The sequence below is a fragment of the Cryptomeria japonica genome, chromosome 6, assembly GCF_030272615.1.
Source record: "Cryptomeria japonica chromosome 6, Sugi_1.0, whole genome shotgun sequence".
In the NCBI taxonomy this organism is placed as follows: Eukaryota; Viridiplantae; Streptophyta; class Pinopsida; order Cupressales; family Cupressaceae; genus Cryptomeria; species Cryptomeria japonica.
This window is the reverse complement of record NC_081410.1, coordinates 440,489,620-440,561,708: the sequence shown is the minus strand read 5'-3', so window position 1 is coordinate 440,561,708 and position 72,089 is coordinate 440,489,620. Positions and strand designations below refer to the sequence as shown.

General features: G+C 36.7%; 1 protein-coding gene across 7 annotated transcripts; it reads left to right on the top strand.

The window, feature by feature from the left end:
- The first annotated feature begins 33,593 nt into the window (after positions 1-33,593).
- On the top strand, positions 33,594-51,995 carry LOC131037500 (uncharacterized). 7 transcript variants are annotated; one of them, XM_057969654.2, is made up of 5 exons: positions 33,595-33,799; positions 35,209-35,332; positions 48,261-48,752; positions 49,336-49,619; positions 51,225-51,995. In XM_057969654.2, exons 3-5 carry the CDS (start codon positions 48,512-48,514, stop codon positions 51,603-51,605), a joined length of 906 nt encoding a protein of 301 aa, XP_057825637.1. In that variant the 5' UTR covers positions 33,595-33,799; positions 35,209-35,332; positions 48,261-48,511; the 3' UTR covers positions 51,606-51,995. The 7 variants fall into 7 exon arrangements, with proteins under 7 accessions (XP_057825639.1, XP_057825637.1, XP_057825641.1 ...); XM_057969658.2 differs by having other exon boundaries at positions 48,236-48,752; XM_057969659.2 differs by having other exon boundaries at positions 35,209-35,351.
- Positions 51,996-72,089: the final 20,094 nt, after the last annotated feature.

Genomic DNA, 72,089 nt, shown 5'->3' with positions numbered 1-72,089 from the left:
AGGGGTGCTGGGTTTCGGCTAGCTAAGTGCGGTGGGTTCCTTGTGGGTCTCCTGGGGGGTTGGGGGGGCTCATTTGGCCTCATTGGTAGAGCAGCTTGGTAGGGGGTGTTTCTTGAAGGGCTGTACTTTCTCAAGGGGTTTTCAGGTTTGATCTTTGGCGGTCTTTTGTCGCCCTATAATTCTTCTTGTGATCTGATGTCAGGCTTTGGTGGTGAGGCCTCACAGGTGGCCCCAGCCATGGACTTCCAAGCTGCGGTGGGATCAAAACCCCCACTTCAGAATATGAAGACATTTTCCAATAATCTTTTCGCCTCAGATATGGGGTCTGGAAGTGCTAGTAGCTCTCGCCCCACAAAGATTAATGGGTGTCTCGAGCGATGCAGTGAAAGGCCGAAGCTGGTTATTCCCCCTGAGATGATAGTTGAAGACATAGAGAACTTTTCAAACCACTCACTTTATTGCAAATTTTTGGGAATGAGGGTCTCCCTACAGTTCTTGGAAAACTGGGCACAGAGGAATTGGGCACCGGATGGGGAAATAGAGATTATGCTGCTGGCGAACAACTATTTCATGGTTACTTTCAACTGTATGGAGGATCACAATAGGATCTTTGAAGGAGGCTCATATTTTTACAACTAGGTGGGGTTGTTTATCAAACCTTGGCATGCAGGGTTTAACCCTTCGGAGGAGCTCCCAAATAGAGTTCCTGTGTGGGTTCGCTTACCATGGTTTCTAGTGGAGTGTTGTCAGGAGGAGGTGTTATGGATGCTAGCCGCTCTGCTTGGGAAACCAGTGGGATCCTCATCGCAAACCCTAGGGAGAAAGGTAATGACCTTTGCACACATCTGTGTTGAAATTGATCTTAGTAAACCTTTACCAGATGCTATAGTTAGTGTGTCGGCTCTTACTCTTGGGTGCAACAGTTAGATTATGAGACCTTACCTTTTCATTGTTGTATGTGCCATGAGTATGGTCATTTACAATGTAAGTGCCCTAGATTTAAACCAGTGGTGCGCCAACCTCAACAACAGGCCCAGAGCCAAGATAGGGCTGATAAAGGAAAAGCCAATATATCGGTCGAGGTGGTGGGTGTTGATGGTTTTGCTCCAGTTAAGACAAAGAACAATAATCATGGCCAGAAGAGGTCCCTTCAGGAGAGACTGGAGGAGGATACCTTTAACAAATTTGCATCATTGGACGACCTCAGTCAACAAGAAGTGAATACGGGGTTAACCCCACTAGACCAAGGTGCTTTAGGGGGGGTCCAGAAAGAGTAATGGAGGATTTTACCCAGGCCTTGCTAGGGACTGGAAGTCAACTAATGGAGATGGAGCAGGTTGCAGGGGCTGAGGTGGGACTCACTCCTGTTTCGGTGGTGAAATTGGTGGGGGGCGAGGGCTCCCCGATTGCTCTAAAAACGGAATTGGCTAGAGCTAAAACTAATAAGTCCTCTACTCATTTGGGTCTTCATCAAAAAGATATTAAGAAGAATGCCTTGGAGAAAATCTCAAAGACTGACAGAAAGAAGGATTTGGATAAAATCAAATTGATGGGAGAGAATTTGGTTGAGTCGGGGTCAGTAAAGACTTTGGATTCTCACTTTTCCAATCCTCCTAAATGATTGTGCTTTCATGGAATGTGAGGGGCTTGAATAGCGGCCCTAGATAAAAAGTTGTTCGAGATTTGATTAGGAATCATTCACTTGATGTCCTGTTTTTACAAGAAACTAAACTCTCGGTGGAGAGTATGATGGGGTTGGTGCCGAAGCTATGGGGGCGAGGCAACTGTCAGTGTATTGGGGCTGGTGGGTCCTCTGGGGGAGTGGCATGTCTGTGGAATCCTTCAAAGATTCGCCCTATTTGGTGGGTGGCTTCCAGATCGTTGTTATCCGGGGTTGCCTCGAGTCTTGAGACCGGAGACCTTATCTTGTTTACTAATATCTATGCTCCCACTGATTTTCTCGGCAAGCAAAACCTTTGGTCTCATATTTCTTGTATGCGAAGGTTGGTCCCTTTTCATCCTTGGATTTTGGCGGGAGACTTTAATGCTATTGTAGACACTAAAAAATGGTCAACACATGTGTCTCCTATTTTTAACATATCATGTGCATAGTGCCTCTTAGGTTTAATTAATTAATTAAACCCCCTTTTACTAACGATTCTTCTAAGTCCTAAATAAATAAATTTAATAATTTATTTATTTATCCCTTTTGTCCATTAATTAAATAAATTCATTTTATTTAATTAACTAATTCATAAATATGAGCAATAAATTAATAAATCGTTTTATTAATTTATCATATTTATCTTCCTCCAAAATAAAGATAATTAATAAATTTCATTTATTAATTCATCTTTATTTTATGCTTTTCTTAATTTTTTATTCTTCCATTTTATCCTCTTATGTGGAGACATTTAATAATTTTTAATTATTAAATCTTCTCATATATCCTCCTAATTTTCAAATTTGGAAACTAATATCTTTCCTTGATTTTCAAAAATCTATCTTTTTGGCAATATCTCATTAATCTTAATTTTTAAATAAAAAAATGAGGTATGCATCTTCAAAAATCTACTTTTTGTGATAGGATATTTTATTATTTTTAATTCTTCTATTTATCTTTTCGAATTATGATATTTAATAATTTTTAATTATTAAAACCTTCTTGATATTTTCAACTTGCTAATTTGGTATTTATGAGAAGATAATTAAAGGTTTTATTATTTATTCTCATAATATCTTCCAATTTGCTTTCTTATATTTTCGTCCTTTCCTGAATGGTTGCTCTGTTGTGCACTCAATCTTGTATGTTGATTATTTTCAGTCTCGAATTAATCTTGTCCATAAAGTCAATCCCCAATTTTTTTATAAATTGGACTCTTTTATTCATCATTTGGAACCACTTTTCGAATATGCTCACACTGTCGAACTCATTTGCAATCTTGCTCTCTTTCTCACACTTGCATTTTGTAGGTTAAGCCCACATATTTGGAGGAAAAAGAGAAACAATGGAGAATCATGGAGGAAGTACTTCGTTATGGTTTGCATATTTATTTTAAGTGCTTTGTCTTCATAGCTCTATTGAATGTATTGGGATTTCTTTCATAGCTTGTTAGTTTTTTGTGGTTAGCTAATATAGGTTATGAATCTTATGCTCAAATTCCCTATTACATTTTTTTGGTAAACCCGACATGAACACGTAAATCTGACAATTTTGTGAGTTTGATATTTTCATGGAGGTTTTATGTGTGGATTTGTTTTTGCATGCAGGTTTTTGGTGTTAATCCATTGTTGCATGCAGGCTTTTTGGACTAATCCATTGTTGCATGTAGGTTTATTGTCCTAATACATTGTTGCATGCAGGTTTTTTAAACTAATTTGTTGTTGCATGCAGGTTTTATGTGAGGATCTGTTGTTGCATGTGTATTTTTTGGACTAATCCATTGTTGCATGCAAGTTTTTTGCACTAATTTGTTGTTGCATGCAGGTTTTATGTGAGGATCTGTTATTGCATGTGTATTTTTTGGACTAATCCATTGTTGCATGCAAGTTTTTTGCACTAATATGTTGTTGCATGCAAGGTTTATGTGAGCATCTATTGTTGCATGTGTATTTTTTGGACTAATCCATTGTTCCATGCAGGTTTTATGACAGGATCTATTATTGCATGTGGGTTTTATGGAGTCTAAACAATGATTTATGCAGGATTTCTTAACATGCAATGAACAACAAATCTTCACATAGTTTAATTAGAGGGATTCAATGAACAACAAATCTTCACATAGCCTAATTAGGAGGTTTTAATGAACAACAACTCTTCACATAGCCTAATTAGGAGGTTTGAATGAATCCTACAATTCTCACATAGTTTTAATTAAGATTTAGATCAAAGAACAACAACAAATTGCATTTAATCATGGCTTAAATTGATCAAATCTTTTTCAAATTAATGTGGAATTAATCTCATCTAGTCTTAATTAGGATGCAAATGAATCAATAAACTCATTTGATTTTCTAAAGGTCAAAAAAATCAATGCTTATCATGTCTTTTATTTAATTTTGTTTGTGTGTTTTTAGCCCAATTTGTGAGAGGGAACGACCCTAAGTGGTGACAGGGTTGAAGACGAACCCCTTCCAAACCACTCTAAATAACTGTGGATGCAACGAAAGTTGTAGACAACAGGGGTTGGAATGGTATTGCGATGATTTATTTGCCAGATCAATACCCACCCGAACGGATGCCTTAACTAGAACCTTTTGTTTGTAGAGACCAAAAACCTTCTATTTGTTGGCTCAGGCGTTGTGATACGCGCATGCCAAAGATACCTCTCATGTACTCCTCAGTTAGAGATAGCAAGTTCTTGGGAAGTGATGCCCCTTGAACTTGAAGCTTGGTATGCTCGAGAAGTGAATGCACTGTAAGGGGGAGCCAATGCTACCAAGTGTCTAGCTATCCAGCTGAGTGTTGTATTTTATGGTTAGAGGATTCAACAGATATTGCCCCGGCCAGCCATAGGATATGTTGTGAATGAGCATGATTGTCTTGGGTCTAAGTCCAAACATCTTGTCTTTTGTGATTGTCAAAAGTTGAATTATATAATTGTCACAAAACATTATTTGTCAAACAAGTCCAAACATTGTCCAAACAAGGTTTTAAAAAAAAGAGCATTCATCCAACAAAGTTCAAAACATTTTCAAAACATGGCTTTCAAACACATTGAAAAACTTTGTCTCAAAATTCATGTCACTTAGATTTAGGTCCTTCATAGTACATACTTAGGTTTTAGGACATAGTCATTGCACTCCATTCAGTCCATTTCATTGTTAGGTGTCCTCATTTTGAACGTAGGTTCAACACCATTTTCCTAAGTTTTGCATGTCATTATTAGGTCCTCTCTTAGGTGTCCTTTTTCATGTCATTATTAGGTTTTATCCTAGGTGCCCTTTTTCATGCCATTATTAGGTCCTATCTTAGGTGTCCTTTTGCATGTCATTATTATATCTTCTCCTAGGTGTCATTCTGCATACCAAAATTAGGTCCTCTCTTAGGTGTCATTTTGCATACCAACATTAGGTCCTTTCTAGGTTTGTATTTTTCATAATCATTGTCAAATACCAAAGTTAGGTTTCACCTAGGTCATATTCTTTGCATATCAAAAAGTCATTCCTTTGCATATGTCCTTTTGCACGTAGGGTAATATCATTTCATAGTCTAACCCTAAGTTTGGTCTTAAGTTAACATTATCATACATTTTCACCTACATCTTTAGTGTCATATCATTGTGTCATAATCAACTTTTGTCCATATCATCATATAAGGTCACATCTGCATACCCTGGGTCTCTCTTCATAACTTAGGTCATTATCATATCATATTGTAGGCTTGCACCTTAGATCATTGTCCTTTTTCATATAGTGTCAGAATTAGGTTTTTGTCATACTTGAGGATTCAATTCTTTAGATTAAACACTAAGTTGTTGTTAGGAAGTCTTGAGCTCATCCAACATTTTTATTCTGCCAACATGATTTTGTCAAACCTAGCTTAGTATCCAAGCATATAGGTGAGACATTGTCATTTGTCCTATTGTCATTTTGTCCTTTGTCCTTTTAAGCTCTATACTTCATTTCAATATCCCAAGAGTCATGTCTTTAGGGTTGCATTTCAAAGGTTTGTCCAAACCTAAAAAAAACAACAACAAAAATAGGTTGCATTACGATTGCTTAAGATTGCATATCTCTTTAGGGTTGCATTTCAAAGGTTTGTCCAAACCTAAAAAACAACAACAACAAAAATAGGTTGCATTACCATTGCTTAAGATTGCATATCATTTCCAAAAATTCTTGAAATAATAACAAAAAAATAGGTTGCACTTAGTTGCATAACATTATCAAACCATAGAAACTCAAAGGTCCAAAGCAAGGTCACATTTTCATTGCATTTAGTTGCATCTAGTTGTCATTCAAAAAATTCAAAAAGTCCAAAAACATTTAGTTGCATTGTCATCCTTTTAGGTTGCATTTGTCAATCCCATTAGTTGCATTGCATAGTGATATGTATGATGAAATGAGGTCTCAACCTTCTTACGAAACCATGTCATCACAATTGAGCAATCAATCATGTCAATCCAATCTCTACATGTCTCATAACTTGGATCAAACTTATCATGATGATTTAAATGTCCAAATACAAAAACTAGAGGAGAAACTATCTTAATAAAAGGAGATATTGGAACGAAAAGTGAAAAACAATGAGAAGATTAGATCCCAAATGTCCAAAACATTTTGAAAATTTCAAGGTCCAAACCCAAACTTTGAGCCAATTGATGTAAGATCTCTTATTGAACAATCAAACATACCATCTCTCCTCTCACAAATAGAGACGATGAAACAATTTCAAGAAAAGAGACAACAACATTATGTACCTCCACAACAAGAACAAGAAGGTATTTACTACCAATCACATTTTCAACCATCACAACCAATTGTTCAACAGTTCGAACATTTCCAACAGACACAACCAGTGGTCCAGCATATACAACCAATGGTCCAATTTCAACAATATGTCCAACCAACTATACAATGTCAACAAATGGTTCAACCAATGGTGGAATATCAGTGTCAACATCTACAACCAAACATTCAAAAACAAAGGTTGTAGCACACACCAACCCAAGTTTCAAACACGTCAGAACAATTGAACCAAGTCCAATATCAAAACATGACATCAAACCAAGACCAAATTCTTGCCAAGAAAGTTGAAAATATAAATCCAATCATGTCAAAACCTCGCAAGGATTCAAATGCATCTCCAAAGAAAGGTGGCCTTATTAGACAAATCTTAAAGAGAGTCCCAAGTGATTTTCATGAGGATGATCAAAATCATACACAAATGTCTAGCAATGGCTTGTCCATCCATCAAGAATTTGACCCTCAATTTGCCTCCACTTTCCCTCCCATTCCATCATATTTTGAAGTTTCACAAGAGCAATTTACACCATCACCTCCAAATGATGCATCAAATAATGCATCCTCCCAAGGATTGTTTGCCACAGAAATATATGCTAATCAATTCATTTATACAAATCCCTTGTACTATTTGGAAATGCAAGATTTAATGCCTTCAAATGCTTCTCTTTTAGAGAGTCCCATTCAAATTCCATCACCTTCGTGCCAAAGCATTGATCCCTTGCCAAAATCCCCCGTGCATATCCAAAGTCCAACCCCATGTCAAGAGGATAATTTAGAGCATGAAGAAACGTGTCTTGAAATAGATGAAGATGAAGATCTTGAAACCTTATCATCCCATCCAATTGTTGACCAGGATCTCATCTTCCCAGAAACTCATGATGATTCCCCTATTCTTGTCCATCCTATCCAAAGTCCTATTGACACTCCATTCCCTGAGGAAGATCAAGATATCCCAGTCCATCCAATCCCAAACGATCCCCTTCCATTTTATGAAAAAAAAATCCTTTCAAATCCCATTGACATTCCACTTCCTAAGAAAGATCAAGATATCCCTTCCATCCTTTCCGATGATCCCATTGAAAGTCAAGAGCAAAGCACCTTTAAAGAGGATTCCAATGATCTTCCTCCTTGTCAAGGTCAAATTATTCCTTTAAATCCTCCACAAGATCCTTTTGTTCCTCCATCTCCTTGTCTTAATCCTCCATATACACTCCAAGATCTCATTTATTTTGATGATCCCATTATTTATCCCATTCCATCTCTTGAAGAGCCTATCATTGATCCATGCCCACCACACAATCCTAGCTCCCCTCGTGATCGTCATCCCCCTAGTGATCCTGATCCCCCTCATGATTCTAACGTGTTGGTGCAATATGTTCATGAACCCCCTATATGCACAATGGGTTCTTCCACTTTGGTCCATTCTGATCCACTTTATGATCTCATTATTTCTCTCATGTCATGTCCACCTAATAATGGACTTGCATCTTCCTCTAAAAGCACAAAGTATCCTACATGTCAAAATATTCATAAAAGAAAAGGGGTAGACCTTCATGAGAAAGAACCCCTCCATAACAAAGAAGATCTTAAGGGTCATGTCTACACAACTCACTCTCAAGACATTGGTATCCCTCCATCAAAATCAAAACATACACCTTCCCCATCATACTTTCCATCCATCTTAGGTCCTTATATCCCTTCATCCTCTATGCAAGGTCAGCAAATGCACACATCATTGAGTAAATTTCATCAATCCAAAAGAACTCCATTTCATTCATATCCATCCATGCATTCCTTTCCCCCTCCAAGAAATTTGAATGCCAAGTATAAAAGTCATAAGTCTAGCAATCCACATGTATTCAAGGATCAACATGTCCAATATAATCGACATGTCAAAACAAAAAACAATATGATCTATAAAGAAAAAAATATATCCAAAAGGCCACAAAGGCCCACTGAGAAAAATAAAGGAAAGTCAAAATCTATATGGTTTCCTAAATCTTTTATGCAAGCAATGCACTCCAAGGAACTACAAAAAAATGAAACATCAAAAACCATGTGGATTCCCAAGAGGCTCCTTGAAGCACAAAAAGAAAAACCCAGATTGATATCTGAAATTGCCATTCCTCCATCTAAACTTTCCAAGTCTATTCCTACATCACCTTCTTCATCCATTTTGGGCCCTTATGTCCGCAAATCCCTAGCTATTCCTTCATCAAAATCTCCATATCCAAAACCCACTCTTCCTCCATCAATCCATCACCCCTCAAGGTGTGTGCCAATATTGATCTTGCCTTCATTTCCATCCGCTCAAGCCCAATTCTTCCAATACCCCATCCATTATCCAATGCATATTTTCCATCCTTCGATCCCTTTGGTCCAATCCTTTGCATAAATCCTTTCCTTAGTTCCATCTCATTTTCCATATCCTTATCCTACCAACGTCTTTGAGCATGCTTTTAAAGGTCATGGTCCATTTATTTCAAGGTTACTATCCAAACAATAATATGCTTGAGTCCTTCTTCCATCCCCTATCATGTGTCCAATTTCTATTGAAAAAGTCAAAATACAAAAAAAAGAGTGAGAAAAAAAGTAAAGCAAAAATAATTCATCCATTGGTGAAAACCTGGCAAACAGACACCTTGGGCAAGTACCATGATGAAAACCTAGCAAACAGGCATCATGTGTAATCCATGAGCTTCTTGCATGTCATATTTGGGGGTAGGTTTTATCCTGTCATATCCTATTACCCTTCATTATCCTGCCATATCCTATTACACTTCATTATCCTATCATGTCCTATAACCCTTCATATCATATTGTCCCTCATGCACATATCCCCTTTTCCATATTTGATCTTGACAAGGCTGAGGATATTCATGAGCATCATGTATCTTGTTTACAACATTTAGTCTATCATAGCTTTTGGTCTTTATCTATTTGCTTATTACAACCTTTCAATCATATTCCCTGGCTTATTGCAACTTTCTGCCACTATCCCTTAGCCTACCCCAACCTTTATTCCATGTCCCTTGTCCATTCTCGGTCTTGCTTATCCTATCCATATCAAATCACTATACATACACTCTTTTTTTCGTTCCTTGAGCTTGATCTGACATAAGGACGCAAAATTTAAACATGGATTCAAAAACCTCTTGACATGTCCCTCATGCCATGTCACTGCTTTACATTGCCATATCCAATCTCTTGTCCCATTGTCTCCATAATAAAAGGCCTTTGTCTTCCCTCTATCCACAATCATTTCAGCAAGCCTATTTATTCACCTGTCATACTCCTTGCCTTGCTAGACACTGGGGGCAAAATCATAAAAAATCCAAAAAAATCCAAAAAAATCAAATAAAGTCCTAAAAAAAAAATAAGTCCTAAAAAAATTGAAAAATTAACTGAAATAATCCAAAAACATTCAAAAATATTCATAAAATGTCCTGAAAAAAAAAAGCCCTAAAAATCAAAATGTTCAAAAACGCTAAAAATTTCAAAACATTAAAAATTAAAAAAACAGTCGCTTTTGTTTCATTTCACCAATAAACTGTCCCTTTTGTACATAGACAAACATTTGTGTAGACAACAAACAGATAACATGTTACAACACTGTGCTTAACAAATCATGCATTAATAGATGAACTTTTCAATCAAACCAAGCATTCAAACTGATCAAAATTGTCATGTCAATCAATCAACATCAATATCATTTGTCCTTGTCACTATTATCATGGGTCTTATACAGGGTGTGGTATACTCAAAACTAGACTGTGTCTTGTCTTAGATGGGGTACTACATTCCCTGAAACTAGACAACATGATCCTCCTTTTATCACGACACTGTCACTTTGGCAATGAAGATTAGAATGTTTGTTTGACTTGTTTGAATTTGCGAGTCTTATCTTTTTATTGATTTATTTTTGGCTTCGACCATGTTCCTATGTTGCTCGATGATGTCACTAAGTGATTTAGAGTGGTCAGGATGGCTCATGGTCCTTTATTATTTTTGTCTTCTATTTGTGGAGTGTTTCATAACATTTTGGGGCAAGTTTGTCTTAGGATTTTTGAACCATTCCTTGTCTGTGAACATGTATGTCTTACGCAAAGGGATTGCATTATCGCCCTGGCCTTCATTACCACGGTGCGCCGCATCTGTTTTGCCATATCAAATAAAGGATCTCACCTACTAGTTGAATTTGTGAAAGCAAGATTTCATCACATTAATCATTCCCTATTATAGCTATCACTAAGTTGAGTGAGAAGAAGGGGGGAGTCATGCGGCTGGATCCCTCTTCTTATCTCTTTCGGGATAGTATAGCCTCCCTGCATCTGGTTGACATTAAGCCTAGCAACGGTTTGTTCACTTGGAACAATAGGAGAGTGGGGGAGTTTTGGATTGTTGAAAGGCTAGACAGATTCCTGGTTTCCAGTTCTTGAGTTGGTGGGGGGTGGTCCACAAGCTCTAAGATTCTTGACTGGAGAGGGTCTGACCATTGGCCTATCAAGTTGGTCTCTTCTTCAGCCCGGGTTGCTCGCTCTCCTTCCTTCAAATTCCAACTTATGTGGCTTCGGGATCCCACTCTGCATGCTCTAGTTGAGCTCTGGTGGAGTAAGGGGAGGCCAGCCTTTGGCACTGCCATGTTTACTTTTGCCAAGCAGCTGCAGTTTGTTAAGTTTCAGCCTAAACAGTGGAATAGGCAGGGCTTCGGGAACATTTCTCATGCTAAGAAAGCTGCCCAAACAGTGTTAAATGGCATTACCAGCGAAATCAGAGAGTAGGGCTTGTCTGAAGCCTTGCTTAGGGAGGAGGATAGGGCTCTCAAGGTTCTAGAGAAAGGGGAACTCAAGGAAGAAATTTACTGGAAACAGAGAGCTCGCATTGATTGGCTTCAAGCGGGCGATAAGAACACTGCTTTCTTTTTCAACTCTGTGAAGGTGAGACGCCATGGGAACTTCATCTCTGCTTTGGTCAATGATAGAGGGGAGTTGTTATTATCCTTGCAGGAGATTTCTAGGGAGGCTCTTCAGTATTTTTTATCCCTCTTCAGTGAGGATTCCTAGGGGGATTTGGTGGAGGAGAACCAGGTCCTTGCTTGCATTCCTCCTCTTGTGTCTAGGGAGATGAATGAGCAGCTTATGGGTCCTATTTTGTTGGAAGAACTTGAGTGGATTGTTTTTCACATGAGGAAAGGAAAAGCACCAGGACCGGATGGGTTTTCAGTTGAATTCTTTCAAGAGTTATGGGACATCATCAAATTGGACTTACTCAAGGTAGTCCAAGAGTCCCAGAGGAACAAACAGATGCTTCGAGCCTTGAATGCGACCTTCATTGTGCTTATCCCTAAGTGTGAGGGAATCGATAGGTTAGGACAATTCCGCCCCATATCTCTCTGCAATGTGATATACAAGATCATTTCCAAGTTGATAGCAGAGAGGATGAAGAAGTGTCTGGGGGCTGTTATCTCAGAGGAACAGAGCGGGTTTGTGGAAGGACGTCAAATTTTGGATGGTGTGGTTATTGCTACGGAGACCATTCACTCTATGGCATCCTCCAAGGAAAAAGCTATGTTTATCAAGTTGGATATGGCTAAGGCTTACGATAGAGTTCGTTGGTCCTTCCTTCTGAAGATCCTTAGGTCTTTTGGCTTTGCTAAGGAATGGAGCCAATGGGTTATGAGTTGTGTCACGTCCACCTCTTTCTCAGTGCTTATTAATGGTGATCACACGGAGCTGTTTGGTGCGACTAGGGGCCTTCGCCAGGGGGACCCCCTCTCCCCTCACCTTTTCATTCTCCTGGCTGAGGGTCTGGGGAGGCTAATCAAGCATAATGCGGGTCTGGGTAGTATTCAGGGCCAGGGAGTTGGGGTAATGATCTACAGCCTCAATCCCATTTGCAGTTTGTTGATGACACGACCTTGATGGGTCTTGCCCGAATCAGAGAAGCTACTAATTTGCGGAAGGTTTTGGATGTCTATTTGGCGGCCTCGAGTCAATTGATCAATGAAGATAAGTCTTCTATTCTTTTCTTCAACACCCTTGGAGCTATTCAAAGGAGGATTGCCCTTATCTTGAGGTTTCAAGTGGGTACTCTGCCCATGACTTATCTGGGTATTCCTATCTCTCCTGGTAATCCTCCTTGGGAGTCATGGCAGAGTATCTTGGATAAATTTCGCTCGAAGGTGGAACATTGGATGCACAGATGGTTATCTTTCACTGGGAGGGTGCAACTGATTCAGTCGGTGGTTCAGGCTCTTCCAATCTATCGTTGTATGCTTCAAGTGGCTCCTATGTGGTTCTTGAAAGGATTGGACTCTTTGGCTAGGAAATTCTTATGGGCAGACAATCTATCCTCCTCCAAATGGAATCTGGTTAATTGGGACCTGGTGTGTAGCCCGAAACAGTCGGGGGGGCTTGGTTTACGGTAGGCTATGTTATTCGGGGAGGCTCTGGCGGCTAAACTATATTGGAGGTGGTGCGTCGAGAAGGACCGTGGGTGGGCTAATCTATTGGCTTACAAGTATATGTAAAGGATCCCAGTTCAGAAGGTTCCAAGATATCCGCTTGAGGGAAAAGGCTCAATGATTTGGTATACTCTTAAGAAGGGGGCATCTCTCATTAAGGAGGGACTCTTTTGGATCTGCAGGAGGGGGGAGGAGGTCCTTTTCTGGAATGACTCTTGGGATGGGTACCCCCCCATCCTTATGCAGTTTCCCAATCTTGGGAACCTTAGCCAAATATTCCTGGAGGCAGGGTGGTCAAGGGTGAGTGACTTCAAGGAGGTTTACCAATGTGGGCGGTTGGAGATGGAGAGGTGGAAGGCTCCTAGTGAGTGGCCGGTCGTTGGGATGGAGGAAGAGTGTGCTGAGCTGCAAGGCATTCTGGCGAGTAGACGCTATAGTGCTCTCAAGGGTAGGGATGGACTTGCCTGGTCTTCAAATCCTAAAGGCATCTATACTGTTGCTGGTGGTTACCGGGTTCTTTTGAACAGAAGATTGGAGGGTAGAGAGGTGCACTGGTGGAAACAGGCTTGGAACAGTTTCTCCTGGCCAAAGTGCAATTGCTTCGCTTGGACTCTGGCCTTGAATAGATGCCTAACTTGGGATAACATTCGCAAGAGGGGAATCTTGGGGCCCTCTATTTGTGCTTTGTGTGGCAATGAGGAAGAAGACTCCTCACATTTGTTCTTCAAATGTCTCTTCTCTATGCTTATTTGGCACTACTGGTGGGGGGTGTGGAAGTGTCTGTGTGTCCATGTCAATTCTCAGGTGGAATTTTAGTGTAGTATGGGCAGACCACCCATGTTGTCCTCCTTCCTTCAGATGGTTTGGTACATTGGGCCCATCTTCATACTTTGGCAGATTTGGCTTGAGAGGAACAGAAGGATCTTTCGGGAGTCCAGACTGTTAGTGCAGCAAGTCTGGAATAGAACCATGGTTATGATTTGGGAGACGGTGGAAGCGAAGTGTGAGGTTAATCTTTCTTTGAATAGAGATGAGGCGGACATTGTGAGCAGGTTGGGTTGGCATGAGCTATCTTTGGCCTCTTCTTGTGTCAGAAAAGGTAGATGTGCTAGGAAGAAGGTCTAAAGGGTTGGAAAGTGGAGCCCCCCTTAGGATGAGATTATTAAGATTAACATTGATGGCTCCTCCAGAGGTAACCCATGCCCAGCTGGGGTAGGGGGGATAGGTCGAAATTGTATGGGTGAGGTGGTCTTCATCTTTTCGGTGCATAAAGGGAGGCAATCCAATAATTATATGGAGGGTCTTGCTATTCTCTATGCCCTAGAGCGGGCCTGGGAGTTGGGTTGTAGGAAGGTTTTCTAGTGAATCGGATTCACAAATTATTGTTCATTTGTTGACTGAGCAGAAGATGAGAGGGACTCATTGGCAACTGGCAGAGATTGTGCATCAGATCCTTCAGATTAGCTCCCTAATGGAGCAGGTATCTTTCATCCACATTCCCCGGGAATGGAATAGAGCGGTGGATTGTTTGGCTAAGTGGGCCTCAGAACATGATAGTGAGTGGAAGCTTGAAGGCTAGGAGCATCTCTCCCCAGATTATTGTCAAGCCTTGCGGCAGATTCTTGTTGAGGACATGGAGAGTTATGATGTTAACTGAGCTTGGTCTAGGCCTAGGGTTCTTTTTTTGAAGGGCCTTGGGGCGCTTGTCCTACTTGTAATTTTTTGGGTCTGATCTTCAATAAAGTTTTTACCCCTTTTATTCAGAAGTACGTACCGGTAGACCATATGTCGGAGAACGCTCGTATCACCGAACTCACTCAAACCTATGTTGGTGGTACAGTATCACCATTCCTTCCTCCAGAGCAATTTTTCTCAAACAACTGAAGTGCACAAATGAGGAGTGGTAAAAGGAATTCACCTTTTTAAACTCATAATGGGGCATTTAAGTGGGATTTTTATTCCACTGATTTTTACTCATTTAATCAACTAATCAACCTGGTAGGGCAGCGTTTTAAAATTTCTTACCAGGAAATGAATCAGATTGACTCTAAAAATCTCTAAAAATCGAAAAATCATTAAAAATCGAAAAATCGAAAAAATTTCAAAAATCTCAAAAAAATCTAAAAAAGGCGAAAAATTAAAAAACATTCAAAACTTATCTGATTCATCTCCAGAGGGGGCATCCTCGCATCAATATCTATCAGTCAGCGTCTAGGGCATCATATTGAGATTTATCATCTCAAAATCAAATCAATATCATATCGAAACCAAATCCGTATCAAATCAAGATCGAATCTACATCCTAGAGAAATCAATATCAGCAACGTCCTCAATCAAGTTTTCTTTGAACCAACGCGTCATCACACATCGCTTCAAAGAGGGGCAAAATGTATACACCAAAAAATGGTCTGAAGATAGTTAATTAAATACGCAGTTATTTCATTAATTCCCCTTCCCAATTAATTGAATTCACAAGCAATTTAATTAATTTCTCTATTCATCTACTAGTAAATAAATCTACATGATTTATTTATATGGTTCATTTCATATCCCCCTTTGATTAATTATTTCTAAATTAATTAATGTCCCCCCATATAAATCAATTCTTCTAATCCCTAATTAAGATTAACAAGCTCAAGTTTGTTGAGATTAATTTCCATTTTCCAATTATTTGAATTTCTAAACTCAAATGAGCACATGGCTCCTAACTTTTAACCACCTAACCTAACCATCCCCTAACCTATCCCATTCCACCTAATCCTGGCTCTAACTAACCCTATCCTATCTTCCATATTCTAAGCTCCTTATCCTAACCTCCCATGGTGTGGATATTCTCTTCTTGAGACACATGGTACTTTTGCCACATGTCTCCTCCCATGGACACTTGCTCTCTCATGAGCAAGGCTCCTTGACACTTGTCACCATAGAGATGACAAGTGTCCCTTCCTTCAACCTCTTCTCCAACTTCCTCAATCTTGGCCCTTGATATCTTCAGATCAGATCTGGACTGTCGATTCCTGCCATCTCAGCTTTGGCCTTGGAAATCCTATAAATATCCCCCATTTTGGAGCAATAAGGATCCCTTGCATTCATAGCTTTAGCATCATTACTATAGACAATTTTCATTTCAATTATCTAGCAATTAGATTTTGGATTAATCATAGCATGTTAATCTAGTTTCTTAAATCATGCATTTCATATCATCTCCATAGTCAATCATGATCAAATAGCTACTCAACTCTCGAGTTGCCACTTTGGAGGTCATTGCTCTGCTGAGAGCCCATCAATCCAACACCTTCAAGGTCCTCAAGAATAAAGGAAAATGGGATATTTCAAGGAAAGCTTATGGTTTGCATTTCTAATCTAGTTTTTAATTAAGCTTTTCAATTACATTTTATTGTCTCATTATATGTGTATGCCTTCTATGTACCACATTTTTAGCATCACACTCATCATTGTTGTGTTTCCATTGGAGAGATCATTGATTGGAGTATTAATTATTTTCTCAAAAATAAAAGATATTGTAGGAGAGATACAAGTATGATTCATTCTAATATTATATCTAAGATTAGCATGGGTTTCATTTGATACATATACCAAAGATTTTATGAAAACCAAGTATCTTATTAATTTCTTTAAAAATATGATCATATAGCAACATGAAATATGTATGGAACCTTTGAGAAAAGACATGAATGTAGGAAAAACCTTTGTAAGCCTCATGATGAAATATATTATAGTTGTATGAATGAATGCAAGCAACATGAAGTGAATGAAGCTCTTATCCAACACATTATTTTGATAAAAGTAGCTAATGAGAAATGTAATCACATGTGAAATAGAAAACCAATTAGATTTTGTATATTGCATTATGAAAGATGATAATTGAAAACACCCAATTAGAAATATGCAAAATGTGAAAAATGTCAAGTTCGCCAATATATAATGAGGTGGAAATGGGCATTCATTAGTTTAGCTAAGTAAACAACGACTAAGCCTATTTCCAACAATCAATTGCATTTAAGGGGGAAAAAATCAATCTTATAGATTCAACCCCAAGGAATGAATGTTGATTGATTTATGTTTCTCCCTTTGTTTGAGTTTGAAATGAGCTATTGAAAGATATAAATTAAATGCAAGATCTAGAGCTAAAAGTGTGAAATTAACACAAATTAGCATGCATGAGTAGTTTTAGTTTTGATATGAAAATATAAATACAATAATGGGATAAGGAAGCTGAGAAGAACCTATGTTAGGCCTGGAAATGTAAGACAAAGGTGCTCTAGGTAACCTTGTCCTCAAAGTGTTGTATATGGATATTAGGTATCTTTTTGGGATCAAAATGTATAACTGAATGTTCTCCTAAAGATTCATGAGAAAGTTGTTGGACATAGGTGTCTGGGGTGTCCTTGTCCTCCACTTTTTGCCTCTGCAAAAGCTAGATCCGATTGTCTCTATCTGCTCTTATCGAATTCACAACCACATCTTCAGGTCCTGCTACCTACACATGTAGAAGAGGAAAATGGGATGTTGTGGATATGGGTTGTCTATCTCAAACCCCAGGTTTGGAATTAACCATTGAATTGAATTGAAATTGTTGAAGTAAAATGCTTATTGTTATACCTCAATCTTACTAAAGTTGAATGATGCAATGCTCTTTGAATGTGATCGCAAGTGTTGATGTCATAAAATGAAAAGATAAAACATAAATGAATCGATCATAAACACATGCTTGCATGAAGATTGATGTAAATTTTTGCTCCATGGTGCTTAGATTAGAATAATGCTTCAAGAATATGTTGGGATGAAATGTCACCTGGATTCTTGAAGATGTAGGTGGGTGATAGCAAATGTGGATGGATATTTATGGACGATAGATGCTTTAAGATGGATGATAAAAAAGAATGAAATAATGATCTTATATAGGGTTCTCAAGGTATTTCACATATTAGGATGACCTCCAATGGTCAAATTGAGGCATTATGATTGGGAACCTACTAGTGGGAAGCGAGCATTGACGTGTTCAAATTTGGGCCTAATTTTAATGTACAAGGATGTCTTGGGTGCCCTTGTCTAGGGCAAGGTCACCCTAAACACTCTTGTCGACCCAAAACAAGGCAATTAGCCTAAGAATGAGGTGCACTAAATTTCAAGACAAAGGTTTAGATCTCCACATTGATAGATGACATTCATTTTGAGATACTAAGGTAGGGGCACAAAAAGTGGTGTAAATTGTACAAGGTTACAATTTATGACATTGAAGATAGCTTCTAGTGGTTCATTACAACAAGATTTTGATCATCTTTCAAATTCAGCTCATCAGGATACATTTCTACTAGACATTACATCTTTGTTTGTAGAGTCCCACGCTGCAGACTTAGAGGACACCATTGATCACATTCATATACTTTTGTATGACAACGTTTATGGATTTTATTCTTCTATTTCAAACGATTCAAGCTCTCCTATTCTTTATTTTCCTACATTTGATTCTATCATGGTAGCACCAAATTCTTATTTGTTCAACTATCACTATACATCCATGGTAGATGTACCTAAATATTCTATGGTATCTTGTTCATCTTATCAATTTTTTTCATACTTTGTAAATGGCTTAGAGATTTTGGAGTTACATTTGGAGCAGGCATCTTCAAAAGCATCATACATCTTGAGTTTTTTCCATCGTATTCCTTCTAAGAACATGAGAAGATAACTTACACACTTCTATGGTTCTATTTTTTCTAAGAAGAGAAATTTTGTTTGTCAAGCTTGGATTAGCTTCAACATTCATTTTTCAGGCATATATCATTATTGCAAGAGATTTTCAATGCATCAACATCATTTATTTGCACTTCTCTCTCATTTGTTGTTTCCACTTGTGTAGTGTTCCTAGAAATAGGAAAGCTAACATGACAAGTATAATTGGGGAAGAAAGAAGACATAAAAAAGATCTTTAGAGAGAAAACAAACACCATGAGAGATTGGAGAATGTCAAGAAGAAAAGGAATGAATGCGCTAACAATGTTATTGTTGAGAATGCTAAGGTGGGTGTTGCCAAAAAGAAGAAAGAGAATGAAATTAGAAAAGAAGAATGGAAGATTGCAGAAAATTTGAATTCATAGTAGGAAAAAGTAGAAAAACTCATAACATGTTTGGAAAAGAGCATTGAGGACCGTGAAAAACAAAAAAGTTGTTATTAGGACAACACAGTAGCATGAAGGCTCCATCCCAACCAAAAATATTTAAAAGTATAATAATTAGACTAGATCTATCAAGCATAACAATAAAGCTAGACAATAGATTCCTTGAATTCCTAGAACTCCGGAGAAAATTATGTCCTTCTAAGAGGAATACTTAGAAGAATTGGTTAATAAGAGTATAATAAAAATAAGAGAAGAATAAATTAAGAAAGAAAGTAAAGCCATGTTGAACTTAGGAGAGTAGTTGTGTTGATTATTCAATCAACATACTATTGTTAAGAAGAGTGAAGTTGAAAATCTAAAATCTTGATGCTATGGATCATGCAAAATTGTGATGTAGATTGGTGAAGTGGTCAAAAAGTTGGAGCTTCCATCAAACATAATAATTCATGTTATTTTTCATTCATCTTGTTTGAGGAAAGTCCTTGGTCAACATGTTACACCCTTGGAGGATTTCCCACCCTTAGATGATAAGGGTAAGTTGATTCTAATCTTAGAAGAAGAAATGGACACTCGTATTAAAAACTCAAGGAACAAGGGCATCACATAGTATCTAATTAGGTGAAAAAGCATACCAATTGAAGATGCCATAATTATTGAGCAACCTAACTTGCATTGCTCGAGGACAAACAACTAGGGAGGGAGGGCTTATAATGTCCTTTTTTAAATAACTAGATAAAAGAGTGTTCACCCAAGGACAGGTCAAAGTTTGAGAATCAAAGTCACTACTTAACACTTGTTGAGACTCGTGTCAAAAAGTTGATAATGTTAGGGTTCAAAGATGTTGCCCAACCCATGCTAATGATTTATTAGAGGTTGGGGATCAGGGTTGCTTCCTGATACATACCAATTACTTCTCAAAGGTTACGAATTAGGGTTATGTCTAGATGCATGTCAAGGACCTGTCAAATAATGAGGTTGTTGCTCAACATGAGACAAGGAGCTATTGGATTCTAGGGATCAAGGCTGATACTTAACACATGCCAAAGAGATAGAAAAGGTCATGGATCAATATTTTTGCTCAATGCATGTGTAGGAGCTATTGAAGGTTAAGGATCAAATTCGTAGCTCGACATGCCAATTCGGAAGGAAGGAAAATAATTAAACATCTGATGACAAATTTTGTAATGCTTGTAAGGTTGACCTATGATGTAGTGTGTAAAATTCAAATTTAATAATTGACACCATTTCGGGTTTAAGATGACTAGTTTGATCTTTTGGGTTGAAAATATATAAAATGGGGAAAATATTTTAAATATAATTATCCATGTTGTGTTATCATATCTTCTAGGAAATTTATGTTCGAGTGATCTTATGATGATGAAAACCCATTGATTGCTAAAATTAGAGGATAAAAACTCTTTTGTTCTTAAGGACATTCTCTCTCGGCCTAAGTACATTAAAGCTTCAACTTCCAACACACTTAGTCTTTCTATGAGTGCATCATTTATTGTATAATTGCAAGTATTAATTATTGTTATATGAATGTCATAATAATCCTTTGCTTGTAGAAATTTGATCATAATAACTATCAATTACTCTTGGAGTTTGATTCATCATGTGCAAATTCATGTGTTGGTTAGCTAGTTGATCTATGTTGTTTAAGTATACTTAATTATTGTGTTTGGAAAGAGTTAAGTTATGAAAGTTGTTTATAATTCAAAACTAGTAAATATATATATTTTTTGTTGTAAATATATTATTTTTGTTAAAAATTCTAAGAAGGGACATTACAAAGAAAGAGAAATAGAAACATAAAACTTGGGTAAATCATAATTCTTTTATCGACTCTTAAAAATAAAGAGAGGAGAACAACACAATTGAAGGGATACACGAATTAAAAATAATTGAAAATTACTTAAGTAGAAATAAGTTATATTGCTGGTAGTTCAAGTATTATATGGATATGAAGACTTAAAAGGTAATGAACACGAGGTAGGTGTAATAGAAATACAATTGAGTGGAAACAAAAAACTTATTAGATAGATATAATATCACCTCAATCCTAATGTGAAGATTGATGTATGACAAGAACTCTAGATAAGATACTAAGTGGGAGAATTATAAAACTCATAGAATAATTTGAATAGCTAAGTTGCATGGTTATTCAACATAAGACTACCTTTCAGATATGAATTCGTGTTGATTTTAGGTGATTAAATATAATATATATATATATATATATATATATATATATATATATATATATATATATATATATATATATATATATATATATATATATACATGATCTATTTCCAACACCATTTATATTAAGAGGTCTTAGAATCAATGGTAGGAAGATAAATGTATTCGTTTATGGATAGGATTTTAGTGTACCACCAGGTCAAAATTCAAGAAAAGGATCAACCCAAAACTCCATTCTCGATAGAGTGGGGTTAATTTATGTATATTGTAATTCCATTCAATTTGAAGAATGCTTTAGAAGTAATTAATACATTTATGGTCAATGTATTTGAGGATTTCTTACACAACTTTCTAAAAGCCTACTTAGATGATTGGAATACCTATGGGTTCTTAAGCACAATCATTTATAAGTATTGGGATCAAATTTGGGGATATTAAAAAGCCTCCAGATAACCCTATACTTAAAGAAATGTGACGAGCACAAGTTATGAAATTTTAATTGCATATTTTAAAAACTTCATTTAAACTTGTTTTAAGGGTAATTGGCACTATATACTTATTGATATATAGTTTGTATTTGTTCTATAAGGGATATGATAGTTAATGAATATGGAAATCATAGTGTTGTGTGAATGTTTTTTTATTTTTGATGGATTTCTCATTAAATGCTTGTATATATGTGATCTCTTTGAGTTGAAAGGAAACAAAGGTGTGGAAAGCACTTCCTAACACTAATCTAGTGAGAGAGATGGTGTAATGTTTCGTTAAAAATCATAACTATTGGAGAATAAGAAACAAATTTAGAAGGAGATAATAAACATGCATAAATATGTATCTTAATTGACACGTGATATACTTGGGGGAAACCCTTTCAAGAGAAAAAACCATGACTCAAAAGAATAGTACTTTATATTTCCAGTAAACTTAACAGTTACAATACAATATCAACACTAGGCTTCTTTAATAGGAGTATACAATCAACAAACTAGAATCTCAATCAATTATGGCAGCATAAAACCTCACCTACAAAATATAAAATGCATAATCTCCTCCAAGATAACCTTATATAGATAAATACAACAAAAGCGAAAGCTTCTAGATGAAGACAAAAGAGGGGGTTGTCTAAAACACTTGGCACACTTTTCCAACCACCTATAAGCATGCAAATGATACACATGCATCATCCCTTTATTCCTCATTCAAACTTTCAAATTAATTTGGCCACCCAAAATTTGATATATTCAGGTATGACTTATGCTCTTACACATCTTACAACTATCATAAAAGTAATCATGACTGAAAGAACTTATAGTTATAAGACAATCTATCATATCTGACTAACAATAGTTGATTCTCTTGTATCTTTTCATTGCCCAACTTGGGTGCACACCTTCTCCATGCACTGATATTTATCCATTATAATATAGAATTTATCATACAACTATCATAAGTTGTCATATGTAGGTGTGTCATAATACTTATCATATATTCTATCATGAATTTATCATTACATGACACATGTCACCTAATTATCATAAAATCCAAGATCCTTTATGTGGGATGCCTACTTCCTCGCGAGGACAAAAAATCCATGTCACCTTCCTAGTTGAATGACAAGTCAACATGCCAACTCCCACGAGATGATAAAATAACATGTGTAAACAAAATTGTCTAGTAGGTTTATAAAAAAAATCAAATATTAAATTAATAAATCCAATTACCAATGTCAAGACTTGCAAAGGTTTATACAACTTAATCCCAATATTCTCTCGCTTGTTGAAGGCCTTTCAAGAACCTATCAATCAATTGTGAGGGGCCAAGAGGCCCATAGAATTGGGACACCATTTGAAATTCTTTATACTCATAGGTTTTGTCAATGCATCTACAACATTCATCAAGAATCAACTTTATCCAATTTAAAGTTTTCATCACCTACCATATCTTAAACAAAATGAAATTGAACATCAATCTACTTTCTACTAGCATGGAAAGTCAGATTCTTTGCTAAGCAAATGTCACTTTTATTGTCACTACAAATAGTAATCAATACTGCATCAAACCCAATTTATGAACACAACTATCCAAGACAAATGGCTTCCTTTCAAGCATGAGTAACTACCAATAGTCTACTTCTGTCATAGACAAAGCAATAATAAAAACACAACCATTGGTGGATCTTATACTATCAATGTCACCTGCCCAATCTAAATCCAGATATCCATAGATACTCATAAAATTCCAAGGTCTAGTAAGATAACCCTAAAATAATGGAACAATATCTTAACTGCATCCAAATGTACCTCTCTAACATTAGTCAAATGAAGACTCGTGACTCTTGTTGCTTTGGAAATGTTTGGTCTACTACAAACCATAACATACATAAGACTACCAATAACACTCACATATGGTACATTGGCCATGTCCTCCACCTCAAAAAGATATTTTGGACAATCCTCAATAGATAAATTTGTTCCTAGTGCAACATGAACTATCATAGATTTACAAGTTGTCATGTTGAATCTCTTTAGCATGAAATTCACATACTTACTCTGGTTTAACCAAAGATTTATGTTAGTTTTGTCTCTTTTGATCTTCATTCATATAATGTACCTAGTTGCATCAAAATATTTCATTTTGAACTATACTAACAATTGAGACTTCAAGTCAAAAATTAAAATTTAATTCTAAAAATTTAATGCTTTTCTTTTTTGATGAATTGCTCATTAAATGCTCGTATGTGTGTGTACACGTAGATATACACAAATATGCGAGTGCGTGTATACATACACAAGTGTATGTGTATGTTTTCTTGAAGTAATCTTTATAAGCATGTCTCCTAGAAACAAGGAGCTAGCAACAACTCTAAGGATTTAGTTTTTGTTTCAAATGAAAATGTTCCCCTGTTATCTTTATGAACATGTAGAGCACACTTCAGTTACAAGACCAAGTGGCTTGTGACACCTTTAATGTTTGTGTGCTAGGCATTGCATGCCAAATTGAATAATCTTCATTTATGGCAGAGCTCCTCATTCCATTAGGACCATCCCATAATTTTCTTTATCTCCAGATCCATTCGAATTGATCTTTGAGCACCTAAATTTAATCTGTAACCACCACTTTTAGTTCCACTAAAGGATGGAGTTAGTCATTTATTTCTCTTTCATTTCTATATTTGAATAAGGCTGAATATATATTTAGGATAGTTAGTCAAGATAGGAGTTATAAGTTTTTACCAGTCCATTAGTTTTTGTCTTTACATACTTTCTACAATTTTGTTGTTTGCTCCAATTTGATGCCAACAAAGAATGAACTTTTGTGATCATTGTTGTTTCAGATCCCTCTTGAAGTTAGATGTTAGCTTTTTTGTTCTATGATTTAAATTTTTATTTTGTTACGTTTTGTTTAAATATCTAGCAGTGAATATTATTCTATTTAGTCTTATTCCTAGTTTAATGTTTTGAGATAGATGTTTGAACATTGATTTGTTAAGTTTGAAGATTGGATTTATATGTATTCTTTTCGATTCGTATTTTACAATAAATTAGATGAACCCAAAAATCTATTCATATGTGTTAGAATGTGAGATCATTTAGATTATATTTGAATTTATGCAAAGAATTATTTAAAATAGATTTTCTTTCTTGCAGAGATTGTGGTTAGTTAGAATTTGCTTTCTGCAATTTAGAATAGTTTTCTATTTCTACAAGTAGATAGATTTCTTTTCATGCAAGTGTGCCTAGCATAAGTTTATTTCCTTGCAAGAGCGTTCTTAGATTAGTTGATCTCATTTACCACCGCTTTGAATCGAAGAGGAGATATAGATTGATTTCTACGGAGTAAGGTAATTTAGAAGTCTACCCTTAGAAATCATAGAATAGATTGAGAGAAAGAGTAGTACATAGCTTAGGAGAATTCCCAAGTAGGATTTAAGAACCCTAAAACAACAATTCTGTAAAGGTGAAAATTTTGATTTGGCAATTTGCAACATAGAAGGATAAATCACCAAATCAATTTTCGCTTTTATGGATTTCCTTTACATTCAAAAGAGGGGAAGAATACAATAGATTCAATCACAAATCAGATAAGACTGAATAATAAGTGGATTGATAAATTATGATGTATTTTTCCCTCTTTTGTAAGTTGAAATGCTGATTTAAGCTGAAGTGTTGAAATTGAAGACAAAATTGAGAAAATATTGAGCTACAGATTCAGGATTCAGTCGTGCACCTGGATCTGAGTAATATGAGCTGATTCGAATCTACCTTGCGAAAATGCCCTGAAAAAGCAAGGACCATGGCGCTGCCTCTTGCTCATTCGAATTTTTTGCGTGTCGAAAAGGGTTGTTTCGTCTTTGTGTCTGAAGCTTATTTCCAGAAGTACAGCTGCGCACCTGTTTCCTGCACGCGGAAAGAAAGGGAAATAGGTTGGGAATAAGGGCTTGCCTTTGGCCAAACCCCAATTTTGGAATTAACCATGAAATTAAGATAAATGTAAATAAAATGACTAAAAGCAAATGTTCTCCCTTTGAGAGAGATGTTGAGTTATGATTGAAATTGAAATGATTATACCTTTTTGTGAAGTTTTTCTTGCCTCCACATGGAATTAGGGTTTCATGAAATAGGATGTAGATATCCACTTCAATGCTTGGTCCTTGACTTTATTGTTGCTCCAAGGCTCAAAGGAAGACTGAAAATGCTCAATTTCTCTTGAATGCTTGAATGCTTAATCTCTTGTGATTGTTGGATACTTGATAGATATGTGTGTCTCTCCAAATGAGAGGGGAAATCATCTTTATATACCTACTTGTCAGATTAATTAGCTAATTTTCCAACATAGGCCGACACGAAGAGAAGAATCCTGCCCAAACTTGAATTGGGAAAAAGGGGTTAAAGAGGGCCCAAAATGAGGGGGACAAGGGCGTGGCGAGGACCAGGGTGCTACGCCCTGGTCCTACCCTATTTTGGGGCTAGGATCAAGTGCTAAACAAGTGCAAGTTTGAAAACTTTGGCATTTGTGATGTGTATGAGCATAATTAGGTCTTCAATTAGGCCAGGGGGTGCAAACACTAAGGTGAAGACCCAAATGCGGTCGAAAATTGCAAGGGGTAAAATTTTAGGACGCTACATTTAGCCGCCACTTTAGCGGGAGTATGAAGTCAATCATACTCTCGGTAAAGTACAAAGGGTTCAAATCGAAAGACTTTCACCAGGTCGTCAAGTAGGCAAGATACACCAAGCCCCAGTGGACTTTAGGATCTCACAACTTCAATGACAAGGTAAAAGGGAAGATCGCGAGAGAGAGAAAGAGAGAACCGTGACTACAACTAGTAAGGTTCTCTCAGTATGAGTCATGAAAATAAAAATACCAAAAATTACAAAGCACAAGACAATTTTCGTTAAGTAACTTTAAGTATCAAGATGTGTAAGAGAGAGAATCATTGAGTGGAGTGTATGCCCCCATGTTAAAGCAATTGCACACGCCTTATCGAGAGCAATTTCTTTAAGGAAGGATACACCCAAAAAGACAAGAATGTTATCACAATAATTTAGCCCCAAAAAGAGGAAAAATCAAAGGATAATGATCACAAAACACGAGGTGGTTTCAGCTAACATTGGAGTCAACATGCTTTTTTTTAGATAGCTCATGTATATATATATATATATATGGGCATAGAATTATCCTCATCCCCCCAAAAAAGGAAACCACCATGGAAGAAGAGAATGCATGTGCCTTTTGAGTCAACATGAGAAAGACAAAAAGAGATCTCGATGCTTTGCATCATAGTTAATTAAACAACACTAGGGGCAACAAATAGGATAATGAAGTGAGAAATAGAAGGTCACAAACAAGCAAGGGAGGAAAGAGAGAGAATCTATGGTGCTAATGAAGCTAATCAAGCACGTCATCTGCCCCTCGATCTTGCTCATCATTGTTTCAGAAAGGTGGAAAAAATGCAAGAGGAGTGACATCAAGCACATTAGATGGAGCTATCACATGTTTGAAACAAGGACCATGCTTTAAGGATGGATCACTTTGTTTGTTACTAGGATCAACATTTTCATCATTAACAACATTCACACCTATTTCTTCATCAATATTAATAACAATAGGAGATCTAATAGGAATAGAACTTGAACCATCATTTGTGTCAAGCATTTTGTGTCTTGGAGAATTAGGTTGAACATCCTCATTAGGACAAAATGGAATTATGTCAACAATAGGTGTCTCGGGAGAAGAAATGGTTTGGGAAGCAAGTTCATGGGCTCTAGAGCATGATGTCGTCATCGACATTCTCTCGCATAACAATTTCGTTTGTTTTAGTTAAAATTTGTGAGGGTTTAGGTTCATCAGGTATAGGCTTGTTTTCTTCTTTTAAGGAAGGATGAGTGGGTTGAGGTCTTTTAGGTTGAATAATAGGAGAGGCCGATCACTTCTCTTTGTAAGATGTAGGAGGCGGAACCACACCATATAAAGGAGGAATGAGAGGTGTAGGAAGGAAACCAGGTCCATCATGAGGAGGAGGGATAGATCTAGTCTTGGGAGGAATAGATTGAAATTTGGGATGAGGAGCATTTTTATCCTTGGGAGGAAGACTGGACTCATCCATAGGAGAAGGAATAAATTCCTCTTTGGGAAGAAGATTGTTTCCTTCCTTAGGAGGAAGAATAATCTTATCCTCGAGAAGAGATATATGATCATAATGAAGAAAGCTAATTGTTGGATTTATAGGTTTACTCAAAGACAATATCATCTCATTTTTCCATTTTTATATGATTTAAAGAGAGCATCACTTCTAGGTTGAAGAGGTTGGAATTGTTCAGACCAAAAATAATCAAGACAAACATCTCCACGCCTCACTGTAGGTTGATATATGCTATGATTAACAATTATGATTTTATCATTATGAGGAAATTTCAAACACTTATGAATAGTAGAAGCGATTGTTTTCATGGAAGAGGGCCAAGGATGTCCCAACTTCACACGAAATTGATCAGATGTAGGGATGATAGTAAATTTAATATTTAAGCATTTAGTGCCAACATCAATAGGAAGTGTGATAGAACCAATACTAGGACAAGAGAAGCCATCAAAAAATTTAACTACCACATCAATATCATCATATATCACTTGGTGTAATTGCAAAGTATAAAGAAATTCTTCAGTTATCACATTAGCCATGCAAGTTGGATCAATAAGCACCCCCTCGAGAAGGTATGCCTTTGATTTTCGCAGTTATGTAAAGTGAGCCATCAGGTGCTTTACTAGTCTCACTAGGATCAAATGTAATGCTCAAGTCCTTAGGAGTTTCATTTTTGTCCATGAGGTTCACCACATTGTTAGATTTAAGGCCAACATCATTGGGAGAGAAGGCAAGATGATCAGACTCAATCACATTAGTGGAATGGGAAGGTAAAGGATCAATGAAAATTTGAAGGTTTTTATTAGGAGGAGCTACTAATTTGTTTCCCTTATCATTCACACCGGCCACAGATATGGTATTGTTACCAATCAAGTCTTGAATCTTACTTCTCAAAGAATAACACTTTTTAGTGTCATGATTGGGTTGACGATGGTATTGGCAAAAGGCTTTGGCATCATAAGAGGTTGGCAAAGGCTGAATTGTATCAAGTGACTTAATATGGGGAAGTTTCAACACATTTCTTTGTAAGAACTGAGACATAATACTATGCAAAGATTCATTAAGAGGAGTGAATGCTTTTCTAAAGTATTTGGGCAAAGGATGCACACTTGTCACGACCACCACTTGAGTGTTGTTGTTGTCATTGAATTTGATGAATTCCTTATTCGGTTTGAACTTTGCAAAAGGTTGTTGAGCACTTTCATCCTTATGACTCAAAGCCATTGAAGAGGATGATTGTTCTAATTGACTCATGGTAAGATGATAGTTGTGAAGTACTGCACACAACTGCGTAAACGAAGTAAACACATAAAAGAGAAGTTTATCTCTAATATCTTGTTGTAAACTAGCAATAAAAATCTTTTGAATATCTTGATCAGTCATAGGAAAAAAATTTTTAGAATATAAATGCTTATATCTACCAATAAAATTAGTCACTTTTGCTTTCACACCTTGCTTACAATGCATCAAATTAGTCAAAGTGATATTAGGACCAATATTATTGTGAAATTGTTGAATAAAAGAATTTGCCAATTGTTGAAAATAAGTAATAGAATAAGGAGGCAAAGAACAATACCATTGGAAATCTTTATCCCTTAATGTTCTAGTAAACAATTTTGGCAACAATCTTTAGTCATGAGCAAAGTCACTACAAAAAGTTTGAAATGTTTTAACATGAGTCAAGGGATCACCTTTCCATTATAAAGTTCCAATTGAGGGACTTCCACATGTTTAGGAGGGACAACTCAGACAATATCATTGGATGATGGGCTCACTACATCAAATATGGACACATTATACTTAGATTGATTCATATAAGCAATTTGTTGTTGCAAGGAAGAGACTGTTTGGGCTAGACTATTGATGGTAGCTTTGGTAAAAGGATTGAAATTGGACATGTTGGATTGAGGAGGGGTAACATTATTGAATGAAGGAAGGGGTTGAGAATAAGGAGGGATATTGTTGTAGGAAGGCAGGGGTTGAGAATAAGGAGGTGGAACATTATGATAGGTAGGTATGGGAGAGGATTGGGTAACACATGGAAGGTTCATGGTAGGAGGAATGAAAGAAGAGGAATTGCCCCCTTGACTAACATTCGTAGGTATAGGAGAAGATCGGGCAACAAAGGGAAGACTCATGGTACATGGAATGAAAGAATAGGAGTTGTATCCTTGACTAACATTCATAGGTATGGCATTTTGTGTAGGTAGCCATGATGTTTGATGCAAATATAGGGACACTAGCTGTAGGAGTAGTCAAAAGGAATGGAATGATTAACTTGCCTAGGAGGTTGTGTATAACCTAGGGCTTCAACACAGCTCTTCATGGGCATAATATTAGAATCAACAATATGAGCAATACCATGCAAGATATTAACACCGAGTTTATCACTCTGAACCATTCTTTTTAATTCTTCAATCAATGGGAGAGCTTCACTTTCCGAGTATTGTTGACTCATCCATTGTTAAAGATTTTCAAATTGATTGCCAATCTTTTTCAATTGGTCAACGTAAACCCTAGTTAGTGATTCCTCCACATCATGAGAATTATCTAAAGAATGAGGATAGATGAAGACATTTGTAGGATTGGAAGAACCACCAATATCCTCATGGAAAAAGTTATCCAAATTAGGCTCCATCTCCTTGGTAATTAAACCTTGGGAAGCCTTAATTCTACAACTTCTTCTCACGAGGACACTATAGGTTGGACTAATAGTGGTAAAACTCATGCACTAAGGGAGGGAAATTAAAAATTTGAAATTTGAATTTTGGAATCCAAGCTGCAAAATAACTGAATAATGCACAATTCTAGGAAAAATGATTACTCAATTAAATGAACAAATTGTTTGAAACCACAAAGAGCAATAACGCAACCTCTTAGGAAATTTAGATTCAAAATTAGGGCTTTGTTAAAATAACCTCTTAATTTTAAATTAAAACTACCCACTAGGAGATATAAATTCAAATTTAAAATTAGGGTTGAAAATGACATCTTAATTTTAAAATTTAAATTGGTAATTATGATGTTGAAACACCAAATTTGTTTTTGACCTTAGATCGACCTAGAATCAATATAATTTCACAAATCTCTGAATTTAAACAGTAAAATACCGCCAAAACAAGCTCCCAAAATTCGGGGAGAAAAAGTCGGGACCAAGAGGCTGCCTCTTGGTCTGACCAACTTTTTGCCAAAGTTTTGGGGAAGCAAGATATGTGATTCTAAAGCAACTTCCAGAAGGATGTGGAAATCCAAGATGTCTAGATGTGCAGAATCAGGCCTTGAAGTTCAAAATAAGACATAATTAGGGTATTTAATGAAATGAATAATTGAAAGAATAAAATAAAAAAGGGGCACATTTAGGGTTAAGGGCCCACTTTTATGATGTGGATGGGGGATAAAAGAAGACTTCAGATTTGATTAAACTAATTAAATGCTTAAAGGGAAATTGACAAATTGGAAAATGCACAAGATTAACTTAAATCTAAAAATTAGTGTTTGTTGCATTGACCACTTAATTTTAAAATTGAAATTTGTTCCAAGATTGTAATTTTGAATTTGTATTGAAATTAACAACCAAATGTGAAGAGGGAAATTCAAAATTTAAACAACCCACAAGCTCAAATTTTAAATTAAAAATTAGGATTTTTGAAATCAACCGCTTTATTTAAAATTTTGATTGAAATTTTAACCTGTAAATGAAAATTTGAATTGTAAAATTGAAGAGCATTCAGATCTAAAACAATTAACCCAAATTATGCAATTCACAAGCTCAATTTTGAAAATAAAATTTAGGGTTTTTAGTGAAACTAACCTCAAAATTTTTAAAATTTGCATGGAAATCAAACATGTAAATGAAAATTTGAATTTTAAATTGCATACACACTCAGATCTAAAAATAAAAATCATAATTAAAGGTGTAAGGAGTCGGGTTCACCAAAATGTAAAGGTGAAAATTTTGATTTGGCAATTTGCAATATAGAAGGAGAAATTACCAAATCAATTTTCGCTTCTATGGATTTCCTTTACATTCAAAAGAGGGGAATAATCCACTAGATTTAATCACAAATCATATAAGGACTGAATACTAAGTGGATTGATAAATTATGATGTGTTTTTCTCTCTTTTGTAAGTTGAAATGTTGATTTAAGGCAAAGTGTTGAAATTGAAGACAACACTGAGAAAATAGTGAGCTACAGATTTGGGATTTAGTTGTGCACTTAGATCCGAATGCACATAGAAAGAAAAAGAGAAATGGGTTGGGAATAGGGGCTTGCCTTTGGTTAAACCCAGATTTTGGAATTAACCATGAAATTGAGATAAATGTAAACAAAATGTTCTCCTTTTGAGGGAGATGCTAAATTATGACTGAAATTGAAATGATTATACCTTGTGAAGTTTTGCTTGCTTCCTCATGGAATTAGGGTTTCATGAAATGGGATGTAGATCTCCACTTCAATGCTTGATCCTTGACTTTATTGTTGTTCTGAGGCTTGAAGGAAGACAAAAAATGCTCAATTGCTCTTGAATGCTTGATCTCTTGTGATTGTCGGATGCTTGATAGATATGTGTGTCTCTCCAAATGAGAGGGGAAATCCACTTTATATACCTTCATGTCAGATTAATTGGCCAATTTTCCAACATAGATTGACACAGAGAGGAGAATCCCGCCCAAACTTGAATTGGGAAAAGGGGTTAAAGAGGGCCCAAAATGAGGGGGATTAAGTCGTGTCGCCCTGGTCCCAGTGAGGATCAACCCTGCCCTATTTTGGGGCTAGGATCAAGTGCAAAATAAGTGCAAGTTTGGAAATTTTGGCATTTGTGATGTGTATGAGCATAAACAGGTCTTCAATCAGGCCAAGGGGCACAAACACTAAGGTGAAGGCCCAATTGTGGTTGAAAATTGCAAGGGGTGCAATTTTAGGACACTACAAATTCAAAAAAGAAACCATTGAGAAACCCCTCCAATCGTTCTTACTGCAAACAACTTTAGACTCCCCTAGATTGATATCCTAATTGAATGAGAAGGGATTGTGAGTCAGTAGCAACCCCCCATCAAAATGCACATTTCCAGTATCATTTAATACGTTGCTAGGGCACATTATAAAGAAGAGATGTTGGTGGATCCCTTAAAAGTGGTGATAATACTAAACTAATCAATACCAAAGTTAGCTTTGAAAGTGAAAATATTCTTAGAGTACACAAGGTGCCATCACAAGTCTATTAGAAACTATGTTGTAATATCTAGGCCAATAGATAAAGTACTTAAAAAGAAAAATAATATAAACATTTAAGTAAACATAATGGTGTCTAAAGACTAAAATTACTAGATTCCAATTCGAATATTCTCTAAATAGATAAACTTGATGATTATTCAACATAAAAGAAATACAAAGATACGAATTTATGTTGACTTCCTTAATATAATTTAATATTATGTGAACTAACTTTATAAACAACATTTTGAAGATATGTATGAATTAAATATCTATAGACACTATCATAGTTCTATAAGGTGGGGCCATATTAAACCCCACTACTATATCTAAAAAAAAATATTGAGTTTTAAAAAATCAATATCTTTATAATCTAATAATTTTTATTATTATTTCCTAAAATATAAAGATATTTATTTTCCCCCTAAATTCATCCAAAAGAGATGTTAGCGTTGTATTGTCATCTCAACTCAAAATCCCCCTCTTGAATGGTCGGATCTAAAATCATCTGTAAACTATAATTTATATAATGATTCATCATAAAGCTTAATATCCTACGTTACCCTTTCGATTCTGTATAGCCATATATATGCGATTTATCGAAGACGGGAATTTCACTACAAACCTAGGCATCTGTAATATCTCCGAATCCTGCAATTTTAAACGGGTACTACTTGACACAGTTATTTTCCGCTTTCCATTTTTGTCATTGTTCAATTCTGTAAGCAAAATTTTTATCATTATCAGCCTTTGGGTACAGCGGGTGTAAAGTTTTAAAACCCTAATGCTGAAATTATTTCCGAAACACTTCATTTTCAAAACCTCAACTCCTAGAACAAAAGCCCTAGTTTTGCTTCGCCTTCTTGATGTGTGGTTTTATATACATTGTGTATACACTTTAGTAATTCAGAGACCATTTTTTGGAGTAGTATTGCTATCTCGTTTGCTGGATACGTTGAAAATTAGTTCTCTTTACAGTGTTTATTTGGTTATTTCTGAAGGTAACGAAGGTTCGTAAGGTTTTTTTTTTTTTTTTTAATATTCTTTTCCTTCTTTTATGGACCGGTTGAGGTCTTTGGCACGTTCACTTTGTTTCTCTATAAGTAGATTTTAGCTCTCAGCGCTCAACCCTAGTGTATAAATGTAAGAAGTGCATCGTCAAGCTTAGAGCACCTTTGGTCTTAGTTTTAAGGAGTTCATAATTTCTTAGGACTTGCACCCAGCTGCACCTCCGGAGAACTTGCCTAGGAGGCTTAAACCCGGGTCTAATTATCATTGTGGTAATATCTCTTTCATACAACTAGAATGGGGCTGTTGGACGGCACAATCTTTTAAGCTGGTGAAAACTCAATATGTAACTGTTTTCAATAGGCCCAATTCACTTCTAGAGAAACCAATAATATTTAAATTTATCAAAATTGCCAGTAATAGGATGTAATGGTAGTGTTTATTTTCTTTCTTTTCACTTGTTTATTAATTGGGGTTCGCTCTTTGTCACTTTGGATAAATATCGGCAGGGAAGTTTTCTCTGAGGTATATCTTTTTGTGCTAGGACTTCCATCCAGCCTCATCAGTTTTCTGGCACACATTGTCATTCTTTGTTTTCAACACATGAAACATGCTTTAATGAAAAGGCCTTTTTGTTCAATGTGATATACTTTTAGATGATTTTCTATTATTTGGATTTATTATGTTTAGGAAGTTGTAGTTTTCTCTATGTTTTTTCTTGTTTTGTTTTTACTGTTACTGTGCTCTAGCTGTGGATAAATTACAGTCGAATATTGATGTTTCTTCATACAAGCAGATTTATTCTGATGTTCTCTATTTGACTATTTGTATTTCTTTGCAACAAAGCGGCAAGTATAAATATGAACCTTGGTTTTTAAGTAGATTTTACAGTTATTATTATCTAAAGTCTAAGATATCTGTGTTATTTTTAGCTTGTTAAGCTAGTAAAATTCACACTGGCTCTCTTTTTTCTTTTTCTTTGGATAGAAAATGCACTATCAATCTAAAAATAATAATTAGCTTAGAGACCATGTCTTATGAGTTCTCCTTCTGTTAAATTTCACTCAGGACTTGCACTTGGTCTTGTATGGCGAGATTGCATTTTTGCACTGGCAACATGCCTAATGATGCTTGAACCTGGTCCATCATCATGGAAGTTTTTCCGCATTACAAGTGCACCACGAGACACTGAGTTATGATCTCTATATTTGGTGTTATGTTACTTCTATCTCTTTCTTTTTAATGCAGTACATCGTTAAAATCATGCATACAGATTCTTTATAAAGCATCATAGAAAGCAATTGACTAATTTAGCCAAGAATAGAACTACATGTCAAATGACAAAACAAGAGTTTAAGATTTTTTTTTCAAAAAATTGTATTATCAAAAAGCTAAAAAAATGTAAAAAGAGTAGAGAAAAACCTACTTTTTAAAATTTCATGGCATTTTAATAGCATACATATATAGAGAGAAAGTAAAAACGGGTGTAGGGATCTAGGGTGGCAATCCCTAGCATGGCTGAGGGGCAGTGCCTCTTGAGGGGTCTAAGCATAGTGCCTTGAGGGGTAGTGCTCCTCATGGGGGTCTTGGGGTAGTGTCTTGAGAGGGGTTGAGGGGCAGCACCCCTAGCATGCTCCTTATTGTGATACAGGGTGGGGTCGAGAGGTGGATCCTCGCCACCAAGTACAACACAAACGTTGATGGGGTATTCTATTTTTCATTATTTAATTACTGTCAACCAAACTTGAAGACCACCATTCAGAAAACACTTAACGTTCACACTTTTAAATTTGAATGTTGTCAAATTTTTAATTTTTAATTCATTTTTTAATTTATAATTATATAATATTAATACAATAAAATCATTATGGCTTTCATTTGTAATTTTAGAAACAAATAAGATCTTAACACCCTAACACTTAACCTACAAACAAAACATTTGGAGTTGATGAAACCCTTAACAAATGTAAATTTCATGATTATGCTTTACAAGAATTTTATTTAATGGCAGAGAGACCAAAATCCATGTAGCTGACAACTAATCTAAAAAATGAGTTTGATGAATGCCACTGGAGGTTTCCAAACAAGGTAAAATGACTCAAAACAAACAACAAAAAATGAAGTTGCCGGTTCTCATATGAGACAAGTATGGATTTGGGGCCTTAGATATGAAGGCGGATTTGTATATATATTTATTAGTAATATATTTTTTTTTGGTTGGTAATGGGCGGAATCCTAATCGCTTTTGACTGGAGCTATGAACCAGTGAGACCACATTTTTGAGGGGCCTCATCCTCATATTTGGTCGGCATTAACACCCTTATATCTGCTTGTGCTATTGTGTCTTCCACACTCAAGCATCACCTTATCTCCATTGCCTATGTGTGGACCACATGGGGCTCGAGCAGACTCGAACCCAAGACCTCCCATGTAGGAGGCTCGCAGCTAACTGCTGCGTTGTGGGGTCATCCCCACTATTTATTAATAATATTATTAAAGTTACGTCATTGTATTAATTATATAAAATTTAAATAATTAGAAAATATTTAAATTTATAATTATTTGTCAGTTTTTTTAAATATTAAAAAATTATAACTAATTATTTATCACAAATTAAATAATTTTTATTTTGATCAACTTAAAAAATTCCTTTACATTATAAAGAAAAAACAATAATATTTTATAAAAATCAAAATGTTGCCATGCTGATAATTCGATCATAGCTTTATTATATACACATTTATCATCACATGTATGCCTCGAATCTGTTGTTTCACCACCTAATTGAAAATAGCACCTGTACCACACTAGGAAGCCGGAGGAGGGAAAAAAGTTGCACCAAATGCCGAGAAACAATCATGAAAATAAAAAATGGTGTTTTGTTTGTTTTTAAATGTTAAAATGACATCCTCCAGTCACATTTTTGGTAATAGCCCTGTAAACCCTATCAGATATGTCCTGCACAAAAATAATATGTTAAATTCTGTTAAAAAAACACTGAAATTGTGCATAAACTTTATTACGCAGTTAAAAAGAAGGAAGAAAACTGAAAACCATTGTGAAATGCATGGGTATAAACCCTACCAGCGGCAAAACTTGTCAAACCCATGTATATTTCTATGATTTAATCACGAGTAAACTCAAAAAAATAGGCAAAAAGTTGGAAAAAATGGTCAAAATCATTGGTCAACAATTTAGTACAAAATTTTGTGTTTTTTGGGGAAAAATTTGGCATTTTAAAAGTTTCATGATTAGTTGCAATTTTTTCCTGAAAATTGCTTCAATGAGGGGCATTAAGATCCCTAGCATTCCATGATTTAATGATCATGGTGAATTGGATGGGAGTTCAACCCCCTCAGATGTAGAAACATAAAAACCTTTCGAATTCTTTTGATTGCTAACCAAAGCCTGATCCTTTGCTTTATCTAAACTTTATTTTCTTCCTCTCCTAATCCTAGATCACTAATTTGGCTTTGATTTCAAGCATTTTGATTAGAAAGTGGTTAAAATTGCTGATGGATCAACATTTACTTCTCCTCCAATCTCTTATTATCCTCCTTCCAAAGCCTGACCAGGTATCACTATCTCTTTGTTAATGCACTGTGAATTTTGAATAACTGAATCCAATTCTTTGGATTAATATTGTCAAACTTCTTTGATCGGCTAGATTGAGGGGGCCTCTATTCCAAAGATACTGTCTTATTTGGGCAGTTAATTGGTGAAGGGGGATTTGGTAGGATTAGGAGATATGGATTATTTTTCTTCATTCTCCATAGGTTGATCTTGTTTCTGTGCGAGCGTAGAAATATTCTTTTTATTCTCTGATCCTGAGTTGTCTTTTTTGCTTTTCTACATGATCTTTGGGTGTTACCCAATTTCTAACAAAAGCTGCATTTCTGAACCTTACTCGTGTTGAGATGAACCCTTGCTGGTTCAATTCTTCAACCTGCTGTAATTTGTAATTCTTTTTGTATGTTTTTTATTATTAAAGATGGTCTTTCAGAAATAGATAGAAATTGCAGAATGGCTTTCTTGAATCTTCAAAACATATTGAAATAATACATGAAATAATCAGCTGAAACAATAAATTGGAGATTTTAGAAGCATACCCGTAGGTCCTTAGCCAATTTATTGAAATGAAAAAGGTTAAATCAGCAACTTACAAAGTTCTGATTTTTATTTTGGAAACAATCCAGATCTGCTCTTATTTAATAATAAGACGCCCAAACATTAAGAAGATGGCGCCAATTAATGAGAAAGCTGTGTGTTTGGGAAAAGAGACTTCCAAACCACAGAAAATTAACAGCAATAGCAGCAAATAAGAAAACCTACAACAAATCTGCCCTGTAAGAACCCAAATCTGCTTGCAATCATCACCAATTTGATTTCTGAATGAAGCCAACCACAGCTGCAACAATTCAACTGCTCTTTCACAGTCTCACCATTACCATGCACTGAAGAATAGACGTTCTCCAATGAAGAATCTAGTCTGAAACCCTCAAGCTCCAAAACCCAAAGAGGAATGAGATATCAAATAATCAACAAATTAATTAGTTTGATTTCTCAAGGGGGCGACTTTATGCAAAAACCCACGATTTTTATTTAGGGTAGCTTTTAGGGTTAAAGAAAATATCACAAGTGTTAAAACACTTTTAATATGGGCGTCCAACTATAGAGAAAAATAATAAGCCACTTAAATAAATTAAAATGAAATATTTTATTAAAAAGTCAATGTGACTTTATAATAACGTCATTAATTAAATATAGCTTGTAATTCACTGAAAAATTAATCTCTCTCTCAATATGACTCCAAAAGATGAACCGTCAGAAGTCGGAGATAAAGCTCCCAAAACCCATGTGACCAGGGGCCTGTCTAAAAATAGCCAACTTCCCATCTATAAATAGCCAAAATGCTATAAATAGCAAATCCCTCGAATGGAGTCAGAAATTGCTCAAACAAAGCCTAAATTGAACCCGACACTGAACTGAAGAACATCATCCTCCATCCACTGTCTCCATGACCCTCTGTCCATACCCTGTTAGCCTACGAGGGTTCAGAAAAAAAGCTAACTCATCAACTCTAAAGCCCTGACTAGGATGGGGACATCACACGTGTATACATCAATTCTTCCAATTTTTACATTTTTGTCATAATCTACAAAGTGCCCTAGACAATTGCCGGTCTTTGAGAATGCTGGAATAGACCAGTATTCCAAGGGCAAATTAAACGAATGAATAACACTGGAGCAATGCTAGTTAGGCATTTTATTAATTGAAGTTTGGTAGCTAATCTTGAAGAAAAAGCCCAGCTCCATCCCAAAACCAAGGGCTACTGTTCAAAATCTGTTTTTCCTCCTTGTTTAAACAAATCACCAGAAATAAATCTTTTGGAATAGCCCTAATTTTAAAAGGCTCCCTCGAATGCCCTTTATCTGTTTTTCCATGGTGGAAATTGCCGGTCATTTTTCCACAAATACAAAATATACTTTATAAAATACTAAACACAACTGATAATTTTATTTCAAATGGTAAAATTAAATTAAAACTGTTTATATTAGTGCACCTGAACATGGAAAATTGATTCTAATCATCATATTGCTTTTAATTGAGATCACTGAACCATAATTAGTGTTTGTGCCACATCTATTAGCTGCACAATGCAAGCTCTTTGTAGTATCTTTGTGCCCCTCATCCTCAATCAAGACCAAGAAAAGCTATGCAACAAAAGCATCCAAGTTGGGATGTTCTGGCACTACAGCCCAATGCTTCCTCATCCCTACTTGTACTCAACTTTCATGAAAGGAGGCTTAGGTTGGAATGCACATAAACCAACTCCTTTCTCTTTTTGACTGCCTACCAGTTGCTTAATTGAGTAGATAAAGGAGAACATACTTCGGTTCTGCTCAACTGAAGAGGAACTGGCAAGCAATAAGATATCTAAATTTATAGTTGCTAAAGAAAAGTAATAGAATTGAAAAATAATCAATACATACATGTGATGGCAGGTAAATAGATCCTTGTCCCTAGAGGTATGACCACACATGAATAGGGAAGAGTTTAGTGAATACTGCATTGTACTTAACATGCTAACTTCATTGTCTTTTTTTGGTGGCATCTTTTTGGCAAAGAAATCATCTTTGTGCTATAATACTTGTGGTTCAAAGCAAATGCTAGGAGATGCTATAGGCTGGTCATATTGTTTCATTGTTTAATTATAATTTTTGCACATTATCAAAATATGTTTAGAGGGAATGTTCCTCCTTAGTATTGTAGTGATTTATCATTGCATGTTTTTAGCAATTTTCCTTAACCTTATGGAACTTATCTTGTTCTTCATATGCTTTCAACTAAGCAGTACCAAGAGGGTTCTTTTCTCTAATTGTTGTCGTTTGTGCCCTGTTAATCTCATTAACCCAATGACTTGTGGAAAGTTTGGTTCACTTGGTGCTTTTAGTGGCAAGAACTTTCGTCAGTTGTTCATCTCAACGGTTTGATGTTTGGTGGGGAGATTTAATGAAAGGTGTTGATGTGTTTTTTACGCACATGCGAACACATAATAAAATACCCAAAAGTATCTTATCCTTTCTTGAACAAAACTTCCCAAATGCTGAAGATTGGCTTAAGGATCACTTGAGACAACTCCAAGGTTCTGGTATGTCGGGTCACAACGTGTGGATAAGTGCAGTTGGTTGATGTGAGTGCTGGTATCACGAGGGGACTTACGCTGAATTGTCGAATGCTTGAATCGCTGGAACTTGATCATCTGATATTTCAATCTGGTGATGCTTTTTGTCCTAGACAAGCTTGAATTGGAAAAAAGGGCAAAAGATGAAGGGTTGAAAAATTCTATTCTAAGGCCTAGAATGTGAGAAGATGGATGAATGATTAGACGGAATCCTACTGGGCAAGGTCTCACCATCAACTTGAATAATTTGACACAAGCTCAGTGCAATCTTCTAAGGACATTTCAAAGATATTCGAATCAATACCATCAAACTTTGATCACCATTCAAGTTAATGCATAAGCAATGGATGTATAACGATTCAAAGTTAAGTTCATATCATTCCAGTTGACCACACAAGGCACACTTACAATCAACAAACAAATTCTTCCATTTAATCTAATCAACATGAATACAAATAAGAAGTAGAAACCATGTGACTTGTTGAAATAACACATCTCACCATAACTTCAATGAAAAGAGTATCTCATTTACAAGTCTTGACAACAATTCCTCCTATTCTAATCTAACTTCTAACTTCTAATCTATCTATTCTTCTATTAACTTCCTATTGTCTATCCTCTTCCATTAACCTTTACAAATGAAGATTATGAGCTTTATATAGAGAGCTCACTTACAATGAACAGCTAGGATTGAATTTCCATCAACGGCCAAGATAATACAATGAAACCCTAATTAGGGTTTGTTACAACAAACTCTCCTTAGCCAATGAGAAAATTACTTTCAGTGAATGTGGACCAATAGATATCAAGGGTAGGTACATCGGAGTTTGTGCATCCATGGGTGAGCTTGGTTCATTGAATCAAGACGCACTGATGTGGACCTCTCTTGATACTCAACATTATCCAATTTGCTCAATGTAATGATGATGAGAAGCGGACTTGATTAACTCTTTTGAAACTATCTACTTGTTTGATTATGTATATTGTGTGATTACCTTGATAGTTCCTCCCTTGTTCTTGATACATTTGATGAAGGGTGCACCTGGTTGAATGTAGCTCTTCAATATTCTAACTTTGATTCTTGGATCCCCGAAGGGAATTCAAGATTGTCAAACATTCTTCCATCATGTGGGTTATCTTTCTTTATGTACCACGGCCTTGAGGTAGTTGAATGATCTTTCTTTACAGTCAGTGATATCCTCATGCTACCATGATGTGGTGAGAGCCTTCGAACACCTTGAGATCTTTTCTTCTTTGATGTCTGTTGATGAAGTTCTTTGAAGGCATTTTTCTTGTATCTTGACCTTGATGTTGAAATTTTATCCTTGAGATACTTGCTCCGATCCTCCTCCAACCTGGTCTCTCTGATTTCTTTCCTTTCCTGCTGCAAAACAAACAAATGAGCATCAAACACATATGATATACAGCTTATACAATCTCTTAATTTTACCTAATCTCTGATTTTATGTGATTTGCAGATCTGATAGGTGCAGGTTTATGGGAGGTCGATCCTTTGCTTGAGCAAATTTGTTGTCCTTTTGATGAATTCACTCCTTCCTTTGTGAATTTGCTGTTCGCCCTTCTTGATTACTGGATCTGATTCTTTAGTGGCTGAACTCACTCTTGTACTGATTGAATCACTTTTGGAGAAGAAAATGTTTTGAAGTGATGTCCAAATGATTGATTTGATGTCTAAGCTGTCCTTAATAGTGGAATTCGCTCCAAATGGAGGGTAAAGGACATACCTTAGGTGAAATTCGCTCTGATTTAGGTGCAAGGTACAATCATGAGCAATATTCGGGGTCTCACGTCCTTAGCAAGGTACAGGGTCTCATAGCAAATTCGCTCCAATTAAGAAGTAAGGTACACGATTTCCCCAATTTCACTCTTGACCTTGGACAAGGAACATGACTTTGACAAACTTCACTCCAAATATGAGGCAAGGTACATGTCCTTAGCAAGGTATGAGGGTTCATGTCCCTAGCAATGTACGGGGTTTCATGTCCTTAGCAAGGGACGAGGTACATGTCCTTAGCAAGGTACAGGGTTTCATGTCCTTAGAAAGGTACGGGGTTTCATGTCCTTAGCAAGGTATGGGGTACATGTCCTTAGCAAGGTACGGGGTTTCATGTCCTTAACAAGGTACGAGGTTTCATGTCCTTAGCAAGGTACGGGGTTTCATGGCAAATTCGCTCAATTTGGGGGGCAAGTGACATGATCTTGAACAAATTTTTTAACTTAATTCCCCAACTTTCTTTCACTTTGCCCAAGTCTTTAAATCACCCCAACATGAAACATCTCAGATTTTGACCTTTAGGAAGGCTCAAGGAAGAAATTCGCTCTAAATGGGAGGCAAAGGACAGGGTCCTAGGAGAAGTTCGCTCCAATTTGGGAGCAAGGTACATGTCCTTGTTAAAAAATTTGCTCTAATTTGTGAGCAAGGTACATGACCTAAGTGAGGACTCTCCATTCAATCCTTTCACTTGACTTTGCTTTATTTGTTCAATCCTCAAGTCCTTCAACCACTCCAATGTGAAACATGTCAAATTAACCTTTAAAGGAGGCCTTAAGAGGAATTTCGCCCCAAATTAGGAGCACAGGACAGGCCTTAAATGACATTAAAGGAGGACATTGCTCAACCAAGGCTTGTTCTTGCAACTAGAAATATGATCAGATAACACAAGAAACCTAGGCATGATACAAAGGAGTCGTTCTATCTAACTTTCACGCTCAACTCACTTGACTTTCTTAGTCCCTCATTTCAATCATAACCTTGCAAACAAGAGACAAGTCATTCATTCCAAAAGCCTCGACAACAGATTGGCTTCACTCCAACCTTAGGAGACCAACCTGACTTGTTGAACCCTTTGGCTACTTAAGAAACTCTATTCCTTCAATGCAAAGATTAATAGCAAAGACCTTAACACAACCTAGGACTAAGCTAAAAGGACTAATCCTAGAAAGCGAAAAGTGGGTGTCCCCATTTGCAATGGGGTGATGTGTGAAAACGTCACAACAAAAGGCAAGCTCTTTGGTGTTGGTATTTGCCATTGGATCATTTGGTAGTGGGACCCTTTGTGGTAAAATATTTGATTTGTTGCTAAGTGACAAGTCTCTAATGACAACGGGGCATTTTGATTGGTTTGTGCTTTATTGACTATTAGATCTTTTAATGATTAACTTGCGAGAGCTGAGGGAGATATAAAGTAAAAAGATATGAAAACGTTTGCTAGCCATTTGATTAATCCCAATTTGTGACTTACATGATCGTTGGAGGTCAAAGCTAGTTTCAAAGAAACAAAGTGAGTAACACAGTGAAAACATTTACTTAGCTCAAACACCCACATTTGCCTTGGTGTGCATGCTATAAGGAATATTGAATATGGATTTTGAGGCTTCATCGAGTTTGAGAGATCAAATCTCCACTAGTGCATTCAAAGCTCATCCACTCTAACGAATGAGGACACGTAAGATCTATAAATTCAGACATGTGGCAATTCCTTTGGCAAGTTAAGTTAGTTGTGTGCACCCCATTAGAAAATTTTCAAGGCCAAATCTTTAATCTCCCAGAATTTGTAGAGAAGAAATCTAATGCAGCTAATAATAGAGTTTGGAATTTTGTTATTCTTTTGGCCCTCTTGCTTTCTTTGTATAAATGAGCTTCTTGCTCATTGTTTGGATGGAATTTTTCATGCTCGGGCTAAGCATCGAGCCTCATTCGTAAACTTGTTTCACTTTCTTTGCTATTTGTTAAGTTTGGGATCCAAAACTTGCCTAATGTGTCTATGCCTTGAACCCCTTTTTGAGATTTCATTAGAAATTTTAGTATAAGTTTTAACCATTTCATTTTGGTTCTACTCGTGTCGAAATGAATGAATGCTTTTTGTATTACTTGTAATGTTCTTATTCTGGTTGTCTATGACCATTGATTCATGTGTCTTCTTATCTTCCAACGATAAGTAAAACATCTTAATCTTGGTGCATCATCTTTCTTAAATTAGGATTTTATTTCCATGCATCCATCCTTTTTCCTTTTTCCTTTGCAATAGATTAGTGAGAACCTCATCAAAAATCATACAAGGAACCAACCATTCAATCCTGGAGGTGGTTCAGTGTTTCAAGTCTGACATTCATAGGCTTCCCTTTGTCACACTCTACATGGTATTGGTATGGGCACACGTGGTTTGTGCATAAGGTGGCTGCAATATTTGAGTGCCAATAGTTTTTTGGCATGCACAATGGTACCATGTCCCATGTTGATTAGGACTTTGGTGAAAATCCTGATCTCTTGCCTTTTGAACTAAGTTACTGGTTCGGGTTTGTCCGTTAATATATATATTGATTAGGACTTTGGTTATAACTCGATCTCTTGCCTTTTGAACTAAGTTACCGGTTTGGGTTTGGGCATCGAACCCGGTTTGTGGGCCGGGTTTGTCGTGTATATATAATATATATACAAAAATTTAAAGAAATATACAAAATTATAAAAACTAAATACATTTGATAGTATAATACTTCATTATTGATCAATGCCAAATGTCAATTGATAGTTCAGAAACAAATTGGAAGATGGAACAATGCAAAATGGCAGAAGAAAAACATTTAATAGTATGCTACTTCATCATTGATCAATGCATGAGGAAAACCCAACGATAGAAGGGGTGCTTTTAGGGACATTTTAGAGTTTTTGGATGCAAAAAAAGGTCAAAATTGTCTGTTTTTGTTATGTTTTGGTGCTTAGAGCCTTTGGATACGCCTGGGTTCATACCTGGCAAACCCAAACCCATGGGTATGTACCCAGACGAACCCACAGGCGAACCCAAACCCAAGCGAACCTGGTAACTGTACTTTTGAAGCATTAACCCCTTTTCATTGAGCGGCTTTCCTCAAATAAGAGAAGTTAGAAGCTTATGAACACAGCCTTTTGCTAGTTCTATTTCAAAAACGTCTCATCTTGATCAAGATTTTGGCGAATTCTCATCTCTTCTTGCGAGTTTATATGAAACATGGCAGTGAGTTTTCTGGCGAGTTACTCGCTGCCAGGTTTGGTTCACAAGTTCTGCAAGTACTTGCAGAGTTTTGCATCACTGGCCTGTAACCTCAAAGCAGAAAAAAATTATATGCATGTTATTAAAACCAGATACCACATACATTTATATGGTAAAGTATACATTTTAAAGGTTAAATATGTGCTAATTTAAAAAATGATGATAAATGTAAATTAACACTGAAATGGCACATAAACAATTAAATTTAAACTTTAAAGTATTGTAAATAATTAGCATTAGGACCTTTAAATAAATGTAACACATGATATGAATGCCAGTGGACATTTAAAGGTGCTAAAAAGTAAAGCATGTGTTGTTTTCACTAGTGCAAAGTCAGTAAAATTTTGCCTCTTACTGAGAAATGTAGCTGGTAATACTTCAAGACTTAACTTAAAAAGACATGTCAGAAAGGTGTAAAACCCTCAAAAGCTGAACAAATCCCCAAAACATACAAAAAAAGTTTAAGTGAAAGAAAAGCACAGAAGTCAAAACAGCAGCGTACCAACAATAATAACAACAGCACTAAAACACTATTGTTTTTACCGACACACTCATTGGCCATCATTGGATGGAGAAGTGAGCAGGAGAAGCAAGGGAATGATGGCCTTCCTACCACATTCTTCTGAGCTTCTTAACTGTTATGGTGAGATAGTTTCAAAAAAAAAATGAAAATTAAGTTTTAAAAAGGTGGCAATCAGTTTGTCTTGGGCATGACAGAACCCACCTGGGTTTGCCTGGGGACCCTGCAGAGCTCCTGATGAACCTGGTTGGGCTCTTCGGGGCCTGTTCATATCCACAGTGGACCAAGTATGAATTGGACATGAATCTGCGGGCTAATAGTAATGAGTCAGTAACTTTGATAATTTATGACCATACATACGTGACTCTTGATCATACTTGTTGATTGAGGGTTCCATGAAACTGCAGAAACAATGAAAAATGCAGCACATTAGCTCTACACAGTGCTCAGCAAGTAAACTATAGGTTAAATTTTGTGATGAATAACTAATAAGTTATTTGCAGGGGTTTTAATACTGTAATTTTTGACAATGTCCTTACATGTCTGGGAAATTGTATAGATGACCAACACACAGCTATGACCAGCCAACTTCATAATGACCAGACTATTCTTTGATGGTTTTTAAATTTTTTGGAGTAGAACTATATGTTGTAGATTTTGATTCTACAAAGATACACAGAGTGCATTTTCAAATGACCTGGCAAACCATCTTTTCATCTTGCATAAGATATTTTAGCATATACAATTGAGACCCTATATTTTTTGGGTTTATGTGTGCTCTACTAGGCAAATATTTTGAGCTTATAGATAAGTTTAACTTCAAAGATTTTTATTGTAAACAATGTACATTGGAAGCATTGGAGAATAGTCTATTCACCCTTTCTAAAGTTGTAGTTTTGTTCAATGTTCATATGTATTTTTATTTTGCTTCTGAGGCAGCCTGATGGTGAAGGCATGGTACTCCATAACGGAGGTCATGTGTAAATTTGGAGTGGCGTTAAGGTCATACCTATCAAAACAGTTTGAGGCAAATGGAAAAACAATCCCTTTTTTGTTTGGCTGTGGCCTTTAAAAGTGAAATAAACCTATGCCTCTACCTTTTACCTTCAGTAATTAAAAAAATTCTGGTCCAAGTCTATTAACAAATGTCTTACATGATTCTTGGGTCAATAAGGATTGCTGCTCTCTGAAATACTTATTGTTGATATTCATGTAAACTTGCAGTCCCACTATATTTCTCCAGCTGGTTAAAATCTTGAGCATCTGATTATGATACTAATTGCAGTGGGTTTAAAGGTTCCATCACTTAGAGCAGCAGAAAACTATCATAACTCCCAAATGGCTATTGCAAATATGCACATACTTAAAGAATGATCCACTTTTGAATGCCTTATTTGGTTAGACTTGGATGAGTTACATTTATGATAATTATCTATGTAAAAGATAGGTTTATTTTTGTTCTTTTTATAAATGTTATTTTTCTTGAGCGCTCTAGTTTAGGGTCTTTTTCTCCTGCACAATTATGACAGGATTGGAATACATCTAAATATCATGTGAATTTAAGTGTTTTGTGTATAGAGTTGGTAACTCACTTTTTTTAAAACTTTTTCTTGAATGTACCTTCTATTTTATTGTAGCTAGGTTGTGTTTACTGTTCCTGTAATTGGGATATCCTTTTGTTTATCTTGAATAAAATTCTAATGTATTTTTGGTTCAGTAGTCTAAGCAGCCACTTGTCTTATAGAGATTGTTTAATTTTTTAATTATTTGATGAATAGTTCAGATAATATTAATGGCTTTTTATCTTTTCTTATTTTATAATATTAATGGCTTATGTATTAGGTCTAATACACATGCATGTGTTCAGAGACCCTAAGCTTCATTGAGAGAAAATAGGAGATCCTATATTTGCTGGCAAAAATATTTGTTAAGTGGTTGCTGAAAAGAATGTTGGAAGCAGTTGGATGTTTTGTTCTTTGTGCCTAATTTCCATTAGATGCTGAATATTGGCGAGGTCCCAGTTCATTTCACCTGCAAATAATTTGAAGGTCAGGGTGTTGAATTCAAAGGCATTGTTGAGAAACTTATTGTCTAGGTCAAAGTTGAGTAGAAGAAAACATGAGGCGACAAGGTGGATATGGTGGTTCCAATGTAAATCCTCTGGTTGCTGCTCAGATGCAGCATATTGCTGCTCAGAGAATGCAACATAATCCTGGTTTGAACCCTTACCCAGCAAGGCCAGATGTCCCACCCTCGGAGGAAGAGCAGCGCTATATGTCTGCGAAGGCAGAAGGTCACTGGCAGTGGGAGGGTGGTGATACAAAGGGGCCAAATATGCCACCTCATATTTATAAAGAAGGTAATGTGACGAGTTTCCACTTAGATTTTCAGCAATCTTCTTTGATGCAACTCTTAAATTTATTTATTTCCCTTTTCATTTAACATCTAACAAAATACTGCTCTGATGACTACCGTCAATTGTTGATTTAGGCTTGAGATTTAAGGATCTGAATTTTGGGCCTTGAGGAAGTGGTCATTTCCATTGTCACTTTTTTGTAATTTCTATTGGCTGTGCAAAATTGTTTCCTTTTCAATTCATGCAACACTAGATATTTATTAGCAAATGGTCCTGGAGTATATTGTGTGTTCTATTGCACAACACAGGAGCAAAATCATTAACCTTATTGATGACAAACATTTTATAGGTCAGGAAAATATTGCAATTTTGAATTCATCTGCAGTGGTAAAAATTACATCTGGTTTCACTTTCATTCAGACTCTACTTTGGGAAACAGGATTATAATGACTAAAAATGCATTTCGATATTATATTATTTTTGCAGCATGGGCAGTATTGGTAATTATTTTTTAAGAGTTTAGATTGTAATCTGATAAATTGAATTAGGCATGTAGTTTGACATCTTTCAAGTGCATATATTGTAGGTCCAGGTCCTCCAGATCCAGGCAGTGCGAACATGCTTCCCACAGGCCCTGACACGGGTAGCCCCTTTTATCCAGGTCAAATGCCAGATTCTAAAGGACAACCGGAAAAAGCAAATGTCAAAGATGTCAAAGGATCTGAGCATGAGCAGCAAATGGATGCTGGCTATCAAGAATCTTTACCTCAGACACTAGAGTTACTTGAGCAGAAATTTTTGGATGAGATTATGAAGCTGTCAAAGGAGCAAAATGATGCAGAGGATGAAGAAAACATCAGGCACCAAGAGGTTTGTAATTCTTTTTTCTTTATCCCTTATAAATTCATCTTGCATTACCCCATTTGAAGAGTCAAACATCAATATCAGTTTATTTGTCAAGTTTGTTTTAAGTTTTGATCTGTAGTGAAATTTAGTTCAGGGATGCATACTTTGCAGAAATATGATTTTGAATACACAAGTCCTTGTTACGATAAACATTTTCCTTACGAGGTTGTTTGGTGAACTCAATGTGATGATATCTTATTCTTACTACATGGTAAGACCATCAGTGAACTGTCTGAATCCTATTCATAATGACTTGCATGTCTGTATTCTTCAATAGAGGTTTGTGCTATAAAATCATATACATCCATCTCCGATCCCTATAGCTGAGGCTGAGGGTATCAGGTCAAATTATGAAACAAATCTGGGAAAGGCTTGCACAGTTCCATTCTATTTGTTGATGATGTTCCTACTATCAATATGTGTAGTCTTTTAAATTTTAAAACAAAAACAGATTTCAAAAGAAAATAATTAATGGATTTTAAACTCTATGGATCAGGAGACAATGTGAGGGTATGCATTCTTGTTTTGTATTATCTGATTGCAGAATTTCCCTCGTTTATTTTTATTTGAGAGTTAGTGTTTTTCTAGTTGTGTGGATGTGTTAGACTTAGAATACAATCATTTATTCATTTATTGTATTATTCTAGGAATTTGTGTTGGTAGAGGTTAAAATGGAGTTCTGCTGATGGTGCTCTTAGCCTGGTGTTTAGGATGTTTTAACGGTCATGTTGGGTTTCAATCAGTTTTTCTGGGAGACGCGTCTCTTGTTCTTTTGGCATCCCCGGAGTCTTCATTTCAGCCTGGAGACCACCTGCCTGCATCTCCCGCCATCTCCCAGTCTCCCACTCGGAAATTTAGTGTCTCCTGTGCGTCTCCGCCAGAAAAATGCAAGGTATTAGGTAAAAAACAAAACACAAAAACATTGTTTTGCATTTTCATCCACCACTAGAAGCATTTTTCAGCCCTAGAATAGTGAAACGCACCCAGACGATTGCAACCAGGTTTGGAAATCATGTTTTTTTTTATTTACATTTGTTTTTTATTCATTTTAAGTTTTAAACCCTATAATCATAGCATTTGATGAGACCATGTTTTGCATACGGTTCACATGCCGTGTGAATGCTCACAGCTTTTTGCATATAGTTTTTTTTTCATGCACCTGGTTTATTTATTTAAACTCAGAACTGTAAGTGTGGAGTTTTCACATGCCATGTGAATTCTTCCACATTTGGCATACATGTCTACCAGAGCAGCTGCTTTTTTCTAGAAAATATTAAATTATATTAAAAATAATTGCCGTCTCCTATTTTTTAAAATTTGCTGTACTGGTACCAGTCCCAGTCTTCGAAGTCTCCTTGGTTTCAATTTAAGATAGCATGGTTCAGTAACATAGAATCAAATGCATGTATAAACCTGAAACACTAGTGATGAATATGTTAGAATTTTAGCATGTCTCTGTTGCAAAGTTGAGTAGTAATCTCAAATTGCAGATGTGGGGAAAGACCTGTTGTCCACTGATTGTTTACAATTGGAAAGCTCTTGATTTCTATTTTCCCTTTTTAATTGCAGCGTACTAGAGAGATAAATTATCAATATCAAGAGAAGTTAAGAGCAATGCGAGCTCAACAGGCTAAATATCGTGAAGAATTTTTACGCCGAGAAGCACAAATGAGACAACAGCAATATCAACAGGCAACCTTAAGTCAGCTACAGCATAATCCTGGTGGTCCAATGGGTGCATACAATGAGAATATGCATGATCATCATGGTCATGGTGCAGGGCTTGGGGAGGGTCACCCAGGCTACCCTGGAGCTTATGACTCTTATAATAGGGACAGGGCAGCATTCTATGGTAGTGGTGGACATCCATTCAACAGAAATCAAGGATACGATGCAAGGGGACCTTACCCTGGGGGCCGAGTGTATGACTCAGCTCCACGCTATTACTGAAATCTTCATACATTAGTGTTGAATTGAGACTTTTAAAGTCAGGTGCATTCTTTTCATCAATTCTGGAGTTCATGTCAAACTTCTAGTTGTGAGTTGATGCGAAAAAGATTTTACTGCATCTTTTCTTCCATTTCCTTAGTATAGTTTTTATATCCTAATATAATCTGTTGATCTCCGGCCACATATATTCTCAGTACATTTATATTTCAAGTACAACCCATCTTATCTTGTGGTTCAAGATTTCACAAGTTGGGGACAAAGAGTTGACTATAGTTGATGATAATTGATTTCGTCCAGCATAGTCTATCTTTAGTGGTAGAGATTTTGTAATTGAATTTCTCAATTTAATTGTTGGTAGCATTTGAGCCTGCCAACCTGTTTGAGGACGAAGTTCTTTTGCCTGTTGATCATTCAAAGATGGTGACATTTTTTTACAGAGTTTATTTGTGGCCTGAGTGTTACCTAAATATGACTTTGCTCTGTCTTTAGTGATAGCTACTTATGCTCTTTTATACACAACCCGGCTTATGGTATATGACCTAGTGAAAGGAGTTTCAGCACTAATTGCTTTTGTCCTGCTTTCATCCTGATATATGCTACGCATTTTCTTTTTGGTCATGGATTCTATGTGTGGTCTAGGCTTTGCTTGTTTTTCCTGTCAACTTTCTTCAAGTAAAGTGAAACATGCTAACTTGGCTTTCTTTGTAATATCTTCTTTATTAAATCTGTGTAGAGGTTTCCCTTTATTCCTTATGTCTTATATCCAGATTAGATAGTCACTGTTGTGAGTTATTATCTAAGTATCTTTTTGACCTATTTCCATATTAAATTTAATATAGATCCAATTAATGGTTATTGTTTAGAGTCTCAATTGCCATGTATTATGGTGATTCAATCTAGGCTTGACGCATAGAAATCTTGTGTAGTGTAGGGGCTAGAGAATCATTCATAGGGTTGAGGAAGAGTCCATGTTTTGAGTGTTATTAGATGTGTGCCTACATAGGCTTTTTGTTTCATTGAGCTGGTTTATTATTCAAGCTCATATCACAACGCTTCTTATATATTGTAAAACTTATTTATGCTGTTGGGTCATATCCACCTTGATACTTGGGATATGTTCATCTTAATGCGAGTACTCTGGTTATATATGCAAGCAACTACTCTTAATTGTAATGATCCATTTTTCTGTCATTGAATATGCATTTTAATTCTCATTGGGAGGAGAATCTCTTTCACTTTAAGGCTTCTCTTCCCTTATCAAACTAAGGTTTCTTTGGCAGTAAGCCTAATCTACCATTCTATACAGTTTAGGGTTATCATTGAGGAGAATCATTTCCTCCACATATGGTTCTTGTTGTGCTTATGACGGTGCATTATCTTTCTCTCTTGCTCTTGTTTATGTGCCATGCATAGTATGTGGGAAAATGGCTTGTAGGACCCACCAATGCTTGGTTATAGGTTTGTGGCCTCATTTATTCATTGAGTGTCAGTAGTCTGTGTTTGTGACAGGGTTATAGGAGGTTGTAATGTCGAAGTTGACATAATCACCAATTTTCTCTCATATTGAAATAGGTGAGTTGTGAATGAAAGATACAAGCTATCGTACTGGTATTGAGTTGTATGGTTTGTGTGGACTTGATCTTAGCACGTGGAGACTAAGTAGAAGGTGAGGACATTTGATTTGTTGATTTGACTTTCTCTTAATATATTATGTCAATTACACTTCCTGGATTGATTATTAATATTCATGTATGGTAAATTTATAGTACTGTAGATGCCAATTAATTGCTTGATTAACATCTTCATATATGGCTTCTTGTATTCACATCATATTGCAGTTTTGGCTTTTGGATAAATTTGTTCATCATCATATACGTCATTTTGTTTGATTAATTATGTATTGGGGAAATATTCTTTTGTTAACCACTCCTTACCACCCCCTATTGTTTTCCCAAGTTAATGTTTAATCTAAATGACTTGAAATTGATTAAATGGATCTCTGCCTTTATAGCATGGTTTGATTTCTGTTGCCATTTACGTAACATCGAGAAGTTGAGTACGAGGATCTTACAGTGATGGGGAGTTAATTTAATGGAAGTAGAAGCTATGAAAAACAATGTGAAGTCTGGAAAAACATTTAGCTTTTTTGCATTTAATTGTGCTTTGTGTGATGGTAACTTATGATGGTATAATTCTGATATAACTATGATGTTGTTTGAAACAACCGCACAACCAGAACACAATCTCTGCATGTTATGTTAACGATTGCAACATTCTTTTTTCAAACTTTCTTGAGAGTTCTAATATATCTGGGACAATGGAAAGGATATTGTTTATATTATAGATTGGAAGCAATCCTCTGTATAAATGATTTTAAATTTACATACATCTTCCAGCTGTAACAAAGATATTTGATTATACATCGTCGTAACCCCAAGTATTAACATAATTTTTCATCAGACTTTTCACAATTTCTTGAATTATGGTGCCCTCAATGAGAAGTAAAGATGTTCAAATATATTAGTGAAATAACAAACGTTAGTGCTTGATATGAAGTGGCTTGAAATAATTTACAAAGCAATCTCAATGCTTAGAGTTTTGGGTAGTCGCATAACACGTTTTTGAGTAAGAAAATGTCAAGGATCTACAAGGCAAAAACATCCGAGACAAATTTACCCTAGAAGGTCCATTTAGGCATGACACTAGTAACTTGGGGAGTGTTTCTTAAAGTGGTAGCTAAATTTCAACAAGAATTCTAAGTAGTTGTTCGCAGAGTCAACTCGACACTTCGGCACAAATGTTTACTTAAATATTTCCCTTATTAAAGATTTTCTTACTCTCAAACTCTCTCAACATTTTATTCCTGCTTTTACGCTTTGTTGTGCAAGTGATCTACAACCCAATTTTCTTTTAACATGATCTTAGTGGGTATGCTTTAGAAAACTTGAAACATATCTTAATTTTAAAGAATTAACCAAAAGGTGAAATGTCATGATTTTTAGTTTGGGAGGTAAGAGTTCCCTCTTTGTTTGCACTAAGAGGAGGTAAAATTTGTTGCCCATCGAATTTGGATCTTATTTACAACCCAATTTTCTTTTAACATGATCTTAGTGGGTATGCTTTAGAAAACTTGAAACATATCTTAATTTTAAAGAATTAACCAAAAGGTGAAATGTCATGATTTTTAGTTTGGGAGGTAAGAGTTCCCTCTTTGTTTGCACTAAGAGCATAGGGGAGGTAAAATTTGTTGCCCATCGAATTTGGATCTTATTCACATTAACAAGATGGTTGCTAACCAAAATTCATTTACATTGAGAGAAAATTTGAAGCTCTTGAATATTGAACATTTTTTATTAGAATTTGCAAGGGTTTTTGATGTTTTGAACCATCAACATGGCCTTGTCTAAGTTTTTGGTACAAACATGGTTTTATTTCCTTATTTATGTTAGCTTAATTTGGGAATTTTTTCCATGCATATACACGCACTTGGTAAATGTATGTATCTACTAGTATTTTTATTCCAAATATATCTCATGTAATTAATAGTAGTACATGATCCTTGTGTGACATATAGTTTCAAACCAATGTGGTCCAAAAATAAAAAAAGAAATTAAGATAAATCCACACTAATCCTATGAGTGGAACAATGTATTTAAGAAAAAAAGCAAATTTTAGTAAACAACTAAGAGATAACACAAATCATTCTCCTTCATTTCAGGATTAGCTACACCCTAGAGGGTGTTCCTAGAGGCATCCTTAACATGATTAATCACAACTAAAGATAGATAAAATACAATACAATTGTAGCATCTAATATATGCTTAGCCCCAAAAGGTATCACTAGACGTCGTCGTTGAATATTCGGGCACTTGAGAGGGGGGGAGGGGGAGAGGCGAGTGGCTAGGGTGCGGTGAATTAGTTGATTACCTAAAACAATTTCTTTTATTCTTTTCACATTCAGATCCAAACTAACACAATTAATTAACACTGATATAGCATGCAAACAAAAACATGCAACAAATTACACAATGAGCACCAAATATGACGTGGAAAACCCAAGAAGGGAAAAACCACAGAGTATGTTAGTTCTCAAATAAAAACACCGGTTAAGGTGTTTTTTGCAAAGGGTGGCTCATTGCTAGGTGGACTCACTGCCAGGTGGGCTCATTGCCCAGAAAAAGGCTCACTATTGAAGTAAGAGAGAAAGAAAGAATCTACCATTGAAACATAATCTGCAAAACTGGACTGCTTCTGGTTCCTCAACACCAACACACTCTTACATATCACCAATAGTCAGATCTTTCCATTCCAGCCTCGTATATCTTTAAAACAATGTCACACTTTTTCTATGTCTAACACAATTAGATCATCCTCGTATATATACTGTCTTTTGAGAAACATGGTTTTCCAAGTCGGCCAAGACAAAGATCTAAAATAGGTCAATACTAAACATTCTGATGGTGGAAAAGAACGAGTAGTAGACCACACCATATCAATCAATGTGCTACACATACGAATCTGGACCTAAAAATCATGATACAGACGCTACACCACAAGACGCTGCACATCCTTGAATTTGGGACTTAATTTGGTCCCAAACACCATTGCCCAAAGCGACCTAAATAAGAATAGGACCAAGATACACAGTAATACCAATGATCAACACCATATCCAACGAATTGAAATATCTAGACCACCAAGACATCTTCTGGAGCACCCATATCCAACAACCTGAAATATCCGTATCACCAACACATCTTCTGGAGCACCAAAGGTTTCAAGAACACACATTCCGAATCAGAAACAATAGAGACATCAATGCCAATCAATATGTTGACATCAATGACAACCACTTAACAACACCATCTTATCCACAACAATCACATCTGCAACACTTGTAAGCCAATTGTTTAGAGTGGACAATCTCTCCTTCATTTTAGGATTAGCTACACCCTTGAGGGTGTTCCTAGAGGTATCCTTAACATGATTAATCACAACTAAAGATAGATAAAATACAATACAATTGTAGTATCTAATATATGCTTAGCCCCAAAAGGTATCACTAGACCAAATACTATCCTACTGCACACAAAGCCTCCATTAAAGTAATATTGTGTATCATACATTTTTAGGAATAGTGCCTTACCCATTAGGCTATAACGTCATAGTTTATCAATAGAACGTGAAAGATCAGTATAGGCATTCTATCTAACAAATAGAAATACTTGATAATGTTGAATCCACAATAGGACTAAAAGGAAGGGGGTTGGAGGGAGGCGGGTGAATCAGTCTGGAACTTTAAAACAGATTAATTATAAACAACTTCTAACCATTCTACAACATTATTGAAAACACATTAACCATCAACACATGAACACCCGATTTACATTAAAAACTCCAAAAATAAAATAAAATCTTGGTGAGAATCAAACTCACAATATGAAAAAAACGATTACAATGTTTTAGGCTTATTGCCAAGGAGCAATATGCATCTGATGGACTTGCAAGACTAAGGCACACTACCTTAGGGCAAGATACAAGGACTTGCACAATCGAGACACGTTGCTTCAAGACAAGATACAAAGAGTTACCGAAGGACCCACTGTCAAACAAAAACAAAGGAAATAGCAAAAATGATACAAGAAGGATCTTCTGATCATGAAATTGTCCTTGAACATCTATGTCAAGCGAGCAACATCATGGCAAACAACTTTGAAAACTATCACTGTCTCACATAATGTATCACTTCCAAAGCTCATCACAAACTAACTTTTGAACATCTGCAATCTCAAATCTACTTGCATTTCATTCAATTTCGCTTTTCATCAATTGACACACAATCCCATAAACAATTCATGCATCCATGTTCCCTTAAATATAAGATAGATCATAAAAAAACCTAATTGAGGGTCAACCATAACCCGAATGAACATTATTGCACAAAATAAGTTACCTGGACCAAAATTACTCAAGGTGGTCCACTCCAGGAGAAAGAGGGGACCCAAATACTCAAGGTGGTCTACTCCAATGATCCGCACATGCTAACACATGTGACAAGTAAATAGATAATTTACAAAATAAAAAGGTCAAATATCCTCACATCACATGGTTACTTGGACCTTGCTTGTACTACACCTCTTGGTACTTGGACCATGCTCCTAGGTACTTGGACCTGCAACATAGGGTACTTGGACTTTGCTTGCTCAATGCCTATTTACTCCATGTTGCTTCCTTGACTCATGACTTGGCAATAAATTCTCATCTTCCATCTACTATGCTTGCCATCATAAATGACCTTTGCACCCTCACCATCCAATTTGCTAGATTGAATCTCAGCCCTTGATTCCATGCCATCTCACTCTTGGCCTTGGGAAGTCTATAAATAGAGCCATCTCCGTGCATAAGGATCATCTCTTATTTTTGCATCATACTAATGCTAAATTATCTCTAGCTTGTGCATCTAATTAGCTTGCTTTAGCATCATTTTAGTATCATTTTAGCTTAAATCATCTTGTTTATATTATGCTTAACATCATCTTAGCTTAAATTAGCTTTGTTTACATCTTGCATTAGCTCTCATCTTAGTGTAATTGCACTCCATCTTGTAAATCTCATTCCCTTAGTTGTCATCTAAGTGAGTCTTGTGCATAATCTAAGAGCACTAAATTGGAAGACTCAATAGGTCCTTGGAGATAGAGGACAATTGGATGCTCTCAAAGGATTTTGTTGCATTTGATGTTTCTAATATGCTTTTGTTAAATCTTTCAATCTAATGTCTCATTGGTACACTTAGGTTTTTATCTAACCTATTTTCTTGTGTACATCTTTGACAGCCACCGTGGGGCACAATTGCTCGAATTTGACATTTTTATTGTAGGAATTTTGATTTTTCTTGCAGGTATCTCAATGAACAAGCGAATAGAAACGTGTTTCTTTACATACGACACCTGGTTCAACGCATCTGACTTCCATAACTGCGCATATGATACTTAGAACCACACATCTGACACTTGTTCTAATGCATTTGAAACTTTTTTTCGTGCATTTGCCATTTACTGTAGTGCATTTGTTTATGTGCATTTAACTTTCAATTTTGCACATTTAGGCAACTGTTTAGCACATTCAAATTACAGATTCATGCATTTGATTAGCAATTTAGTGCATATAATGCTTAGTATAACACTTATAACACTTAAAATAGTGCATTTGACAATCTGCTTTCAAATTTGGTTTTTCTGTCACTAACTGATAAATTGTTGGTTGCAAGTTGCTGATCCGTGAGCCAAATACCAAAATTCTCAGACCACTAATAGGCTTTTTTGCAGATTCGTGGATCAAAGAATTTTTCCAACAAGACTTTGTGTTTGCTTTTGTTAAAATAGGCATCTAGTCTAATCTAGGTGTATAATATAATCTTGCTTTCATGTGTTGAGGTTGAAAGTGGTAGGTATATGCTCTCCCCTTAATTGGGTGATCAAAAAGCCAAACCCACCTAGATTCTCTTTTATTTTCAAGTAGTGCATCTCTTTAGCGAGCCTTCCCTCCCGAGAAGCCCATAAAGCCGATGAGAGGGGAATGACCCAAGTTGGAATGACTAACGCCAAGTAATGTAACCCACTATAAAAAAGTGGTTTGGTGAAAATCAAATCAATGATAGTGTTTGGGAATAACTCTCCTCCATACATTCGGGTATATCAAACCTTGGTTTTCAAGGCTGGGAGACCTCTTAATTGAGTTTATACCCCTGCGCGTCGAATGGATCCCTTACTAGCACCAAGTTAAAATAGAAGCCTACTTGGTTCACCCCTGAACATTATCATTCTCTAAGTGCAAAGAGGGGGAAGAATCTCTCTCGAAGACACTCACCATATGTCCCTCTTGAGTGTATGTGCGAACTCGCCTTTTGAGTACTTATTGTTAGGCTGATAATGGGACTCCACTAGCTCTCACAAAGAAAAAAACACGGACGCCCTTTAGGGGGTGACAAGGTTGTGTGAGCTGACAGGGTACCAAGATGTGGGCTGAGAAATGGTAATGAAGCCAATTTGCTTAGGATAGAATTGATTGGTGTGTATTTTATGTCCAATACCTATGAAAACATGGGCTTTGTTTAAAGCCTAAGAACATACACTTTTTTTTGTGTAATGGTGGTGAAAAATGAGCAAATGAGAGATCTAGAGGAAAGCTTTTCTTCCCTCCAAGGAGAGATGAAAGTTTCACTTTGGATTTCCTTTCAAACACTTTTCACACATTACATTAGAAGAGGGGAGAAAATGCACTAGATTCAACCTCGAGAAAAGGAGATTGAATTCTGAGTGATATAAGAATGGTAAGTTAATCCCCTCTTCTGGAATGAGATTTGAATTGATTGAATTGTGTACTTATGACCAAGTGAAATAGTGTCAAAGTTCTGATTATAACTCGAGATAGAAGTGTAGGATGAAGTTGTGCACCTGGATTTGGAAATAAAATGTCGAGACGAAGCCACCTTGCGAATTTGAGAAAAAGTTGCCTAGACCGTGGCGGGAGAGTACATGGTCCTTCGAAAAATCCGCAAAACGAAAAGGGTTTTTCCGCCTCTGCAAATGGAGTCCAAATTCGAAAGTACATCTGCGCACCTACAATCTACACACAAAAAAGAGAGGAAAAGGGGTTGGGGTATGGGGTTTGCCTTCAGGTCAAACCCCAGTTTTGGAATTAACCAAATAATGAAAGAAAGTACTTGCAAGTAAATGTAAATGAAAGACTGAAATGTAAATCACCTCAAGGGAGGTTGTAGATAGAATGTAGGTAGATTTGTTTGTGTGGAATTGAATGTTGGAATGAATCTTCTCTTCAATGGTTGAATCCTTGACTTGAATGCAACACTTAGCCTTGAAAGGAGACTTGAGAATGCTCAATGCTGGAAATGAATGCTTGAATGCGTGATCTCATGTATATGTCTTGTGCCAAAATGGGAGGGCAAATGTGACTTATATACTTGTCAATTAGGTCTAATTGACTGATTTTCTATCACAAGCCGACACTGGGGGAGTTTTCCCGCTCAATGTGCAACCTCCAATGCAAAATTGGAAAGGGTCCTGCCCCAAAATGGCGCAGGGACAGGGGCACCACACCCCTGTCGTGCCCTTTTTTCCAGGACAGGATGCAGTTCGGGCAGTCCGGAGGGCAAGAAAGATGCAGTTTCGGGGGTTGAGCAAGTTTCGGGTCTCCGATTAGGCTTAGCGATTCGAATCGCCAACACAAAGACCCTAATGTGGTCACAAATTGCAAGGGTTGCAATTTCATGACACTACATCTAGAAATTTAGGGCAATGACAAGTGCTTGATCAAGTGTTTGCTATATGTTTATCCTACCACACGAGAGAGAGATCTAATCATTGCAAAGAAATGCAACTTTCAAACTGAAAACTCTATCAAAGCAGTCGAAATGATAAAAACTAGGGCAGTTTAGTGCATACATGTTCTAGAAAAGCGCATTTGATTAACAGTCTCGTGCATTTGTCTCTCAAAGTCGCGCATTTAACAAAAATAGTAGCGAATATGACCTGTAAAATATCGCATGTTATCAAAGTAATAGTGCATATAAGGTCCAGAGTCGCGCATTTGACAAAAACTTTACCGCATTTGCAACTTTTTAGAACACATCTAAAATAGGGCATTCAAGATAGAGGGTACTTCCAATTAATTTTAGGAATTTAAAAAACCACTTTTCGATACCCTTTTTCGTCTAGTGTTGATTCCAACCTTCACAGTAAGTAAAAACAGAGCTAGGAATACTGGTTTTGGCAAGTGAAACAAATTTCTCATCATACAATCATAGATTAGTTTTTTATCACACTTGGTTATATATTCCAACAAGGTTTGCCATTAGGATATATCATTCCTCATCTGAACCTAGACTTGGAGTTTTTAATCACATCTACATAGCCTTATTAATAGGGTCACATCTTACCCCCTATTTGGCTTTGTTCAAATCAAAACAAGACAAAATATTTAATTATCTTACACAAAAACTTGCATCACTTATATGACCATCCCTCATCACTTGAAGAGGAAGAAGCTCAATCAAAAGAAAGACTTGAAGAAGAAAAGACGTAGTCAAAAACAAATCTTGAAGAAAAGGAAGTTTCTTTACATTAACCGCAAACTCTTGCTTAAACATCACACATTCCTACACCACTATCGTGATTATCTACGCAGTTGTGGGAATGAGTTTGACGAAGAACCTTTGAGAACAAACGCTTTAGAATAAAGACTAGGTTTAACCCAATCTCTCAATCAAGGTGGTCGAATTAACTTGGCATAATTGCCCCAGGAACTAATCACCTATTGAGTCTTTCAACAAATTATTCACAATGCCTATCTACAATTGAAGGCAAATACAAGAACAAGCAGAACAAGAAGATTCAGAAACACAATCACAATCACACTTGGAAGAAATCCCCTTCCATATATATCAAGATCTTGCACCAAGGGAGATAACAGAGGAGCTAATTCAAGAAGCTCAACAAAATACAGGCTTTCAAAGGTTTATGTAAAGGCTCATAGAAGCGGACAAAGATAAATATTTCCTAATGTTAGCAAGCAAAGGCATCAAGCTTCCTCTGGACTTCGATATGGAACAACTAAGGCAAACTCACGATGAACCAAGGGAAGAAATAAGGAGATACACCAACCGTAATGAAACCAACCGCAATGAAACCAATCACAATGAGAATAATCCTCTCACCGCTCTCACACAACAAATGCAAACATTGCAACAACAAATTCAGGACATGCAACAAGGAACAACCACTAGAAGATACACATTAGAGGACATATGTCCTTACCCATTTGATATATGTCTCAACATGATTCCATTTCCCCCAAATTGTGAAATCCCCAAATATGATAAGTACATGGGTGATTTCGATCCACAAGATCACATAAGAGAATTTTGTACCACCGCACAACGAGACATACATGATGAGACTATTTCCAAGGAGTCTAGGAGGATAAGCCATGTAATGGTTCTCCAAACTACCTCCTGACATTAGATCTTTGAAGAATTGGTGAACAAATTCATCACAATATTCCTACAATATTGAACATGAGATCACAATGTTAGATCTATGCAATACAAAGCAAAAAGGTGGAGAACCATTCCTTACCTTTCTTCAGAGGTGGAGGAGATTGTTTTCAAAATATCCACATAGCATACCCAAAAAAGAAAAGATGGGTATCTTCATAAACAACTTGGTCAATGAGATGACCTATCAATTAAAGTTGCAATGCCCTCCTACGTTCGCCAAGTTGATTGAAAATGAATTCCAAATCGAGGAGGCAATGGTTGAAAAGGGAGAGCTCAAATTAAACTAAGACAACAAAGGTTCCTCAAGCAATAATAATTCCAACAATAGTTCTAACAATGGAAAACCAAAGTTTTGGATGAGAAATAAGAATGTGGTGAATGATGGAGTTGTTGATGCCGACAATGTCAAACCAAAGCAACCCGCTTTTAACTTATCCGCCAACACTTTTTCAAACAATCAAAACAACAAATCAGACAACAATCAACTAAAACCATCAACACCCAAACAACCAAGGAAATTCACACCATTAGGAGAACCTTTGGAATCTGCATTCAAAACTCTTCTTGCTAACAAACTAAGCACATTATCGGAAGCAAGGGACTTTGAACTACAAATAAAGCCTTCTTTGTGAAATGATGCTCATTATTGCGACTTTCATAGAAACAGGGGGCATAAGTTTGGCGATTGCATGAGGTTAAAACATGTTATACAAGACTTAATCGATAACGGAGTCATAACTGTGGATGGACACAAGTCTAATGATCAACATGCAACATTTCGCTCCCCCCTCCCAAATTATGAAAAGGGTGAAACATCCAAAGATGACAAAGGCAAACATGAGAACTATACCCATGCTTATGATAACATAATTAATAACCTTGAAGTGTATGAGTCACAAGTTAACGTCATCATCATAAAAGGGAAAGGAGAAAACGAATCCACCAACACAATCATGAGAAGCCAGACTAAGGTAATCTTGAAAGGAGTCTCTCCATCAACATCATCCACTCCTCAATACAATATTGTAGATCAACTTTGAAGGATTCCGACGCAAATATTTATATTAGAGTTGCTAAAGCTCTCTCCTACTCACAAGGAGATTTTGGGGAAGGTCCTACTCGAAACGACGGTACCAAATAATCTTGATGCGACACAATTCGAAGCCATGGCGGGGCACCTAATTGCCCCTCATTATTTGTCCTTTTCAGAAGAGGATGACATGTCTTTAAATCACCCGCATAATCTCCCTCTTCGCATTAAGGTCATGATCCATAAAAACCGCGTCAAACGCGTCTTGATAGTTGGAGGGCCTAGCCTAAATATCTGTACATTGACCTTAGTAAAATCATTAGGATATTAAGAAGATGTTGTGGACCCAAGGAGAAAGATCATCATAAAGTCTTACGATGATGCCGAAATATCCTCGAAAGGATTGGTGATACTACCTATCAAATTGGGACGTATAGAGAAGAGCACAGTATGCCAAGTCTTGGACTTGAATTTGTCATATAATATACTTTTGGGTAGGCCATGGATACATGAGATGCAAGCAGTGTCATCTACTTACCATCAGTGCCTGAAATTTTCTTGTGATGGGCAAGAGGTTGTTATTCCAGGGGATCCAAATCCATTTCCACATTGCATCTCACTCAAACCCATAATAGATATTATTGTTCCACACAATAGGGAGGCTCTTGAAGCTGCTCCCTCAAATCAAGAAACCACACCTAATCAAGAAAATACACAAGAGGATTCTACATCTGGTACTTCTAACATGGATGTTCCTATGGCAACTATGTTGGCCGATTTTGAGAAGATCAAATTGAAAGATAAAGGGGTAGGGGAGTATTCTATTGAACACTCATTGGCTCTGGCACAATTATCATTCTCATCTCAATTGTATGGAAGACCATCTGCATCACGACAACAAGCATCAAAATCTCACACAATTTATAATGGTATCTTTATCAGAGCAATAACAACATTATCAGAAGAAGATGACGACAAGGACATTCTAAATTGGTTGTACAAGGATGAAGAAGAAACCAAAACAACAACACAAGATATCCAAATACCCACAAAACAATATGGGAAGAGATTTCTCATTATGCAGAAAATGGGATACAAAGGAACCAGACCTATAGGAAAAAGAGAGGAAGGTATGGTTGAACCAATCCTACCTTCTTTTAGGAGTTCTAAGGACAAGATCTGACTAGGGTTCATAGAGCAAGTAAACACAAATTCACCATCAACAAGAGAGGCAATACTCCCGTCATCAGAAGATGTTGCTTCATCAAATCACTTAGAAGAAGTTATACCATTAGAAGCACTAACAGAGGTTGTTTCATCAATCACAATAGAGGAGGTGATCCCATCAGAAACAATAGAGGAAATTACTTCACTAGTTACACCAAGAGTAGTCATTCTCGACATATATGTACAAATTCAAAGGTTGCAAAAATATAGTGGATCTGATTCAAATGAATGGGAATGGGATTCACCATCACCTTCTCACTGGTCCTGTGATGACATTGAGATTGATGTAATTCATACCTATGCACCTATATTTTACGAGGGCCAAAGTTCAAGGCCAAGACCTTTTGAATTTGAATCACAAACTTTCGACAATGACTTGAGTGAAGACTATTAGATTCATCACACTATAGACAATTTTTAGAAGAGTAATGTCATTGACTTATTTATCCCCACCTTCGATGATAATATTGTTGTTAGGAATTTCACTGCCATTCACCCCAATGATACATTACCTTGAAGACATCTTGAACTTATTGATTGTGACCAAACTGAGCTTGCAAAACTTGAGATTTTTCCCAATGACACTGCCATTGCAACATACCTTAAGGCAATTGAACCTATGGTCTCTTCCACCAAGGAACTCGATAACGTAGCTCCAACTCACGAGAGTATCAAGTCTTTCAATCACAAAATTGAAATAAATGAATTAAAAGCAAGATCTAATGGTGAAAACCATCTAATGGGAGCATTAGATCACAAAAATGTAAAAAGAAAGGGTGTATCCGAAGGTCAAAACCTCTTAGAGGCACCAGAGGATGAGAGACTTGATACTCTTCCCAAACACTGTCATGAAAGGTCAGCAGTCTTGATTGAACCAATAATATCAGTCAATGTCAGAACGAAACAAACTCCCAAGGTTGTTCATTTGGCCGCATCTCTCTTCGAGAAAGAGAATCAAGATCATACCCATTTCTTCAAAGATAATCAAATGAACTTCGCTTGGTCCTATGCAGACATGCCTGGATTAGATCCAGACCTCATTATGCATCACTTATCCATAGCACCAAGTGTAAAACCAGTCAAGCAAAAGTTGAGGAAAATGCACCCCCACATTGCATTACTAGTGAAAGCTAAGTTGAAGAAGTTGCTAGACGTTGGCTTTATCCGAGCAATTGATTATACCGAGTGGATTTCCAATATTGTGCTAGTATCGAAGCATGAAAAGACCATCCACATATGTATTGATTTCAGAGACCTAAATAGGCTTGCCCGAAAAATGATTTACCTATACCAAATATAGACATGATAGTGGATCAAACACCTGGGCATGAAATGTTCTCCTTGATGGACGACTTCTCGGGCTACAATCAGATAAAAATAGCTCTTGAAGCTCAAGATAAGACAACTTTTACGTGCCGTTGGGGTACCTTCTCCTGGAACGTCATACCATTTAGGCTTAAAAATGTCGGGGCTACTTATCAAAGGGCAATGACAACTATCTTTCATGATATTATGCATATCACAATGGAGGATTACGTGGATGATATCTTGGAAAAGGATTTTAAAGGGAAGGATCACTTGCACATACTAGATCATATTTTCACAAGATTGGAGAAGTTAAACCTTTGGCTCAATCCTAAGAAGTGTGCATTCAGTGTAACATCGAGAAAGTTTATAGGCTATATAGTTTCAGCAAAGGGAATTGAAGTGGATCCAGAAAAGGTTCAAGCTATCATGGAAATGCCACCCCCAAAGAATCTTAGTCAGTTAAGGTCATTACAAGGAAGGGTGCAATCTATAAGGAGGTTTGTTTCACAACTTGCTGATAGTCCTGAGTCACCCATTGACCAAGTTATTACACAAAAATGTACAATATCAGTGGGATGATGCATGTGCAAAAGCTTTTGATTAGATCAAGCAATACTTGGAAAATCCACCAATCTTAATGTCACCTATTAAATGAAAGCCACTGTTACTCTATATCTTCAACATACATATCTTTAGGAGATTTGTTAGCACAACAGGATCAAGATGAGAAAGAACCAGCGATTTATTACATCAACGGACATTGGTAAGCTATGAGTTGAACTACACAACAATAGAAAAGGCATGCCTAGCAGCTGTCTTTGCACCACATAAACTAAGGCATTACATGCTTAGTCATTCAACCAAGCTCATAGCAAAAATAGATCCACTAAAGTATCTTCTCAACCGAGCAACATTGACAGGAAGACTTGCCAAATGGGTTATGATCTTCAGCAAGTTTGACATAGAATATGTGGACATAAAGGCTATAAAAGGGCAAGTTATAACTGACCAACTCGCAGAAGCACCTCTACTAGATGAAGAAATAATGCACATCAAATTTCCAGATACAGTTGTCCTACACACCGTATAGTCAATATGGAAGCTCTATTTTGATGGCTCCTATACTCAACATGGATTGGGGTTAGGAATTCTATTTGTCATGCCTAATGGCTATACTATCCCAAAAGCCTACAAACTAATGTTTCCATGCACAAACAATATTGCAGAGTACGAAACACTAGTAAACGGCTTAAAGATGACATCAAAATTAAAAATCAAGGACTCATATGTCTATGGAGACTCACAACTCGTAATCTGCCAAACAAACAACGATTATAAGACAAAGGATGAAAAGTTGTTGCCATATAAAGCAATGGTGGAGGAGCTAAAAATGAACTTCCAATTTCTATTGTTCACACATATTCCAAGAGAACAGAACAAGGTTGCAGATGCTTTGGCCACCTTGGCCTCATTACTACAAGCACCTGAACAACAAGCTCGTTAGGAGTTCCTGGTGGAAGGCTTGCTATCTCCCGCACATGATAATCTTGATTCTCGCATCATATGCCAAATCGAGAGTCTCGACTCACCCCGCTATGGACTTATTTATACCTACCTTAAAGAGAACACGCTTCCCCCAAGCCTATCCAAAAATTAAAAAATGTAACTTTATTCAGCAAACTACTTGTTATACCCTTATCGCTGATAACCTTTATCGAAGAGGTCTTGACGATACTCTACTTAGATGTCTAGAGCATGATGAATTTGAAAAGGCTTTACAAGAAGTCCACGAACGGATTCGTGGGGCTCATTCAAACGGTCTAGCCCTGGCAAAGAAACTCGTACTAATTGGGTATTACTGTCCCACAATAGAAAAAGACTCCTTCCAGTTTGTCAAGCAGTGCAAACAGTGCCAAATCCATGGGAACCCAATACATGCACTTGCTAAAGAACTTCAACCTCTTACCACTCCATGGCCCTTTTGCCAGTGTGGACTGCATCTTGTAGGGCATATACACCCATCTTCTTCAAATGGTCAAAAGTTCATCATCATAGCAATGAAGTATTTCACCAAATGGGTCGAGGCTATACCTCTCATCACATATCCATGTTTATCCTAAAGTACATCATTTGCAGATACAAGATCTCCATGGCCATTGTGACAGACAATGGAAAGTGTTGGATTTTGCCAAGATCAAGAGCTCAATGAAATGTACAAAATAGAGACACAATATAGGACAAGAATAAACTGTATTCTCATCAATAGAAATGATCAACAATAACATAGCCGCATACAATGTAGAAGAGCCTTCTTATATAAGCAAGGCTAGGGATATGTGAGCACACAAACATGACATGTGGCTCAATGAGAATCAAGGGTAGGTAAGAAATAGGTGTGGGTAGGTAGGATAAACAATATAATAGTCCACATGAGGTGGATCACCCACCGAATGTGGAGTGTAACAACAAGATCAACACCATAAAAGGTGGAATTTCTCCTACACACACTATCCCAATGTGGCACAAACACCCAAGTGTCTCATACCCAAACTACTATGAAAATGCATTATCCTAAGTAAACTTAAGTAAGTGTAATAATATCCATGAGGAACAAAACCCCATGTGAGGAAAAAAAATCCCCCCCATATGAGAGAAGAAGAGAAGTCAAACTGTGATCCTCCCTCAATGAAGAATCTGCACCAATGGAAGAAGCTCGATGTATGAAGAAACTGCTCCACGAACGTCGAACAACATTCCTCCCCTGAGGAAGAAACAAAACCAAAGGTGTATCCATGAAGTCTTCCCAATCATGAAGGGAAGATGTATGAAGAAATCTCATGATGAAAGGAATCTCTGAAAACTGCTCAAGTGTCCCCATGTCGATGCTAAAAGATACCCCTTCCAAAGGTGGTAAACTGTGCCACACCGCTGAAAAAAGCATTCCAAGATCTAGTGGAGATGGATGTAGAACATGTCCCAAAGATTCACGTCTCCTCAAAACATAAAGAGACCTCCTCCAACTGCTGTACATAAGTATCCACAATCATGTCAACCTCGAAAGAATGATCATGTAGAGAATGAAGAAGAGGGTCAGAGTGTTCCCTCGCAACAATCGAAGAAGGATCACCTTCATCAAAGAGAAGATGTATGTCATCAATGATGTCTCCCAAATCTGTAATGTAGGATTCCATAAACAAATCTGCAATATCTGTCAAGTAATCATCCCATGAATCTGAAGCTGGAAGACAATGAATATCCTGCTGCATTGAATCACATGATGGCAAAATTGTCGCACTATCCGCATCAGCAGGTGCAATAGGTGATGTGATATCAATATGAGGAGATGAAATACAAGACTCAAGAATGGGGTCACATGTGAGAATCCCCATGTTCAAGTGTCCAAAGTTCTCCTCAAAATCTGAACCATCACAATAAGTGTGATCATCATGTGTAGAATCATCAAATGTGAAATTATCATCATTAACAAAATCTGAAAAGGAGTATAACTGAGATGCATGATCAACCACCCCAGTCGCAATGATAGCTCTAGTCTCCATGTCTCTAATGAAAACTAAGTCAGGTGTGAACTCCACAACTCTCTTAGTTGCATCATGTGTGATTTGATAGATAGAAAGGAGATTGTTTGTCAAGTGGGGTACACACAACACATCATTGAAGGAGTTATCCCCAATGTCAATAGATCCTTTCCCAATCACATCCATGTATGTATGATTGCCCATCAAAATCTGTGGCATGGTGCAAGGCTCAAATGTAGAGAACATAGACTGCGAAGATGCCATATGATGAGAAGCCCCTGAATCTAGAAGCCATCTCTCTGAATCATGACTGATAGTAGCACATAGAGCTTTTCCTTTTCTTGTTCCAAAAGAGTGAGTTTTTCCACTTGTAGAAGCCATGAATGCTTGCCCTTTTCATTTTGAATGTGAGGAAGTGGAAGTTGATGAATCATCCTTCTTGTAGACTTTAGGCAAATCAATGTTATTCTTTTTGATGATATGTGTGAGCTCATCAATCTTCTTAGAATAGCAACGATGCTCCTCATGACCAATCTTTTTACAATAAGCACAAGTAGGTCTCTCCCTCTTTGGTGAATTATCTCTCTTGGAAGAGGATGAATCTCCTTGTTGTGGAGAAGATGCTGCTTTTTCCTTAGGCTTTGATTGCCATTTCTTCTTGTTTGAGTTGTCCTTTCCTTGATTTCCTTTGTTCCCTTGATTTGCCACTAATGCTTTAGACTTAGAAGCCTTAAGAATGCCCATGCTTATCAACTTAGTTTGTTCCATCATCAACATTTCATTGAAAGCATCAAATGTAGGCATTGTGTAGCTTGAACCCATTGTCATCCTATGGGTTTGGAAACTAGAAACAAATGCTGCATATTCTTGTGGAAGCTTCCCTATCAAGTTGAATATCAATTGAGTATCCTTCTTATCAATGCCACAATCTTTGAGTTGTGCCCTCAACTCATTTGCCTTAGTGACATAATCTTGTATAGTATCAAAGTTCTTGGGATCTAACATGGTGAGATCACTATCAATTTGATATCCCCTAATCTCATCAACTTGACCATACAAGTCTTGAAACTTTTGCCAAGCATCCTTGATTAGAGTACATTTCTCAATATGAAAAATGAGATCTTTTGATACATACTTTCTTAAGGTACCAATTGCCATGATATTTTTAGTGAGCCAATCTAAGTGACCAACTGGATCAGCCTTAGGATCAGCTGGAGCAACAATAGTTCCATCAATGTAATGAGTGAGTCCTTTTTCCATAAGTTTACTCCATGCATCAATTTTCCAAGTAGCATAGTTATGTGGAGTTAAGACAGGAAACTTAGAAGAACCCATAGCAGCAAAAAGGAAGGAACACAAGAGCACAAAAGCACAAGAGACACCCCCCCAAATTCACTCAATCAATGTACCCCCCCTAAAGTGATGATTTTGGCACTTTATACTTAGTGCGATTACAATGAGCCACTTGCAAAACAAGGCAAAGTGGACTTATGATGCAAATTTTACAACTTCTCAAATGAGATACAAGAGACTTCAATCAATAGTGCAATGAATCTAACTGAGATTCAAGCAAATATACAAGTACCAAAAGACCCAAAAATGGCCAAAATATGAAAGTACAATTTCTACTTATAATGACATCAATTTGATAGCATCATGTGAAAGTAGACAAAAAAATACGCACTTTAAAAAAAAACGGCACCTGAAAAGGAGGTCGTATGACCCCAAACAAAGCCTCTGAAGTTGCAAAAACTGGGATTACTCAGGTACAGTCACCAAAAACTACATTTTCTGAAAAATCCGAGCATCAAAATCAAAAAATTTCTTCACCACTGCGGAGAGCACAAAATTCTAGCCTATTTCAAAAAAAATTTCACCCAAAAAGGAGCAAAAATGAGCAAGTTATGGCCATTTGAAGTTGAATTGCAAAATCAAAAAGCTCAATGAGAGGGGGGTCCAAAATTTTCAAACCCTGCTGATGTGGCGCTAACATCAGCAAGTCACTGGGTTAAATTTGACGGCCGTATGACCGTCGCAAAAACTTCGCCCTCTGCTGACTGGGCGTCCGTACTGTACGAACGGATGACGTGGCTAGGTGACTGTGTATTCCGTACCGTACGGATTTGCTGACTGGGCAGGCTGATTTGGCAGATGATGTGGCGGTCCGTGCGTATGTGTCAGTGTACGGATTGTACGGAAGGTACCCGCAGGCCAGTGGCCGCCTGCCACGTGGTGGACGCGGGTTCGCCAGTTTTGTTGACCTGTGTCCGCATGGCGGAGGAGTTGGCGGCAGCAGGTGGGCCGAAGAG

Excerpts from the sequence above, each read along its gene's own strand:
- LOC131037500 (XM_057969656.2), top strand. The coding sequence starts at position 48,512 with ATGAGGCGACAAGGTGGATATGGTGGTTCCAATGTAAATCCTCTGGTT. Across the intron at positions 48,753-49,335 it reads ACCTCATATTTATAAAGAAG|GTCCAGGTCCTCCAGATCCA; the intron begins GTAATGTGACGA and ends CATATATTGTAG. Across the intron at positions 49,620-51,224 it reads AAAACATCAGGCACCAAGAG|CGTACTAGAGAGATAAATTA; the intron begins GTTTGTAATTCT and ends TTTTAATTGCAG.